General features: G+C 44.0%; 1 protein-coding gene across 3 annotated transcripts; it reads right to left on the bottom strand.

Moving 5' to 3' along the window:
• Positions 1-32,244: 32,244 nt before the first annotated feature.
• LOC119507336 (protein chibby homolog 2-like) lies at positions 32,245-44,314 on the bottom strand. Of its 3 annotated transcripts, XM_037800504.1 has the most exons (3): positions 44,241-44,314; positions 43,880-43,964; positions 32,245-33,465 (listed from the first exon to the last, which is right to left on the bottom strand). In XM_037800504.1, the coding sequence occupies exons 1-3, from the start codon at positions 44,312-44,314 to the stop codon at positions 32,245-32,247; spliced, it is 1,380 nt and encodes a 459-aa protein (XP_037656432.1). The 3 variants fall into 3 exon arrangements, with proteins under 3 accessions (XP_037656432.1, XP_037656433.1, XP_037656434.1); XM_037800505.1 differs by lacking the exon at positions 43,880-43,964 and having other exon boundaries at positions 44,240-44,314; XM_037800506.1 differs by lacking the exons at positions 43,880-43,964; positions 44,241-44,314 and adding an exon at positions 43,145-43,198.
• Positions 44,315-62,717: the final 18,403 nt, after the last annotated feature.

The raw sequence follows: 62,717 nt of genomic DNA, 5'->3' as shown, positions 1-62,717 counted from the left end.
GTTGAGCAAACTAAGCCAGACACAAAAGGACAAATATTGTAGGGTCTTATTAATATGAATTAATTTAAAATGAGCAAATTCTGGGAGTTAAAATCTAGAGGATAGAGAAGGGGCAGGTGATCCTTAAGGTATACAGAATTTTTTTTTTCAAAATGTATTTCCTCTTTAATGTGGTAAATATTTGGCAATTTAAGACATTGTGTAAGAAGCAAGATGTACAAACATCTCCAAGCTTTGATTTTTGTACCACGAAAATTGTATTTAACCGTACAGGGTTTTGGTATGTTTATATTGTTTACCTTAGTGATGTATTTGTTTAAGTGGCTAACATCCAAACAATTGATTGTTTGAAGGCATCAGTAATATTCAGTGTGGAATGTTAAATAATGCTTTTATACTGTATTTTGTACTATGATGTAACTCCCCTTCCTTATGGCTAAGCTGCTGTAACACCTGCCTGTAAAGGGCTGTGCACCTTGTACTATTTCACAATGGGTTCTGCTGGACAGATACTGGGCCAGTGTTATTGAGGTAATCAAGCAAGATCTGTTCCACAGGGCTAATGCCACCATCTCCCCTTAAAATTTTGGAGAAGTTATAAAAAGAAAGTGATATGTTGTGTGATGATCAGTGCTAAGTCCTACATTCCTGTTAAAGACATTTGGGCTATAAGGGAGTCAAAATGAAGTCTGACTGGAATTCTGCAGAGGCCAAGTACATTTAGTATGGCATTGAGTTGAGATATTGTTTTACTTTGATGTACATTTTGAATTTCAGCTACACCTAGATAGACTTAAAATAATTAAAATGCTGTAACCAACTTTATCTAATAAAATTGGCACCCAGCCGCTATTTTGTTGACTATGAGAAAGTTTAAGTTCATGTTAATTTTTAGGGTCTGATAGAATATTTCATGTGTATTACCGTGGTATTCATATGCTATGTCTCTAAACTTTATTTTCGGAAGCTTAAGGCCCAAATACAAACTTCTCTGTAATAAATGTGGTGTTTTATTTTCTGAATTATAAGGTGAACACTTACTTCTTCACTAAATACTCTTATCTCTTTATCCAATACTTTTGATTTCTAAGCACTTTTATTTAATTTGAATTATATATATACACATACAAATACCTACAACAGCACATTAAATACTATTTTGCCATGGCAGCTGATACAAAATTCTTAACGCTACATGGAACACAAAATACCTTTTTTCTCTGGGTTAACAAGCATTAAAAAAAAAATGTATTTGCAGTGAGGAATTTTATATCAGTAGTAAAGAAACTGAGGTAGAAACATCGACAATGAGCTCAGTAGATAGTGTCTATATTTGTACTAAAGAAAAATAAGAACCTAATGATTAGTCTCACATAAATTGTTGAAGTAGTAAAATTTTCCCCTTACAATAAGGTTGATTGTAATTATTTGGAAATGGATAGGGGTGATGGTAGCACAATACTGTAAGTATATTTAACAGTGTTGAGCGTGATACGGTTGAAAGGGAAAGTCTAGGATAGTATATATCACCAGAAGGAAAGCTCGAGAATAAAACATGGGAAACCTGTTATGGATGATGACTGTGGTTAATTGTACAAATATAAGAAAGTTGTTACATGAGCTAGGACAAATGTATGTCACTATTACAAGGAATTAATAATAGGGTGCTATATGGGAAAAATATAAGTAATGCAAACTAAGGTCTGCAGAACATAACATTGTAATATTCTTTCATCAGTTATAACAAAGGCACTATTCCAAAGCTAAGTGTCAATAATAGGGGGGTGAAAGGAGTATGGAATTTTTTTTTTTTTTCCCGAGCAAGATTGTTCTCAAGCAGTTGATTGTGATGGTGAATGCACAACTGCGTGATTTTACCAAGAGCCACTGGTTGTACACTTTTGATGGATTGTATGGTGTGTGAATAAAACTGTTTAAAGAAGAGTTGATACTGGTTGTATTAGTTAGGGTTCTCTAGGGAAACAGAATCAATGAAAAGTATCTACGAATGTAAGATTTATAAAAGTGTCTTACGCAACTGTGGGTACGCATGAGTCCAAATTCCGTAGGGCAGGCAGCAAACTGGCAACTTCAATGATGATGTTCAATGAACTCCCCAGGAAACGAACTGGCAACTTCGACAAACTCCTCAGGAGATGAACCGGGATCTTCGACGAATGTGTTCAGTGAATTCCTCAGGAAATGAACTGGCAACTTTGATGAACTCCTCAGGACATGTTTCGCTGGTCAGCCGAAGAAGTGAAAGTCCTCTATCTGTCTTGCTTAAAAGTCTTCAACTGGTTGATTGGATTAAATCCAGCCAACTGCATTCTCTCATTGTGGAAGACACGCCCTTCATTGACGTCATCAGTCACAGCTGCAGCCCATTGACTGATGATTTAATAAGTCAGCCCGTTAGTTTATTAACCAGCCACAAACATTCTTGCAACAATGGTTAGGCCAGTGCTTGCTTGACCAGACAGCTGGGTACTATCACCTGGCCAAGTTGACACATGAACCAAACCATCACAGTCCACCACTTGTCAACTTGGCAGGCATACACATCACCTAAAACCATACTCTATCTCTAAGTAGAGAACAATAACAGACATACATTTTGTTTAACAATACTCCACTGTGCAGCATACAACAGGAAATGCACTAAATCTCTCCAGAATAGGGTGCAAGTCCATGGGTGACATTAACTCCTAAAATTGATTTCCTTTAGCTTAAATACAGCAAAATGAACAATACAGCTTATGCCATATGATAAGGGGATAAGATAGAGAAGTAAGCAAAGATATTTGCTTTACAGACAAATACAAACATAATCATAACAAAACAAGGAGGAAATAGTCATGCCATCATAGTCCTCGTTTCTGTAACTGGTCACATGGCTGTAGTTCATATTTATCACTACCTTCTTCCACTACTCATTCCATGTTCCCTTTGACCTCAGCAAGCACTTCAGTTGGCCGTGGTTCTTTGCCTGGTGGGGTGACCCAAACCTTCATTCCTGAAGTTTCTTGGCCATTGGTAGTCTTACCTGGACTGGATTGTTGCAGTTTTCCATTGACTTTAATCACAGGACATGGTAGTACTAAGAGACGCCCTTGGGGATCTCCTGTATTGCAGGAAAACTCTTCTTTACTTCCATTGTGTAGCTGCAGGGCTATTTTCCCTTGATAGTCAGGATCAATCACCTCAGCCAGTACAGTAATCCCCTTCCTTGCCTGTTGATTCAGAGGCATAAGAAGCCCAAAGTGGCCAGGTGGCAGTCTTAACTTCCAGTTCAATGGGATTATTGCTATGTTTCCTGGTGGAAGCACTCCTCCTTTTGGAACAAGTCTTATAGACCTGCAGAGCTTAAGCTTGCAGGCACAGGAAGCAAAAATTTACCTAGTGGTTCGCTAGGAGTGATAGTGAGTGGTGCTACTCCTGTTTCCACCCCTTGATTCCTGGAACCATGAATCCTGGCTATGGGAGAAACAACACCATAGAGTGGATGCTGATTCAGAGCATACACAGCCTCCTGGAGAACACTTCCCCAGCCCTGCAAGGTATTGCCACCTAGTTGGTGCCGTAATTGAGTCTTCAACAAGCCATTTCACTGTTCTATCAACCCAGCTGCCTCTGGATGATGGGGAACATGGTAAGACCACAGAATTCCATGAGCATGTGCCCATTCCCTCACTTCATTTGCATTCTGTCTCTACTAAGGCCCAGTAGCAGGCCAACAGCTGTTTCTCAAATGGACAGTAGTTATCTGCAGGGGATGGTAAAGCTTTTCTCCAAAATCCTAAGGGCCTGCAGTATGATTCTCCTATAGGAGCCTGCCAGAGGCTCCAAACAGCATCTCTATTTGCTGCTGACACTTCCAGCACCATTGGGTCAGCTGGATCATATGGTCCAAGTGGCAGAACAGCTTGCACAGCAGCCTGGACCTGTCACAGAGCCTCATCTTGTTCTGGTCCCCACTCAAAACTAGAAGCTTTTCTGGTCACTCGGTAAATGGGCTGGAGTAACATACCCAAATGAGGAATATGTTGTCTCCAAAATCCAAAGAGGCCAACTAAGTGTTGTGCCTCTTTTTTGGTTGTAGGAGGGGCCAGATGCAACAGCTTATCCTTCACCTTAGAAGGGATATCTCGACAGGCCCCACACCACTGGACTCCTAGAAATTTTACTGAAGTGAAAGGCCCCTGCATTTTCGTTGGATTTATCTCCCATCCTCTGCCACGCAAATACCTTACCAACAAATCTAGAGTAGTTGCTACTTCTTGCTCACCAAGTCCAATCAACATCATATCATCAATATAATGGACCAGTGCGATGTCTTGTGGGAGGGAGAAATGATCAAGATCCCTGCAGACAATATTATGACATAGGGCTGGAGAGTTGATATAACCCTGTGGTAACACTGTGAATGTAAACTGCTGGCCTTGCCAGCTGAATGCAAACTGTTTCCGGTGGTCCTTGCTAACAGCTATTGAGAAAAAAGCATTTGCCAGCTCAATAGCTGCATGCCAGGTACCAGGGGATGTGTTGATTTGCTCAAGCAATGATACCACATCTGGAACAGCAGCTGCAATTGGAGTCACCACCTGGTTAAGCCTATGATAATCCACTGTCATCCTCCAAGACCCATCTGTTTTACTACGTGGTACTCCATGATCTACTAGCCAATGCCATAAGTCTCTGTGAGTCAGATTATTTTGATTGCTGCTTTGAGCCTGTTTTCCATTATGGTAGCCACGCCCACCTTATCTGTTGTGATTAACTGCAGCCACTTGGCTTCTGCCAACTTGGGATCCGATTATCCCCATTGTGTTTAAGGATTCCAGCTCAGTGACAGCAGTTCCTACAGTAATATCTAACCCACAGAGAGGGGTGACTACAGAGATGTTCGGGGATGATGGAGCTAGTCTCATAAATTTATTCCTCACAGTTCTGATGTAGGTGTGTCCTATGAACATTCCAGGGGTGTGTGAGCAGGTCTTCCATGATAAATCCACTCTAACATTCTAGTCTCTCTAAGCCTTTGATCCAGGGCAGTTCTAGCATTTCAACCTCCAGTAATGCCAGCCACCTTTTGATCCATGTTTCAGCCAACCATCCAAACACACTGTTAATGCCCCTTCTAACCCCTCAAGCTACAACATTGAATGCAGAATCTCTGCTTAGTGGCCCATATCAGTAAATTCAGCCTGATCCAACTTTATGTTCCTTCCACCATTATTCCACACCCTTAATATCCATTCCCACACATATTCCCCTGGTTTCTGTCTGTATAAGTTGGAAAACTGATACAGTTCTTTTGGAGTATAGTGTATTTCCTCATGGGTCACACTTTGTACCTCACCCTTCAGGGCCTATTGGGATTTTAGTCTAGTTATAGGTCTTGAAGCAAAGACTAGTGGTGGGGGTGGTGGGTCATGAAAAGAATTAGAATTATCCCTCAAGCTGTTTACCTTAGGACATTCTGTTGCATTTTCGTCTCTTTTTTTTTTTTTTCCATTTTTATTGAGATTGTTCAGATACCATACAATTATCCAAAGATCCAAAGTGTACAATCACTTGCCCCTGGGTACCCTCATACAGCTGTGCATCCATCACACTTAATTTTTGTTCAATTTTTAGAAACTTTTCATTACTCCAGACAAGAAATAAAGTGAAAGATGAAAAAAAAAAAAAAGAAAAGAAAAGGAAACTCTAATCCTCCCCTATCCCTAACCAACCCCCCTCAATTGTTGACTCGTAGTATTGATATAGTAGATTTGTTACTGTTTATGAAAAAATGTTGAAATACTACCAACTGTAGTATATAGTTTGTAATAGGTATATAGTTCTTCCCTATATGCCCTTCTATTATTAACTTCTAATTGTATTGTCATACATTTGTTCTGGTTCATGGAAGTGATTTCTAGTATTTGTACAGTTGATCATGGACATTGCCCACCATAGGACTCAGTTTTATACATTCCCATCTTTTGACCTCCAACTTTCCTTCTGGTGACATATATGACTCTGAGCTTCCCCTTTCCACCTCATTCACACACCATTCGGCGCTGTTAGTTATTCTCACATCTTGCTACCAACACCCCTGTTCATTTCCAAACATTTAAGTTCATCCTAATTGAACATTCTGCTCATACTAAGCAACCACTCCCCATTCTTAAGCCTCATCCTATATCTTGGTACCTTATATTTCATGTCTATGAGTTTACATATTATAATTAGTTCCTATCAGTGAGACCCTGCAATAATTGTCCTAATGTGTCTGGCTTATTTCACTCAGTATATTGCCCTCGAGGTTTTGCCATCAACCCATTTTTTTTTTTTATATGGTTTTGTTCACTCACCATACATTCCATCCCAAGTAAATAATCGATGGTTTTCTGCATGGTCATACATTTATGTGTTCACCACCTTCACCATTATCTATATAAGAGCATCTACATTTCTTCCACAAGTCAGGAGGGAGAGTCAAAGAAGGTAGAGAGGCAAAAGAAAGAGGAAAAAAAAGACAGCTAGGAAGCAGCAAAAGGAAAAATAACCTTAAATCAAAGTAGAATAAAGAATCAGACAATACCACCAATGTCAAGTGTCTAACATGCCTCCCCTATCCCCCCCTCTTATCTGCATTCACCTTGGTATATCACCTTTGTTACATTAAAGGAAGCATAATACAATGATTCTATTAGTTACAGTCTCTAGTTTATGCTGATTGCATCCCTCCCCCAGTGCCTCCCCATTTTTAGCACCTTGCAAGGTTGACATTTGCTTGTTCTCCCTCGTAAAAGAACTAATTTGTACATTTTATCACAATTGTTGAATACTCTAGATTTCACCAAGTTACACAGTCCCAGTCTTTATCTTTCCTCCTTTCTTGTGGTGTCTCACATGCTCCCCACCTTCCTCTCTCAACCGTATTCATAGTTACCTTTGTTCAGTGTACTTACATTGTTGTGCTACCATCTCCCCAAATTGTGTTCCAAACCATGCACTCCTGTCTTCTATCACCCTGTAGTGTTCCCTTTAGTATTTCCTGTAGGGCAGGTGTCTTGTTCACAAAGTCTCTCATTGTCTGTTTGTCAGAAAATATTTTGAGCTCTCCCTCATATTTGAAGGACAGCTTTGCTGGATACAGGATTCTTGGTTGGTGGTTTTTCTCTTTCAGTATCTTAAATATATCACACCACTTCCTTCTTGCCTCCATGGTTTCTGCTGAGAGATCCGCACATAGTCTTATGAAGCTTCCTTTGTATGTAATGGATTGCTTTTCTCTTGCTGCTTTCAGGATTCTCTCTTTGTCTTTGACATTTGATAATCTGCTTATTAAGTGTCTTGGCGTAGGCCTCTTCATATCTCTTCTGTTTGGAGTATGCTGCGCTTCTTGGATCTGTAATTTTATGTCTTTCATAAGAGATGGGAAATTTTCATTAATTATTTCCTCTATTATTGCTTCTGCCCCCTTCCCCTTATCTTCTCCTTCTGGGACACCAATGATACGTACATTATTGTACTTTGTTTCATCCTTGAGTTTCCAGAGACATTGCTCGTATTTTTTCATTTTTTCTCCATCTGCTCCTTTGCGTGTAGGCTTTCAGGTGTTTTGTTCTCCAGTTCCTGAGTGTTTTCTTCTGCTTCTTGAGATCTGTTGTTGTATGTTTCCATTGTGTCTTTCATCTCTTGTGTTGTGCCTTTCATTTCCATAGATTCTACTAGTTGTTTTTTTGAACTTTTGATTTCTGCTGTATACATGCCCAGTGCTTCCTTTACAGCCTCTATCTCTTTTGCAATATCTTCTCTAAACTTTTTGATTTGATTTAGCATTAGTTGTTTAAATTCCTGTATCTCAGTTGAAGGGTATGTTTGTTCCTTTGACTGGGCCATAACTTTGTTTTTCTTAGTGTAGGTTGTAATTTTCTGTTGTCTAGGCATGGTTTCCTTGGTTATCCAAATCAGGTTTTCCCAGACCAGAACAGGCTCAGGTCCCAGAGGGAAGAAATATTCAGTATCTGGTTTCCCTGCAGGTGTGTCTTAGAAAATTGCTCCACCTTTTGATGCTTCAGGTCACTGTGCTTTTCTGCCCAGCAGGTGACGCCTGTTAGCCTATAGTTCTTGACTGGTGTGAGGAGGTATGGCCGTGTTCCCCCAGGCTCTGGGGTCTGGTTCTGAATGGAAAGGGCCCCACCCCTTTCCTCCTAGAGAAGACAGACCCCCCAGGTGGAGGTCATTAGCATTTCAATGGTCTCGCTCTCTCTGCTTGTGCTGTCTCCACCCTTCCCCGAGTCACAGCCCTGGAAACTGAAAATGACTGGGGCTTTCTCCACTGAGCCAAAAAAGAAACAGATAGTCCCCTTCAGACCCAGTCCAAGGTGACCCTCCGGCTCTCCCAGGTCAGTCATCACCCAAAGCCTCTGTCTGTTTTTTGGGGATGCGTACCTGAGAGTTTGCAAATACCAAACATGTTGGAACAACTTTTTAAATGGATGAAGATTCTGGAAGAACTGTGAGGAGCTTGATAGAAAAGGCCTAAACTGCTTTGAAGAGACTGTTTGTGGAAATATGGACTCTAAAGACACTTCTGATGAGGCCTTGAACAGAAATGATAAATATGTTGTTGCGAACTGGAAGAAAGGTGATCCTTGTTTTAAGGTGGCAGAGAATTTGGCAAAATTGAGTCCTGGTTTCAGATGGAAAGAATTTGAAAGCGACAACCTGGAATACTTAGCTGAGGAGATCTCCAGACTACATGTGGAGGTTGTACCCTGTCTTCTCCTTGTAGCTTATAGTACAATGCAAGTGGAGAGAGATAAACTTAGAACTGAACTCTTGGGTTCAAAGAAACCAGGAGCTGATGGCTTGGAAAATTACAGGTTTCCAGGGGGTGGAATCCCAGAAGCTACAGCCCAACGTGAGGATGTGGCCAAACATGGAACCCAGCCACCATTTCAGTGCAAGCCAAGATTGGAGATGGAGTTATCCAGAAAGGATTTGTGGAAAGTTCTACTGTCTGATGGCTTTGACCCCTGTGTGCTTCATCTGAAGTCAACAGAATTTTTGCGAGCTCTTCATAGACAGAGTTGCTGCCGGTCTGGACTGGAGAGGACAGACAAGGAACAAATTGAAAGAAAAATTTCTTCAAAGACAGAGCCATGGAGGTTGAGGTCTGGAGTCGAGAGGCCTTGGGCTGGGAGAGCGGAGCAGCCCACACACATGGAAAGGGTGAGTTTGCCCTGGAGGTCAAGGATGGGCCTTCCACCTCGATGCTTTGGAAGAGTTTTGCCACCCCAGGCCCCAAAGAGGGTGGAGCACATTCCCAGGGAATTGGGGAGAGCCTGGCTGCCACCCCACTGTTCTGAAGGGGTTGAGCATGTGCCCCAGAGATGAAAGGGAATCCGGGAGCTGCCCTGATGTTTGAGGAGGGTGGGGCCAAGAAGGTGGTCTCCCCAATGTGTGGATATGTTGGAGCACTCACCTAAGCATTCAGAGAGGAAAGGGCTGCCAAAAAGGCCCTTGGGAAGGGTTAGACTCCCACTCCCTCAAGCCCCAAGGATGTAATGTCATTCTGTTAATGACACTCAGGTTTTGAAATCTAATGGAATTTGTCCTGTAGGTTTTAGGAACTGTTTTGGTCCTGTGAACACTGTTTTCCTTTCAGGTTTTCCTAATGGCAATGGGAATGTGTATCCTATGAATGTCCCTCTATTGTATATTGGAAGCACATAACTTGTTCTAAGTTCACAGATCCACAGCTAAAGGATAATTTTGCCTCAGGACTGACCATGCCTATAATTGATTTTGATGGGATCTTGTACTTACCTATTGTTACTGAAATGATTTAAGTTTTTGTGATATTGTGTTGGGATTAATGTATTTTGTATATGGAAAGATAATGTCATTTTGGAGTCTAGGGGGTGGAATGTGCCAGTTTGAGTGTATTATGTCCCCCCAAATGCCATTATCAGTGTTGATTAGATTGTAATTCTTTGAGTGTTTCCATGGAATGTGCCCCACCCAACTGTGGGTGATAACTCTGATGGGATAGTTTCCATGGAGGTGTGGCCCCACCCATTCAGGTGGGCCTTGATCAGTGGAGCTATAAATGGGCTGGCAAACAGAAGGAACCAGTGCAGCTGTGAGTGATGTTTTGAAGAGTTGCTACAGCCAAGAGGGACACTTTGAAGAAAGCACAGGAGCTGCAGATGAGAGACAGTTTGAAGACGGCCGTTGAAAGCAGACTCTTGCTCCAGAGAAGCTAAGAGAGGACAAATACCCCAAGTACAACTAAGAGTGACATTTTTGAGGAACTGCAGCCTAGAGAGGAACGTCCTGGGAGAAAACCATTTTGAAACCAGAACTCCAGAGCAGATGCCAGCCACGTGCCTTCCCAGCTAACAGAGGTTTTCCAGACACCTTTGGCCATCCTCCAGTGAAGGTACCTGATTGCTGATGTGTTACCTTGGACACTTTATGGCCTTAAGACTGTAACTGTGTAACCAAATAAACCCCCTTTTATAAAAGCCAACCCATCTCTGGGGTTTTGCATTCTGGCAGCATTAGCAAACTAAAACAAGCTGCATCTTACCCACCACCATAAATAGTCCAGACAAAACGAAATGATTCTATGTGTGAGGGTAGGGTGGAGGCTATAGAGCCCCTTTTTTATACATAATCAGTTGGTGGTACATAAATGTTTGCAAAATATACTTTTTTTCCTTCACCCTTTGAAATCACTGTTTCCTCCAACCCTTTAAATCACTACAAATAAAGGCTGCCCTGAAGACTCATCTCAGCTGACTTAGCAGCATCTACCAGGAGGCTGGGATCTGGCAGATGGATGAGGGATGAGGGAGGGAGGAGGGAAGCAGAGAAACAGTGATGAGCAGTCACTGAAATCAGGCAAGCAACCAGCTAAATTGTTGCTTTCTAATGTAATACATTTAAGTCAGACTCATAAAGCTGGGCACCGATCCCTGATCACTGTGCTGCAGAGATCCACAGATTCTGATTCCACATCAGGCACTTTCTGAAATCCTCTTTCTCATGGTTGTTCAGACTGAGCAATGTGGAGGTAATTTAATGCTGTTCACCAACTGTGCCTGTTCTTCCCTGCTCTGAGCACACGTCAGATTGCTTGCCAGTCCTCTGTGATCGGTGGGGCCATATGAGCATTCTGGCCAATGAATTATGTGTTACTTCCAGGCAGAGCCTCCCATTGCAAGTGCAAGAACTTCCAGGGTGTTCTTTTCCTCTGGCATGACAATGACCACTTCAAAATGCTGTCACCCTGGTCCCTGAGGGATTGCTATGAGCAATGAGAAACCAAATCTTTGTGGTTTTAAGCCATTGGGATTTGGGAGGTTTTGTTATTGCCGCATAACCCAGCCTATCCTGATTGATTCAACAACCAAGCTTTTGAACTGGAAATAGCCAAGGAAACTGGGAGCTCTGGGATTCCAGGAAGCCTTTGCAGGTATCACTTTTGAGGAATTATGGATACCTGAGATTTGGGGTGTTCTGTGAAGACCTCTATTTTTGCAATGCAAAGCTCTTAAAGGCCTACTGAAAGCCTTTTGAGTTTTAGGGCCACTTTGTGATTCTGGAGGGACCACCTTTCAGTACCTGATATATACTCAGACATCAACACCAACCGAAAAGTCAATAACAAACTGGGACAAAGATCATGCTATCCTTCCAACCACACTCCCTCCCTTAGCAAGGTGTTGTAATTAAGAGCATGCACTGGAGCTGGGCAGCTCAAGTTCAAATCCCTCCTCTGTCATCAGCTGCGTCACAATGGACAAATTGCTTCATCGCCCTTGGTGTTTTCATCTATAATGAGGGAATAATAATATTACCTAACTCATAGGATTGTTGTAAGCAATAAATGAATCCATGTAAGTAAAGGGCTTGGACCCATCCATGGCCTATAGTAAGCACTATGTAAGTACCAGCTATTAATATTATTAATTCATTGTTAATATTATTGTTAGTCCATTTTTCCATCCATCAGTGAATGTCCTTTTTATTAGATAAATCGGTTATATACTCTCTTCTAAAGGATTTTTCCTTCATTTTTAAGTGACAATATAGATTTTAAATGGATTTTCTTCTAGTCCCAAAGAATTCGGTGGCTGTTGTGCTGTGATGGTTCAGATGGTCCTTCCTTGGAAGAATCACTGTAAAGCCCTGTGCTGGCACCTGCAAGGGGTCCCCCTGTTCTATGACTTGGGAAGCCAACAAGGTGACTATTTTTCTTGGTTCCAGACACCATCATTTTAAGATTTCTCTTTGTCACCTAGTGTTCACAGGTCCCCAGTTCTGTAGGACATCTAGAGGCATTCGGATCTTTCGAGACAGAGACTTGATTTTCACCTTCCGATTGGACTCCATGCTCCATTTTGTTTGGGGACTGGCCCGTGGGCTCAAGAGCTGCAGGGAAGCCTGGGGGTATGCCAAACGGTGCCCTGACATTTTTCAGGTAGCACCCAGCCCCGCTGGACATTCCAAGTATCTGTCTCCCAGGCATCCAGTACGCTCTGGAGGAATCCCCAAAGCTGAGGGGGGCTCAGAAACACTGCATGTTTCAAGAACATCAAGCTTCCCTTGTGAACCCTCCAACTGCTCTGTGAGGTGCTAGGGTTCCATCACGTTGCACTCAGAACACACAGTGCAGGCTGTCCGGTCCAGGAAGTTTGGTTGTTGATCATCCCTGCATCCTCAGTCACACTCAATTTCCCAGGCATTGGTCTCTCACCCAAACATGAGTTTGCTCTATGGATTAAGACTGACCACTTGACCATCTGGACGCTCTTTCCTAAGAGCTGTGCAGCTGACACAGGGGTCTGTGCTGACTCTGTCACAGGATCATGAAAAAAATAAATTCATTCATTCAGGTGTTTATTGAGCATCTACTATGTATGAGGCAGAATGAAGGATTCAAGGATGAGTAAGTCATGGTCTTGATCACCAGCAGTTTCCTGTAGAAAAATAATAACCGTGCACCACCTTATAGCTTATAGAGCTCAGGGACTGAGCATCGTGGTGCTCCTGGCTTCCTGGTTGTGGTATCGTGGGTGCTGGTAAGGAAGGCCCAGAGGACTCTAGCAACAAGGCAATTGTAAAGGAAGCTAAAGGAATTAGCAAATGGGAAGGATGAATGAAAATCCTTCTGCTCCATGGATTCCTCCTTTTGCTTGCAGAACCTCCAAGCCTTTGGCCTGCCCTGTTACTGCAATTTCTTAGTATTTAACTCACGTTCCCAGAACTTAAAAAAAGAAAAAAATGTGGCACAAGTGTCTTCTGCCTCATTTAGAGTATGAGTTGGTGTTTCTGCCCCACTTCCATGGCCAAGCAAGGAATGAGCCAAGCGAAATGGAATGCTGGCCCAAGAGAAATGCTCATTTCAGAGAGGAGACTGCCAAGTGGGATGCCCCAGGGAAGGGCAGTGTTGGCTGAGGGTTATTTGGTAGCCTTGATCAGTGTTCACAAAATATCCCCACCTCTCCACCAGAAAGCACAAAGCAGGCTTGCCCTTGCTGCTTCCCCATGGTTGGGGGGGTTGTGCGGTTGAATATATTATGTCCCCCCAAATGCCATTATCTTTGATGTAATCTTGTGTGGGCAGACCTTATCAGTGCTGATTAGATTGTAATTCTTTGAGTGTTTCCATGGAGATGCGCCCACCCAACTGGGGTGATGACTCTAATTGGATAATTTCCATAGAGGTGTGACCCCACCCATTCAGGGTGGGTCTGAATTAGTTCACTGGAGCACTATATAAGCTCAAACAGAAGGAGCAAGCTTTGCTACAGCCAAGAGGGACACTTTGAAGAATGCACTGGAACTGAGAGAGGAGCTTCGGCTTACAGAGACATTTAGGATGGCTTTGAAAGCAGACTTTTGCTCACGGAGAAGCTAAGACAGAGCACAAATGTCCCCAAGAGCACTAAAGAGTGAGCATTTTTGAGGAACTGCAGCCTAGAGAGGAAAGTCCTGGGAGAAAGCCATTTTGAAACCAGAACTCTGGAGCAGTCACCAGCCACGTGCCTTCCCAGCTGACGGAGGTTTTCTGGACGTCATCGGCCATCCTCCAGTGAAGGTACTCGATGGCTGATGTGTTACCTTGGACACTTTATGGCCTTAAGACTGTAACTGTGTAACCAAATAAATCCCCTTTATAAAAGCCAATCCATTTCTGGTGTTGTGCATTCCGGCAGCATTAGCAAACCAGAACAGGGGGCGATGACATGGCTGGTTTGGGCCAATGAGTTGTAAGTAAAAGTGATACATGTCTGTTACTTCCAGGCTGAGTGTTTAACTGTTGGAGTGAGACCCTAGAGCTACACTGTCCAGTATGGTAGCCTCTTGCCGCGTGGGCTACTGAGCACTTGAAATGTGGTCAGTTCAACCTGAGATACTCTGTCAGTGTAAAACATACACAGAATTTTGAAGACTTAGTACAAAAAAAAAATCTGTTTAAGAATTCATTGGGGGGATGGGGCATTTGGGGTGTTTTTTTTACTTTATTTTTATTCCTATTTTTATTACATTTTTTGGAGTAATGAAAATGTTCAAAAATTTATTGAGGTGATGAATTCACAACCATGTGATGATACTGTGATCAATTGATTCTACACTTTGGATGATTATATGGTATGTGAATATATCTCAATAAAATTGCAGGGGGGAAAAGAACTCATTAGTTGTTTTTTTATATTGATTATATGTTAAAATAATATTGGGTTAAATAAAACACATTTTTAAAATTAATTTCACCTATTTCAAAATACTTTTTTAGCATGGCTACTAGGAAATTTGAACTCATATATGTGTCTTGCATTATATTTCTACGTGACAGCACTGCCCTAGAACATTGGCCCATCTGGCATGACTGGGATGTACCAGGGTCCTGGGGTAAGGATGACAGGGATATGAAGAGATTCCCCCAGCTATCCTCAAAGGACATTCAGCATAAGCCAGAAACGAACCTTTCATTAGTCTAAGCACCTGAGAGCTGGGATTTGTTCATTACTGCCCCATAACCCGGTCTATTTATTCTCACTGAGACGAGAGAAGGGTGAAGACATTAGGATCCAGTCTGGGTGGAGATGGGGAAGATAGTCAGTAGGAAAGGGGCAAAGAGGACTAGATATTTCCTATGGTGTAGTTTTGCCTATGATGATTCCTCCATGCATGCGTGAATACATACATTCACACATGTGCACACACCTGATTGTTTCATATGGAGCCAGGACAGGAAACACTCTTTTCCTATAGCAACACTTCAGGCCAGTGTCCAATGAGGCCCCACAGAACTCAGAAAGGACTTGGCACGCACGGATTGTTGATGATGTGGTTTTCAGCTTGGATGCATAGTTCCTGCTCAGGTTGACGAATTTTCACCTCATTTCTGCACAAGGAACACTCGGATATTTGACTTTTAGAGCTGACAGCCACCGTGATACCTCATTCAGTTGACATCCTTGATTCATTTAGGACTCATGGCGATAGTGCAGAAAAATAATCCTGGGAATGATGAGCTGCAGGGAATTCTGCAAAAGGGCAACGGCTGGTCTGCAACAAACATTGGGGAAGGGAGATCATGAAGTCCAATTGTAAGGGAAGTGTGAGTGGTGTCTTTGAAGATGTGTTTGCCAAGAATCAGAAACCTGAATTCCTCTACCAGCCACCTAACAGGGTTTCCTTGCTCCCTGTTTTGACTAGGGGTGTTTTGGCTGTGAGTAATGAAATATTTAATTAACAGTGGTTTAAAATAGAGATTTATCTTTCCCACAGAACACAAAGTTCAGAAGTAGTCAATTCAACAATGTCATGCAGGACCCAGGCTCCACCCATCTTTCCTTCACCCTCCTGAGCAGGTTGCCATGTTGCCTCATGGTTGTAAGGTGGTTGCTTTAGGTCCAGCCATCGTGTCCACAGTCAAGACAGGACGAAGAGGGAAAGGAGAGGAGCTGGCTTCAGGCCCATCCCTGTGGTAGGAAAAGTGGGGATGATGCCCTGGGCCTCACACTTGGGGAAGGGCATCCTTTGGGGGTAGGGTTTAGGGGAGATGCCCTTACACTTTTCTTGAATCCATAGACCTTGACTCAAGACTTCATCAGCTGGGAAGATGGGGCACCTTATTGAAATGGTTCTGCCCGGGGGGGGGGGGGGGTCTCCTTTTTGCAATATGCACCAAAGCACTGTAGCTGCTAGTGGCCTTGGGCCCAGCTGCCTTGGTAGAAGGGTCTCTGCTCCAGATCCTTCCAGGGATGTGCTAGGTAGCTGTATCGGTCACTTTTATTGGGAAAAGTGACCAACAGTTTGGAAAACAGTGCCTTAAATGTTTGTGTGTACAGACAAGAAAGGGTCAGCCCCCAGCTCTCCTAAGCAACCCTCACCCCCATCCCTTCCCAGAAACCCAATAGGTTCTTACTTCTCTTCCTGGCAGATAATGACAAATCCTCATGCTCTGAGAGCACCTGATGTTGATAGGCTACTCAGAATGTATAAAAAAGGCCTTTCCTAGAGCTCAAGGGTGTTCTGTAGTTATGGGGCTGAAACCAAAAGGGCAGGTCTCGTGAGGCAGGGAAGCCTGCCTGGCAACCTGTGCTCCCACTGCTCATTCCCAAGGCCATTGTGGGGTGGGGGCGGGAGGCTCTACCACCCCTGACTCCAAAGAAGGAAGCTGAGCCAGTTCAGCATAGACAACTCTGACAAGTAGCTTTCCTGGCTGGGAAAATTGCCCAAAAGCAAAAAGAGCTGGTGCTAATTTAGTGATCATTTCTCATCAGCTGAAAAAAAAATTTTTTTTTTTTGGAGGGATTCAGGAACTATAATTATTATTGATCTCTATGACAGCAGTCAGAGAAAGCCTTTGCCTGCCCTCCAAAGAGCAAGACTAGAAATAGATCCAGTGTCTTTCTCGGCCAATCGCAGCTTCTTCTTGCTGTAAATTGATTTTATAGCTGATCTGCCATTTAAAGAAAAAAAATTAAAGTTCTATTTGGTGAATTTGGGGGTCCTGATCTGTTGGCTGTCATCATTTATGGAGCACTCACTAGGGCCTTAGCCCCATAGTCTCAGAGACTATCTTACCTGACTTTCAACAGATGGATGTTAATAGGATATTTATTTACAGAATAAAATTAAATTGGTGCTGCATCTTAATGCACAATTTACATAATCAGCTTTGTTCTGAGCTGATGAGCTGCTTTCAATAGCACTTGGGACCTTTCCCATCACAGCTGCCTCAAAGTAGCAGCCACTGAGAGTGGAGATTAAACAATTTCCTAAAGCTAGGAGTCTTGATGAGAATCTATTATCCCATCCTGGAGACCTCCTCATTTCCCCAGACACCAGCAGAGGATCAAAGATTCGTGCTAGCTTCTTGCCATGGTTTGGGATCAAAAGAAAGATGTACAATTTGCATTTGGAAACCATTTTAATCATGGATAATCTCCATGTCCACCTTGACTTCCATAAGGTTTAGGACATTTCTATTTTTATAACTCCTCAGTCTACAAACAGCACTCGTAGTCGCCAATGTGCCACCTGATGTACTTGGGGGATCTAGAGGGAGTCTTTGTAATGATGACCTGAATTAGAGGGCTAGTCTCCAGGGAGAGAGACTACTGGAGGAGATGGGGTCAGAGTCTTGGAAAGCAAGAGGCAGTGAGTGCTCCAGTGGGGGTTACAAAACTGGATCCTTGATAAAGAACTCCCACCTCCTCATCATGGCCCCAGCCCAGAGGGAAGTGCATCAAACGCGTGCTTTTGGTCCTTCCAACTCATCTGCTCTGGACCAACTCCTTGGTTAGCAGCGTTGCTCCTGAGGGAAGCCAACAATAAACACTACCTGGAAAGTCCAGATTTTCAATCCTCCCTTCACCCTAAGAGCAACTATTATGGCCACTCCCTTTTACAGATGAAAACGCTGAGCCCTGAGAAGTTAAGTGATTACTCCAAAGTCCCCCAGCTAATGAAATGGAATAACCAGGATTTGAACCCTGTCTCTCTGGCTTCACAGCACAAAACACTTGCTTATCCAGTAGGCTATGCACAAGCTCACACAGCAACCTGCACTAGCAGCTCTATGAGTAGACCTGAGGCTCCCATTTATTAATAGAAATAAGAGAATGCTTAAAATGAGACTTCTGATCCTCAGGGATATATTTGCTAACTTTAGGTCTTACGTTGGGCCAACACATGAAATCCTGAAAAAGAAGGATGCTTTAAAGTATTTATTTATTCATTCTTTCATTCATTTATTTGCTCCAAAGTGGCTTGTTCCAAAGTCAGCTATTGTTAAGTTATAGAGAGGTTAAATCCATACTCCTTGGGAAGCAAGAAATGTACACACCTGGGGTCTCTGCAAATGAGGGACTTTGTGACTTCAGCTAGTTGTCTAAGAAATTCTAACCTTAACAGAGTAGTTTCTTCTTAAAATCCATTGAGATCGTTAGACATAACCCAATGTAATAGGAGAAACATTTGACTGGGAGTTTGAGTCTGTGGGTGCTACCACTAATTAGGCATGTGATCTCCAGCCTGTGATGGGGAAATGGTGATTGACATCCAGTTTGAACTTCAACAACCCAGCTCATTTCTATCACAGACTCTGACATTTGCCCTGGGATGATCCAGAAACAAAGAGACGAAGGCAGGAAGGTGGTTATTTTTCCCTATGATGTCCAGCAGGTGAGCCTCAAGATAAATACGAGCCAAAATAAGCAGAGACAGACTCTACCTTTGTCTGTCTCACTTCTCACTTGGGGTCAGTCCTCTGGGAACCCGAGCTCTTCCACCAGACACCGGCCCTTCCTTTACCCTCATGTGCCCCATGCACCAGACCACTCCTGCCTCTTATTGTTTTACCAGAATTGGCCTCTTCCATGTCCACTTCCCCCAGGATCCTGCTCTCTGCCTTGGACGAATGGGTAGCCAATGTTCAGGTGACCTCTCATAGACTTATTTTACTTTTTAATACAGTCCCTCTAGAGGTACAGTACTTCAATTTCAGTTATGTTTTTAAATGAATTTAAATTTCAGGCCAAGACTACAAGTTAGGAGATAGATGACCCGTATAGTAGGTTGAAGGCTGCCCCCACAGATCTGTCCGTCCTGACATATGGAACCTGTGCATATGGCCTTATTTGGAAAATAAGTCTTGGCAGATGTAATTAATTTAAGAATCTTGAGATGAGCTCATCCCAGCTTATCCAGGTGGACCCTAAATCCAACAAGTGTTCCTAGAAGAGAAAGGAAGAAGATCTGAGACCCACAAAGGAGAAGTGCATGTGAAAGCAGAGGTAGAGACAGGAGTGATGCAGCTCCAAGAAAGGCCTGGAGCCACCACAAGCTGGAAATAAGCAAGGAAGGAGTTTCCTCTAGAGCTTTCGGAGGGAACAAGACCTGCCCACACCTGGATTTCAGACTCTGGCCTCCAGAGCTATGAGAGAACACAGTCCTGTGGTTTTAAGCCACCACTTCTGTGGTCATTTGTTACAGCAGTCCTAGGAAACTAAGACAACCACGTGGGGAGAAGACCGGTCCAAACGCTTGAAGTGTAGCCCTATCTGCTCCACTGATGTGGAGAAGCAGCTGAGCTGCCCCAACCCCAAAAGGCTTCTCAGAAGAGGGACTGGTGACCTCACGGGCCAGTGAAGCCCTGGTTTTGTCGTGGACTCAGAGAACAATTTCCCGGGTTCCAGTCTGGTGCTCCCCAACTGTCCCACAGGCCTACACCGGAAAGAATGTGGGAGCAAACACCAATATTCCTGATGTCCCAGATTGGGAAAGCGGATCATGAGGAAAACTCAAAGGACAAGCTCAAGGGAGAATGTCACAATTTCCTAAAATATTGGAGAAAGGTTTAACATAACCAAAGGGAATCACGGAATAAAGAAATAATGGAGTTAAAACAAGAAAAGAGATACTTACACAAATGTGTGACTGCGAGAACTAAAATTAGCCTACAGAATGATTTCTATGGGAAGATGATGAGAAGACTTGTCACTCAGAACATTTTAAGTGAAATCGGTCTGCAGGGTACACCCAGGAGAAGTGACAGGTATCACCCAGGCCATTATTCAAATAATACACAAAGGAAAAAGAAAAACAAAAAACAAAACCCTCTAGGAGTAAAACATTTCTCTCATCTGAAAAATCTTCCTTTGATCTTTGAGCAGGTTAAATTTACCTGGTGTTATGGATTGAATTGTGCTTCCCCCTACCCTGTACCCAGGGATATGAACTAACTCCTGGTCCTGTGTATGTGGATTTATTTGGAAATAGGATCTTTGAAGATGTTATTAGTTAAGATGAGGCCAAACTGGATGAGGGTGAGGCCCTAATCCAACATGACCGGTATCCTTATAAGAAGAGGAAATTTGAACCTAGTAGTAGTCAGTGACAGAGAGAGGCTGCTGTGTAACAAAGGCTAAGATTGAGGAACATCTGGATTGTCGGCAAGCCACTGCCGGAGCCCTACAGACCTCAGAGGGAGCATGGCCCTGCTGATGCATTGATTTCAGACTTCCAGCCTCCAGAACTGTGAGACGATAAATGCTTGTGCCTCAAGCCACCCAGGGTGCAGTACCATGTTATGGTAGCCCCAGGAAGCTAAGACACCAGGCTATTATGCAATTGTCCACTTCTTTGTCTGTATACACACAATGCATTCAACATTCTTAGGGGTACCTAGACCCACCTGGGGTTTGGAAAACATCCCCTGCCAGTGGGACAATTGAATTACCATCAAGATTTCAGCAGATCCCAAGGTCTCACTTCTGAAGGCTAGAGGTCCTGTCTTCGTGGCTCCTTCAGGACAGTGTGTGGCTGGGCATCTGGGGTGGGGTGGGGCGTCTCTATATCACTACCAGCCCCATCTCTGTCCCACAGCTTCATCTTCTCCATCAGGCACCCCCAACCCACCAGGGCAGACTATTCTGAGGGCCTCAGTGTTGCCTATAGAGGGGCCTGCCAACCTCCTCGGTCACAGCTCATCTGTCAAAGGAGGGGATGGGAAGCCCTACCCCTTCCAGAACTCAGGCACGAGACTCATCCTCCAGATACGGCTTCACCATCCCCATGAATTCAGTTTTACTTGGGTTTTGCACAAGCTCCATTGGTGGAATGAGTCATCACCATCAGCAAGGGTCATCTCCGGTTTCTATTTGTTCGGATCCTCTGTGTTAGTAGTAGAATCTGATGGGAGACAGATTCAAAAGGGAAGTAGTATTGGAGGAATTTCTACCATAACTTGTCTGTCTCTGTAATGTGTGTGGAAATAACCGGGAGCATGCCATTTAATCTTATTTGTTTATATCTCTAAAAAGAAGGAATATCCCTATTAAAAGCTGTAAAATCCTCTGGCCTTTCCACCACAGCCTTTCAGGCCTCCATGATCCAGCCCCTGCTTCTCTCTTGAATCTCCTCTCACCCTCTGCCTCAGCAACTCAGCCCCAGCCACATCAGCATCCCGCCAAGCTGCCCCTGCCCCTGGGCCTTTGAACATTCCATTGCCCTGCCTGGAAAACTCTTACCCTGTTCTTCACTTGACAGCGCCGTCTCTTCTTTCAAATCTCAAATGCCTCATGGAGCCCTCCCCTGACGATCCGTCTAAAATCATCCCACACACCCTCCCTCCAGCCCAGCAGCACATTTCCTGTTACTTTCTCCCTAGCATTCAGCACTGAGAACACCATATATTCTGGTTTGCTAAAGCTTCCGGAATGCAACATACCAGAAATGGGTTGGCTTTTACAATGGGGATTTACTAGTTTACAAGTTTACAGCTCTGAGGCCATGAAAAATGTCCAAATTAAGGCATCAATCAGATGATACCTGGCTCTGAAGACAGGCTGTCGGCATCTGGGACATCTCCGTCACAAGGGAAGGCACGTGGCTGGCGTCTGCGGGTCCTTTGCTGCCAGGTTTCATTGCTTCCAGCTTGTAGCCTCAGTGGCTCCCTCTGTCAGCTTCTGTGGGTGTGTCCCTGTCTCTCAGCTTCTCTATAGCTTTTCTCCGAACTCCTTTTAATTTCATCTCTTAGCCTCTATGGAGGCTTCTCTGAGAGCTCTCTGGGCTTTCCGTGTGTCCTATAAAGGACTCCAATCAGAGGATTCAGGCCCACCCTGTAGGTTATTTCAGTTGAAATAACCTAATCAGAAGTTCCCACCCACAGGAATGGATTAAAAGAATATGACCTTTTCTGGGGTACATAACAGCTTCAAACTAGCACACCAAGCGTATGTAATTACTTGTTTGTTGTCTGTCTTCCTGCTAGATTGTAAGCTCCATGTCTGCCTTATTCCACAGTGAACCCCCAGCTCCTGTAACAGAGCCTGGAATGTAGTTTGGGGTTCAGTAAATATTTAGCAAATTACTGAATGACTCAATAAATGCAATCCCAATATGCCTCATTATCCTGCTTTTCACACAACATATGTTTCAGTCAGTTCCTCTTCCTTAAGATACCGTGTTTCATTTATATATGTATATATATGTATATATTTCAACTGCACTCCAGCTCTTATTGATAAATGATGACAGTATAGCTATGCACACCTTCATTAAAATGGCACCCAATTTTGAGGGACTGTCGATAAAGAGCAAAGGTCTTTGGGCAATCTCCACAGAGAAAGCAGAGATTGGGAAGCATGGGGTAAGATTTTGGGTTAGAAAGGGTTTAGGGTCATTTTCCCCCTGGAATCCCTAATAATATTTCTTGTTATAGTGCCCCATTACACTTGCTCTATCGAAAACATTTTTTCACTATCTTGTATTGTGCCAGTTCTTGGATACTGAAATTAGTTCATGTTGGAGATTGGCTGGCTAATTTCAGCATTAGCAAACCCCAGGAGCCCTTGAAATCAGCCTAATGAGTTGGGCTGTGATAATCACATCTTCCCTTGCTAACCCTGTCAGGAACTATTGTGTCTAGCAGGTGGTGTGCAGACACACTCCGATTCTACCCTCCTGTAGTGTATTCCACACATTGAGTAGAAGCTAATTCTCTCCTCCCCCCACCAAGAGAGTTTCTTCATCCAAAGTCACTGCTTAACTGCTCTGCGCTCTTTTTTACTCAAATATCTGGAAGCACCTCGCCCTCCTCCCTGACATTTTTCACCGTGGATGATCAATGAAGTCCAGAGTCTACTGAAGATGGTATCCTCTGGAAATATCTCTGAAGACATCTGACGTCAGAGCCCGGCCCAAAAGCTTCTGCAGCTGTCGAGGCCCAACAGACAGCCCCGTCCTGGCATAATCAGATATATAACAGGAGCACATCCCCCAAACCCAATTATGTGTGTGCATGTGCATGTATGTAACCTCTTCAAGATCAACTTGTGAGATTTTTGTGACAAAACTTGACATTTACAACTAGCAGTGCCCTTCTCCAGTCTTGACTTTCTCTCTTTACACATACATACTCTTGGAAATGGTCATTCTTTACCAACCACTAGTCTACAAACTTTAACAACTAAAACAGCACTGAATCCTCAGGGCTGCAGAAGTGGATAGAAATCACAGCATGTCTCAAGGCTCAGAGGTTGTCCCTTCTAATACACGATTCTCACTTCTCCATCTCTCTGCTTGGGATGACATTTGCTTTCTCTGCTGCTGCTGTTAAAAACAAGAAAGGCTGCTGAGAGTTGGAGAAGAGGGTTCCACTCTATCTGTTCGTGATGTTTGGATTTCACTCCCAGTAATCCAGTGCCAATGGGCAATTTAAATCAGACCCCGTTAGCAAAGGGCATGACCACGCTGGACCTTCAACAAAAGTGCCAGCAGACAGGTGAACATTCTTCTGTCCCCCACTCTTTTCCCTTGAGTTCCTTATTCCCAGGGCACCTGCTGTGAGCCAGGCCCTGTGCTGGGCAAGAGGCTTTTAGATGGTTAACTGTGTCCTCAAGGAACTCTCAGGCTGGAAGGAGGGGCAGATGCAGAAATAAATTGCTTCTTGATAAGATGGTGAGCAATCAGATACAAGAATACCCCATGGCTCATGGGGTGGGGGCAGGGGGAGCACAAAAAAGGGATTCTTGGCTAACCTTGAGTTTCCAGGAAGGCTTCCTGAAAGAAATGATTCCTGAATTGAGACATGAAGGATGTGTAAGAGTTACAAGATACAAAAGGGTTTGAAAAATATTCTGGGTACAGAGGACTGCACGGGCAAAGAAAGATCCATCACAAAAGAGCTGAAGGCAGTTCCAGACTCCCTGTACAAGGCAGGAAGCAGTAGCAGATTGTTTTAGTTTTCCAGGCTGCTCCAGCAAATAACAAGAAATGGGTCAGCTTGAACGATGGGAATTTATTAACTTACAAATTTTGAAGCCAGGAAAATGTCCAAATCAAGGCATCATCAAGGCAATGCATTCTTCCCGAAGACCAGTTGCCAGTAATCCTTAGTTCCTCTGCCACATGGCAAGAAACATGGCGGCATCTGCTGGTCTCTTCCTTCTCTTCTGGATATCTCTCTCTCTCTCTCTCTCTCTCTCTCTCTCTCTCTCTCTCTCTCTCTCTCATCATTTCATTTATCAAGGACCAGTAATAGGATGAAAACCCATCCTGATCGTGGTGGGCCACACCTTAACTAAAATAACCTCATCAAAAGGTCCTAATTGCAATGGGTTGACAGCCATAGGAATGGATTAGATTTAAGAACATGTGTTTCCTGGGGTACATACAGTTTCAGAGCAACAAAGAGAGGGGAGAAGAGAGTGGTCTGAGCAGCTCAGATTTTATTCCATACTTTTTACTGTCATTGCACATGTAGAAAATGATATCTCCATGGAATTCAGGGTTAAAGAAAAGAGATTGCTCCCAGCCTGGCTGTCCTACAAGCTAAAGGGATTAGCATTTCTGCACACCTATTGGGAAGGACCGATGAAAGGAACAGGGAACAATTAAAGGCTTTAAAGGAGGGTTGTACACAGAGCTGTATGTTAAATTACTCACTCTGGCTGCAGTGTGGAAAATAGATTTACTTAAGAATTTATCACAAGAGTTTGGGCAAGAGCTGATGAAGGCCTGGACTAGATCAGTGGTCATACAGATAAAGAAAAAGGAACAAGCTTGAAAAACATTGAGGAGGTAAAACTGGCCAAACTTGGTGATTTATTACATGTAGGAAATAGGGGAGAAAACAGAGTCTAGGGCAGCACTTTGGTGTGTGGCTTACATATTTAATGAATGAATAAATCTGTTTTGGCCAGAAGATTAAGATCTTTCCCCATTAATCAACTAGAGAATCGTTTCTTCATGTTATTTTTTTAACACGTCCTACCTCTGACAAGCAAAGAAATCTCTGAAGGCTTTGATACCCTCTTTCATTTCCCAAAGTCCTGTCTGAATGCAAGAACCAGTATCCCTCAAGAGATGCAACTTAAAGGAAGGAAGGGAGGGAGGGAGGGAGAGAAGGAAGGAGGGGAGAGCAAAAGAGAAAGAGAGAGTGAAAGAGGAAGGAAGGATTGGGTATTAGATGATATTAAGGAATTATGGTTAATTTGAATAGGTGTGATAATATTATGGCAGTTAATTTTTAAAAATTAACAAAATTTCTTTATCAGGTAGTTATCCATACTAAAGTATTAATAGGTGACAGCTGCGATTTGCTTTGAAAAAAAAAAAAAAAACTCTGGAAAAAAGGAAGTTGGAGGGAATAAATGAAGCAAGATTGGCCATAGGCTGATCTGTGGAGGCTACATTATGGGACTGTGGGGTTTATTTTACTATCCTCCACTTATGTGTTTGCAAAGAAATGTCCATAATAAGGTTTTGTTCTACTTCTGCTTCATAGGTTAACATAAGCAGCTAGAATTCAGGTTTTAGCATCAAGCTAAGCCAATCTGCATTAATTTTAGAAATGAATTGGGGCTGTGCAAAAGACAGATTCTTTTTCAAATCACTGAACCTGCTTTAATAATATAATCATCACAGCTACCATTATTTAGGGTTTGTTACATCCCAGATACTGAGCTAATCATTTGCATACATTAATTTATTTAATCACAATCAATCTTTAAGAACATAAAGAGAAGCCCAGATGTTGACTTTGGGTAGCTCTTCTGGGACCACAAAAAAATTATCCTAAACAAACCGAAAAATTCTTAAGAATCCTTGAGACAGTTTTCTGTGAATTGCTGTAATTTCTATGCATATTCTCAAAGATATGTACAAAAAAACATTATGATGACAATAATGATTAATGTTTATTGAGTGCTTATAATGTGCAAAGTTCAGTTGTATGCATCTGCCATGTATTATCTCATCTAATTCTCACAACAACCTGCAAGGTAGTGTGACAGAAGACGTGCACTGATGGCCCCAAGGAATGGCGTCCCAGTATCCATGTCCTCTGCACTCCTGCCCTTAAGAGGGAGAACGTATTTTCCATCCTTGCTTGTGGGCTTGCCTTGTGACTTGCCTGCACCGATAGAATGTGGTCAGTAGAAGTAAGGATGGACCAGCTCCAAGCCTGGGCTTCAGGAGGCCTTACACCTCATTGCTTTCTCTCTCTTGGACCACGGCTTCCACTCTGAGGGCAAACCAGAGGTGGCCTGCTGGAGGATGAGAGACCACATGGATGAGAACCAACGTGGGCCCTAAGTGACGTCAGCCAGCTGCCAGAAGCAGAGCCACCCCACAACCTCCCAGATGACCATAAGTCCAAGACCAGAACTGCCCATCGAGCCCAGCCTAATTTGCAGAATTGTGAGCTAAATACATGGTTGTTGTTTCAAGCCGCTTAGTTCTGGAATGGCAGTGTGATGCAGCAACAGTCACTGATACAAGTCGGTACCTTTGTTTTCCCAATTTTATAGATGAGGAAAGCATGACCAGAAAGGTTAAGTGACTTGCCTAAGGTCACAAGGTAAGTGGTGGAGCTGAGCCATATCCCCAGAGGTCTGACACCAAAGTCCCCACTGCTGGTGCAAGCCTGTCCAGAGTAAATGATCTTCTCTGAACACGAGGAAAAGGGTGGGAGGTTACTGGGCTTTGACACCCAACAGCCCAGTCATGTACCAGTGTGGATTCTGTACAATCACCTGGCAAGACAAGTGTTCCCATCCCTCCTCACTGCTCCACAGACATTATCTGCATATCTCAGAAGGCTGCATCTGCTGTCCTCTCTGGATTTACCCTCCCAGGGACAAGGGTGACAGCTGATCAAATTATGTTGAATTCTGAAGGAACCCAGTGGGGACGTTGAGAAGTAGTGATGTGGTAACTGAATTAAGAAGGTCAGAAGAACATAAAATATCACCTGTACGTCAGCCAGGGGCCCCCGGTAAAGTTCTATTTTATCTGAAAGGCTATGGAAGGGCATGGATGATTTTAAGTCAGGAGATAACATGATTGCATTCACACATGAGGAAAATCACTCTGGTTCCAACATGGAGAATGGGCCAGAGGTAACACCAGTGACATGGAAATCAATTGAGAGTTGGAGCTGTCACTCGGAAGACAAGGGTGGCCAGGAACGGCCATGGGAGTAGAGAGAAGAGGGAGAGTGTTAGGTTCAGAGCCATTCAAGAATCCACACAAACACAGCGAGTCATGGTTTAAGTAGAGAATTTAAGGTTTATTAGAGGAAGAAAGCAGAAGAAAGCAGGTGGGAGCCATCAGAAAAGAAAGAAAGGAAAAAATGGCTCCAGCCCTCTATCTGAGAGCAGCATTTTTTAAAGGAAAAACCCACGTGGGGAGGGAAGGGTGTTGGGGGAGAAGGGTCCTGCTGAGTGTGTTCTGGGCCTCAACTGGGTGGGTGTCTGTCAACTTCTAGGCTGATAGGTTGTTAGGATTCTAGCCCATTATTCTTCTCAGAAAAGCAGCTGCGTTATCTATCTAGGGAGAGCAGGCCTTTTCAGTTGTTTGTCTTTTTGGACATATCTGACCTTAATTTTACCCGCCTTTTGGGGTTGGGGCACCACTGTGGCGGGGACAGCCTTAAACAGCCTTCATTCTTTAGTTTATGGGGTGCCTGTTTTCTGTGAGAGAACCTGCAGGGCCTCTGGGTTAGAAACTCCTTCCACATGTTAGTTCCTTTCTTTCTGGGATCTAACAGAGTTCAAGAGCTTTTTAAGGGATAACATCAACAGGGCTTGTTAATTGAATGAATGATGAAGAGGGAAAAGTTGAGGACGAGTCAACCATAAGTCCACAGGAAATACCTGACAACCCCCAAAACTCGATTCCCTCCTGCAGTGTCCCTGGCCAGTGCCTGACTTAGTATTTCCACAGAGTGAGGATTTCCAAAGGAGAGCCCTGGATCACTCCATCAGCAAAGAATAAAAAGGCAGGCTCAACAGAGAAACTGTCAATTAAATGGCCACTTGTCTTGAGAAAATTAAAAATAATCTGTCACCTGATCCTGACTTTGTTCTTGGAAAAAAAGCCCACTGTTTGAGCAAACAAAGAGGATAAGGAATCTGGAAAGTACTATATACTCACAGAAACTGGTAAGAGCTCAGATGGGAGAAGACTCACATGTGAGTGCAGACGCACAGAGCTTCTGTCTGCTGCAAACAGTAGGGATGCTCATCTCAGAGACTCAAAATTATGAATGGAAAGAAAGGGGATTCCCAGCAGCTGCTCTTGGTATGTCCAGAATCGTATCACACAGCCTGGAAGATGAAGCCACTTCCCATCTGATAAAATAAATCAGAGACTCAGCTCTGAGGACAATCAACTGATGATTGAGAAAGACTAAGGGGATTCCCAATTGCCTCCATCAAACTCAAGAACAGCCCTTTCTTTGTACCAGTGTACGCTCCTCTGTTGCCTGGCATGACACTGGACTCCAGCAAGTGTTTTCTACATATAACCTGAGATCCCTCTGTTTAATTCCTTTTAAAAGGGAAGAGTTCAAGAATGGAATCCAATGCATACAGAAACCTACAGGATTTTCCCCCAGAGATGTTTTGCTTGCGGTCCTACTGCTGGCACTCTTTGCTAAACTCAGGATGACTGTCCTTTCAAAGACTGATTTTCCTTTTGGAGTCCCGTCCCAGAACCAATCCGGGAGAGTTCTAGTTTCCAATAACTAGCTGGCTGTATTCAGTTGTGAATGTTCCTCTGTTTGACCTGACCCTCAATGAATGGGCACTATATAAGCCTATCTATAGTTAGGATTCGGCCGATTCACTAGGTAGGGTTGTAATTCAGTCCAGCAACCAAGACAGCCAGCCAAGGCCAAGACCAAATGGGAGGGGATAGGAAAGTAGAAAGCTAAGCTCTCAGAAGGCAAAACCTTAGAGTCTCGGAGACAAGTCCTAGCCTGCAAAGAAGAAAGGGACTTGGCCTTCAGAGAAGGCTTTAAGTAAGGCTGAAGCAGGAGGAAAAACACAGAAAGAGTGAAGAAGGAGCAAAGATGCTTAAAGGAACCTCTCTGAACAATGAAATTTCATTGTTCTGTAAGAGGCCAGTTCTCCCTGGAATGGTAGCTAATCTACCACATGTTGCACTCCACAAGAAAACATGGTTTTCAAGTAAACCTCCCCACTTTGTAAAAATGACATTGTGTGGCTCATCTTGCTGATTTTTTCACCCATTTAGATCCTGCCTGACAGAGGAAGTTGACATTGCTAAATAGTATTAAATCTTCTGGGCTCCCTTTGCTTGCTGAGAGAGCCTCTGATTGCTTTTATATAGATTAATCCAAGTTAAATATAGGTAACCCAAAATGTGGGGGCAGTTTGTCTTCTGTCAACTGGTTGTCTAGAATAACAGAAATAAAAAAAAACAAAAACAAATTTTAAAAACTCTACATCCAGGGTAATGACATTGGTTTAAACAAGGAGTATGGAATTTCATGATTCCCCCAGGGATGCATTTACCAAATTCAGGAGAAAAAAAACTGCAAAGGGCCAGAGGGCCTTTAGCAACCACTTCCCATTTGTCAGATTCCGGTGGCAACAGGGAATAAATCCCCCAGTCTTTGCATGCACATCGATCACCTTCCACTCTGGCACTCAGATGTGAGGGGGGCTTTGAGATGAAACCCTCCTATTCATATTGCTCTCCTACATTTGAAATTTCTGGTGCTATTTTGGATAAGACTTGACAGTCTTACATCTGCAAACCAGGCACCAAAACCATATTTTGAATCTAGACTTTGAAGACCACGTTTACTTGGCCATGTGGTCTAGTAGAAGGAGTTTGTATGTGATGTGTTTTCTGGTCTTTTCTGAAATCCTGGTTTGACTTTTACTAGCCAGCCAACCAGCAGCAGTTTCCTGTTGCAATTCTGGTGTCCACAGCTGGAGAAGAAATAAGATTACTACCTTGGGGTTATCAGGATCAAAAGGGACCATGTCACATGGAAAGTGTGAGGTACAGCCTTTTGGCTCACCTTTTGACTCACCTCCTGTGGCTTGCTCAAGTCTCAGAAATTCAGCCAACGTGAAACAAGGATTAGGAGTGAGACTATCCCAGTCTTAAACTCATGTCCATCCCAAGAGCAAAATGAATAAACCCCTCCTTCCTCTCACCCATGACTCCCTATTTATACTCATTGCTAGTGGACGGAAACTTTTGCTGAAAATCAAAAGGCTTGTCTCACCCAAAAACAGCGGTTCCCAACTTTCTGCCCATTGGAATCATCTGGGGAGCTTTTAAAAGTCCTGCACCCAACACTGATTAAATCAGAATGTCTGGGGATGGGGTCTGAGCATCAGTAGTTTTCAAAGACCCTCAGGTGATTCCATGGACAGCAAAGTTTGGGAGCCGCTGGCCAACTCTGTGTAATCACCTAAATGAGACTTTTGACTTTTTGATTCTAAAGTGTGTCTAACTTTGAAGTGGAAACTGAAGCCCAGGACTATCCACACCTCCCTCTAGCCAGCCTGGTAGCCCCCCATCCCACCCCTTCTATCCAGCTGGGTAAGTGTGAACCCTGAGTAAGCACAGGGAGCCCATGGTGTAGGTAGATGAGGAGTCTGGGGTCAGGGAGGGCCCCAGCAATCCTTCCCAAACTGAGTGGTCTATAGGAAAAAGGTAAAAACAGATTTCAAGGTCAAACACAGTTGGGTAATTCTGGGTTGACCACAGATCAGATTTCTTCATGTTTGGATTCCTTGAACCCTTAAATTTGGCGCATGATTATGAATCTGCAGAAGGGATGAGGCAACATTTCCCCCACTTATTTAGCCATGGAAACCTTCATTTCCTCTGAGCATTTCAGGGGTTCTCAGTGAAGGGAGGGGGCAGATTTTGCTTCTCAGGGAACCTGGCATCTAGTGACCAAGGGTACTGCTAAACATCCCACCAGGCATGGGAAAGCCCCCCCCCCCCCAAAGTCTTCTGGTCCTGTGGTGGTTTGGAGACTTACGTACCCAGAAAGGGCCATGTTCTTTTAATCCATTCCTGTGGGTGCAGACCTGTTGTAGGTGGGACCTTTTGATTAGGTTATTTCAGTTGAGGAGTTGCCCCAAGGTGGGTCTTAATCCTTTTACTGGATTCCTTTAAAAGATATGAAACCAAGAGAAACTCACAGAAGAAGCCCCAGAGAAGCTGAGAGAGGAAGCCACTGAAGCTACAATCTGGAAGCCACAAAACCCGGGAGAGAAGGACCAACAGCCACCGACCATGTGCCTTCCCATGTAACAGAGGTGTCTTAGATGCCAGCAGCCTGTCTTCAGAGAAGGTATCATCCAGTTGATGCCTTAATTTAGACATTTTCATAGCCTTAGAATTGTAAATTTGTAAGCTAGTAAATCCCCATTGCAAAAGCAAACCCATTCTGGTATATCATATTCTGGCAGCTTTTGCAAACCAGAACAGGTCCAAAATGTCAATGGTGGTGCAGTTCAAAAAAACCCCAGCCTAGAGTGACCTCTCTCCCACCCCATAACCTCAGTAATGGAAGCCAATGAGAAAGGAAGATAGAGAGGAAGAGAATGAGGGGAATGAAAAGAGGAAAAAAAAAAGGAAGAAGGGGGAAAGGGAAGGGAAAAGCAGACAACAAAGGCAGCAGTAAGGAAAAGATCGGGGTGGGGGGGATTTCTCAAAGAAGGAGAAGAAAGAGAAGCCAAAGTTCACAGACACTAGCTGGCCCCAGCCTCCGCATGCCTTTATTATTTCCCTGAGATTGGGAAAGCCAATAATTCTGCTCTTTGACAGGCACTAACCGGTGGGGGGAGGTGTGGAGGACAAAAGGAAGGTGGGGAGATTTTCTTTCCCTGAGTATTGCACGCCCCAGGCCCGGTGCCTCCATGCTTCCTCGATGCTTCAGACCCTGCCGGGCTTTTGGGGTTCCTTGTTCTTGGCCGGCATGAAGGCGTAAAGCTCCTCGATGAGCATCTCCATGCGGGCGGTGACCTCGGTCACTGTGTCGATGACCAGCTTCTGCTGCAGCTTCAGCTTGTTGTTCTCCCACAGGGCCTTGTTCTCCTCCTGGAAGAGGCGGTGTTCCTCCCGCAGCACGTGCAGGGCCCGGTTCTCCTCCTGCAGGAGTCGGTTCTCCTCGTGCAGGGCCTGCAGCGCCTGGTTGTCCTCACGCAGGGCCTGCAGCGCCTGGTTCATCTCTCTCAGCAGCTGCAGGAACTGGCCGCCATCCTGTGGGCCCGGGCCAGCCTTGCTCTCCTCCTGTCCCGAAGACCCCGACAGGTTGTTGACCATCTCTCGGAGGGCATGCAGGGTTCTGGAGTCCCCCTGTGGGCTGGAGGGCCCCTTGGGCTCTTCGAAGGGGGAGGAGAGGCCTGGGCTCCTGTCGGGCAGCAGCCCCAGGTTGTGGGGCTCCTCGTGGGGAGAGGGGGCCTGCTTGTTTTCCTCGGTAGGGGTGGCCTTGTCCTCTGTCAGGACCCAGTAGGCCTTCCTGTGCTCCAGGAGCTGCTGCAGGGCCCGGTTCTCCTCTCGGAGGAGCTGGAGGGTGCTGCTGTCCTTGCTGTTAGGCACCTGCAGGGCTGCGTTGTCCTTCTTGGCAGCCTCGAGCACCGTGTTGTCCTTCTGCAGCACCGGCTGGGAGGTCCTGCTGTCCTCCCGGCCCAGTGTGGCCATGTGCTCCTCCCAGAAGGCTTGCAGGATCTTGTTCTCCTTGTGGAGGGTCTTGTTCTCCTCTCGCAGTGCCTTGTTCTCCTCCCGCAGGGACTTGTTCTCCTCCTGCAGGAGATACCCCTTGGCCAGGCGCTTGTGGTGCAGCTTGTGGTGGAATGAGGAGGAGGGCGAGAAGTAGGGGGACGGCATGCGGCAGTTCTCGTTCACCCACCGGCCGTCCTGGAAGACAAACATCTCGTCGCTGAGCTGGACCCGGGGGGGATTGTAATCCAGTTCAAGGTCCACCTGGGAGGTGGGGTGCTCCATGGGGTCGAGGGGCACGGAGGAGAAGCGGTTCAGTGGGTAGGAGTGCTGGCTGGCGACCCTGGGGCTGAGCCTCGGCAGGACGGCCTGCCTCGCACACCTCGGGGTGGTGTACAAGTTGTACAGCCTCAGGGAAGGCTCGGCGGTGCCCCTCTGCAGGAGAGAATGAGGAAACACAGGGTTAATGACAAAGCCAGGCTGCTCAGAAGCCAGCATGCCCCCCAAGTCACCCAGTCTGATAGTCCAGCCTGCCCACAGTGGGCACTTTTGCGCTTGGCCTCTTGAGGTTCTCCCAAAGAAGTACAGCCAACCTCATAATTCACAGTACTTATGTCCTATAAAATCATAGTCAACACTGCAACCAAACCACCCCTCCCAGGGTTGGTTCTACGAGCCTCTGGTCACCACATTTTCCTCAACCGATTGCTACACAACTTGGATTTATGTGGTTTTCTATTTAAAAACACCTTATTTAATATGTATTGTTGATTCATTAATGTTGAACTTGGCCAGCAGCCCAGTAACTCAGGCCTGGATGAAGTTTACCTAACACATGTATTTTTTCCATAAGGCACGTCACAGCCTTCTGGCAGTTTAACACTAGACAGCACTTTAGCACTACACACAGGTGCAAAAAAATGCAACAAGCACTCTAGGTATACCCCAAAATGACCATGGCTTACAGCATGAGGGCTGAAATAAGAAGACAGAGCACCCATCCCCTTGTTTGACCTCAGCTGGAAACATGCGCTTCAGGAGACTCAAGTATATTGCTGCTCTGCACACGTCTGTGAATGACTGTGAATGTGTTGACTTGGGGTGACAAATTTTAACGTGTAGGTGAATTTGCAAATATGGAATCCACCAAGAGTGAGGACTGACTGTGTATCACAGAGGTTAAAAGCATTGGCTTTGGAGTCAATCAAATATTTTGAGTGCTGACACCACCACTTGCCAGTTGCAAGAACTTGGGTGAGTTCTTTGATCACTTGGAGCTTCAGTTTCTGCATTTGCAAAATGAGATCATTGCCCCTTCCTCCCTGACAGAGATCTTTTTAGGATTAAAAGAGGTAATGTCCTGGCATCAAGGGTTGAGAATACCTTTTTGACCAAAAGGGGGAAAAGAAAGGGAACAAAATAAGGTTTCAGTGGCTAAGAGATTTCAAATAGAGCTGAGAGGCTGTCCTGGAGGTTACTTCTATGCAAGCTTCAGCTAGATGTCCCAAATGGCCACAGTATGAAACCTCCAGAGAGCTCCTATGCCAGTAAAGTCCCAAAACCCAGAGGCAACAGCCTCTTCAAGAACATTAACCAGATGTGTCCCCTTTTCCCATGATGTTGACACCCCTTTTCAACATGGACAGCTTAGGGTGGTCACTGCCTAGACATCCCTGAAGATACAGAAAGTGATTAAACTAAAGGAAGGGATAGCGACAGACAAGATGGGATTTAACAAAGGATTATGAATACTGAATCTCTATATAATTTTCTTTTTCTTAGTAGCTAGGGTATTAGAATAGCCAGAAGGAAAGAACTGAAATGGTGGAACTGTAACCCATAACATTCTTTGACATTTCCTCTATAGCTACTTGTTAAATTATAATTTGAAAGTTATCATCTTTTGTATATATATCTCACAATAAGGAAATAAATGAAACTATGGTACTATAACTCATAAAACTTTGGAAATTTCCTATATAACTGCTTGTTAAATCATACTTTGAAAGTTATCGCCTTTTTGCATACATGTATATTTCAAATAAAAAATAACTAGAAATGTGGAAATGTAACCCAGAACATTCTTTGAAATTTGCTAACTGCTTCTTAAATTGCACTTGGAAAGTTATCACTTTTGTGTATATATGTTATATTCCACAATAAAAATATTATAAAATAAGTAAATTAATAAAAATAAAGTAAAAAAGAAAAAGAGGTAATGCATGAAAGCACAAGCACAGATTCTGGCACACTTCCTTCATCCTGGAGGAGGAACAAAACTGTTCCTTAAGCCCCCCAGTCCCAGCTGTGTGCCCACCCTGACACGAGAGGAGCAGCCTGCATCACCGCTGTAGAAACCCCAGTGGTGGTGCCATTGTCAGGCCAGCCTTCCCCTCGCCTCCACTCCTAGCCGCCCCGAGCCTGCCCTGCCAGCCAACAGCCTGCCCCCAGCGCAGTGCTGGGCCCGAAGCAGAGTCCTCCTGATAATTTTTGAAAGGACCATCATAAACCAGTCACTGAGCAGTGAGCATGCAGCGCATGGCAAGGAAGGTGGCAGAGGGAACTGAGGACTTCATAGAGGAATTTAAGCTGCTGACGATGAGCTTCCTGGCACCATTGCAGAGGGCAGCCCATTCGCACACGGCAATCCGCCATGCTGTGGCCGCACCCCTACCTGTACAGAAGAACCTGAGCAAGTCTTAAAGGCAGACCTGAGCCTCCCACTGGCAATTCTGATTCAGTCTGGGGTTAGATGGGGAATCTGCGTTTCTAACCAGCTACCTCAGGTGATTCTGCTGCAGGTGGTTGGGACTGCTCTAAGCCAGGTGAACATGCAGTTTACCTGGTTTAGGGGCAAACCAGGGTTAAAAGGCTAAGGGGGAGCCTACTCGGTGAGTCTCAGTTGTTGGCCATCTGCGTCTCTTCGGGCTTTATGTGGTCCCATCACCTTCTGGCATCGTGGCTGCCCCGGACACCTCATAAAGTCCAAGATTGTCAAAAAGAGTTAACTGGAGGAAACCCACAGCCATTGACAACAGGGTGCAGAGAAGATTCAAGGGCCAGATCTTGATGCCCAACATTGGTTATGGGAGCAACAAGAAAATGAAGCATATGCCGCCCAGTGGCTTCCGAAGTTTCCTGGTCCACAATGTCAAGGAGCTGGAAGTGCTGCTGATGTGCAACAAATCCTACTGTGCTGAGATTGCTCACGTTTCTTCCAAGAACTACAAAGCCATCGTGGAGAGAGCAGCCCAGCTGGCCATCAGAGTCACCAACCCTAATGCCTGCTGTGCAGCGAAGAAAACGAATAGAGAGCTCGTGTGCAAGTTTTATTTGTGTGAAATAAAACCATAAAAAGTCTGCCACCTGGTTAAGAAAAAAAAGAAAGCCTAAGGGGTCAAGCCCTGGATTCCCATCCTGGTTGTCTCCTATGGACAGAGCTGTCATCCTCTCTGAGACCCAACTTTTTCACCAGTAAAACAAAGAGGACATTAGAGCCCATAATCTCAAAGGCAGCCTCCAACATCACAAGTCAATGAAATGTGCCTGTAAATGGAAATAATAATATGCTCGCTGCTTAGTTCATGACTCTGTTGTAAGGATTGAATGAGAACAAATGCAAACGTGTTTTTAAAACTTCCAAGTGCCAAGAAATATAGGTTTCACTAATGGAAGAATTATGAGATGTATTCAAAAAAGGGGTGAATGGATGGAATGTTCCCTGGGGCAGAGGTGACAATTGCAGCAATGAATTAATTGCAGCAATAAAAATAAGATTGTGATAGCTACTTCTAAATACACTCAAAGCATTTCATCAGAGTACCTCAATCAATTCCTCATTTCTTAGGTTATTTTTACAATTTTGCAGATAGAAAAGACGGAAAACAAGTTGCATATACAGAGAGATAATTTGTATGGTGTATATGCCATTAACTTTGCAGTAAGTGCATGTTGTCAGCTTTGTAAGAATACACTCAATCTTCCTTAACCTTCCAGATAGCAAGAGTGGGAGGGGTTTCTGCAATCACTCCCTTATTTACTTTAAATAAATTTAGCCTCCATGGTTTCCACATTTCTCAACTGGAGAGGCACGTTGGTTCTTGGGCTGCATCTGGGATCAGTCTGTACCTCACTGTGGAGACCCAAGGCAAGATTTCCAAGGAGGATTAGCCAAAGTGAATGTGGAGTGAATCTTGAGAGGTCCATCCTCCCACTTGACCCATTGCAGGGCCCTGCATCAACAGGATCTTGCCCTAGAAGATATTACCATGGGGAAATGCAGTTTTAGTCAACTAGAGTGTGCCCCAATCCAAAGATGACAAGGGAGGAAGGAAGCCCCAGTTTCATTCTAGGACCTGAGCTGAGAATTTTACCTACTAAGTTCATTTAGTCCTCACGACACTGACTTGCAAGGTGTTATTATAATTCCCACTTGACAGCTGGAGAAACTAAAACTCAGAGAAGTTAAATCACCAGCACTAGTTTAGTCACTAAGATGCAAACCCAGGTCTGGCTCCCTGAACGTGTGTGTGTGTGTGTATGTGTGTGTGTGTGTGTGGTGTGTGAGAAAGAGAGAGAGAGAGAGAGAGGGAGAGAGAGAGAGAGAGAGAGAGAGAGGGAGAGGGAGAGGGAGAGAGAGAGAGAGAGAGAGAGAGAGGGAGAGAGAGAGAGAGAAACAGTCATGGGAAATCATTCTGGACTTTCTCAAAAGCAAGCAGCACCTTGTAGATCAAGATATTTTCTCCTTTAACTTTTTTTTAATGGAAAATTGCAAACATATTCAACTGGAAATAGAATAGGCTAATAAATTTCCATGTAGCCATCACCCAGCTTCAGCAATTGTCACATCAAGGTCAAACTTGTTTCATCTGTACCCCCACCCAATTCCACAACCACCACCACCCCCATCGCTGGGTTATTTAAAAGCAAGCCATAGACACTGTGTTGATTTATCCATAAATACTTCAGTTTGGATCTTTTCAATATTCTTTTCAATATAACCGTGATACCATTATGACCCCTTTAAAATTTAACAATCATCCCTTAATATCAGCAAATATCCAGCTGTTGTTTATATTTCCCCGATGGTCTCTTTTTCATGATTGTTTTCTTTCAATGTGGGAAATATTCATCTTGATCCAGTCGTGTTCTAATTAGAGTTCCTAGAGGAATCACTAATGCCTTATACCTGTTCAGAGCATCCATAGTGACCTTTAAATCATCCCGTCCAGCTGCCTTTATTCTATATCCACATCCTCAGCTGGGCACCTGGGGAGATGCTCTTCAAGAGCTCCTCAGCAGAGATGCACTTCAGAAGACTTCAGCACAGGGCGATCGCTGTGGACGATCTGGTATGTGGGCCTCAGTCCTTTTACACCCCATCAGGGTGACCCTGGTCATGTCATCTCACCTCCTGACCTTGGCGTCCACGTCTCTGTGACGAAAGCTTGGAGGCCTTATCTCTAAGTTTCCTCTCGGTCTAAGTTTCTCGGGTCCCTTGGACCCATGTTGGTTAATTGGCACCATAAGGCACCAGCCTTGCTGAGCCAGTGCCCTCTTTACCAACCCAGTTGGTATTTTGCCCCCACCCTATTAATGTTATAAATATTGTTACTTATAAACCTAAAACACACCTACGTTGTACCCACTCTTCCCAACTGACCCTAGGCCTGTCGCTTTCATGCCCACAACACCTAATCCAGGAAACCCTGATGGAATAATGGGTTCCCTTTGCTCGTTCACCAGGAAACCAAATCCTCCTCCCATCACTGAGTCCTCGTCTTTCCTCTTTCCCCAGACAAGACCAAGAAGGTGGCCACATGGTCTAGTTTCTTAGAATACTTAAATTTTTAAAAATTATTTTAAATCCTGTCTTTATTTTAATGGTTATTAGAAAAGCATACCTATCTCATCAAACCCATGATCCTACATATTACCAAGATGAGGCTAAAGTAAGCAGCACCTTTTCCATTTTTGAAAGTGAGAAAATTTAAGGAAAAACATTAAACAGTATAGGCATTTTCCAATATGAGAAGAATTAGGATAGAACTCTGGGGCACTCTTGAGCCAAGACAGATTCTTTTTTTTTTGTTTATCTGTCGCATTTCCCTGAGTCTGATTAGACTTAGCTAGACTTAGTCTTCAAAGGGAAGTCCTTTCTTAGACTTCTGAAAACTCCTCACTCTACTTGTGCTCCCACTCTGTGCTTTCTCCAGTTGCCCACAGACACACACACATTTGTGACAATGAATCGACTAACATTATTTGGTATCCACTGTGTCTTGGGGTCTCTGACCCTGCCCTCATGAAACTTACAATCAATTTGAAAAATCATCGAACAGCACCAATTATTTCTTGATGTCAATGAAGCACGTCAAAGTACAACAAGCAGGTAGAATAACGTGGGGAGCTGGGGACCTGGCATCATAAAGCCTGAAGAGAGTCTGGGCTCTGCACTGCACAAGTGGATGACTTTTACAAAATACTTCATTTCTGTGCCTTGATGTCCATATCTAGCAATGCGGAGGCTAACAGGATTCAGAGCCACCCTAGATGGTTATGTGGGTTGTATGTTGCCCACCTCCAGGGGGTGCCATTCACAACTTTTGTTGCAATGCTACAACCTGTACAAGCATACACAGCATCCCTTACCAACATCCACTCTACTTCTTGCAGAGACTCTGTTGTAAAGTTCAAAAATAAAATGAGAACATGTGATATTTTCTTTATCTATCAAGAACTACAGAAATGGAAGAATTGTTACTCTGCATTCAGAAAAGTTGTCGCTTAGCATTTTCTTAGAGGAAGATTGTTTACAAAAGGAAAAAGGAAATCACGTTTACTGAGTGACTATTATGTGCCAGATGGTGTGCTGATTGTCCTACATATTAGTGGATGATTACCATACCACAGAGAACCTAGCATGAACTACGCATGGCTCAACTCAAGTTGACATATCTGGCAAGAGGGCAGAGCCAGGGTTTAAAACCAGGAGATCTTATTCCAAATGTTCATTCCAGCACTTCACAAGGCCCAGATTTTTATTTTGCATTTGCTGATATCATGTTGCAGTGGTTCTCTTATGCCCTGTCCCTGCCTTCCCCCTACTTCTTGGGGTTACTATGAGAGGACAAGAAAGTTCTAGGCAAGCTGCCATAAACACCAAAAAAAAAAAAAGAAAAGAAAAAAGAAAAAAGAAAAAAAGAAGGTTCAGTTTTATTGTTAAGCTTTCAACATTCCTGGCCTAAAGCACTACATACATTGCTAAATAGATTTCTTTCCGAAAGGGCTTTCCAAAACGTGAGAATCTGACCTTAAGGAAACACATGCCAACACAAGGTCCCAGACTTCCTTAGCCTATATTTAAAGCCAGTTCCTCATCAGCAGGTCTCCTTTACCAGTGGTACCCCTGGGTTGGTTTCATAGGCTGAACTAATCTGCCCTTGAGGTCCTCAAGCTCCCACAGAAAGCCTGTACCAATAAAAAAACTTCCAGAATATTCCAGAAGGATTTTCCTGGCTTGCTGAATGGTCAAACAACCTGGGAAGCAGAGCCCATGGCAGCATGGTCGAAGCTTCCCATGTAGGAAAGGATTGGCTCTTTCACGGTCTCTGTGAAATGGCCTCACCAGTAGATGGGCAGGAAAAAGGGTGGCTTCTTTGTGGACGGATGGGATACGCAGATAGACCCAAGAGTGGAGTGCGGCCAACTGTGAGTTGCATAACACTTTCCTGCACAAATGTCTCCCTCCTACACCGCCTGGAGCTGCACCCTGGATGGGATGCCTGCCTTCACCATAGGCATTGCCTGCCCCTGGCATCTCCTTTGAAATATGTGAATAGTTCTGGAAGGAAAATGCTCGAAACACCAGTAACCGCAGGCAGGCCTGGGTGAGACCACTGGCCTCGTGGCAAGTGGAGAGCAAGGGGACATTGGCCATTGGAAAGAGAGGAAGCGAAGGGAAGAGGGAGGTGATAAGAGAAACGTCCGTCGCTTCCTGGTGCTGAAGGTTTTCTGAGGAGCAGGACTCTCTGGCGATGTCACCAGGGTGAAGTCTGCGTGGTTGGCAGTGGACCATCTACAGAGTTTGTGGCTGGCACTGAATAGCCACTGGCCAGCCTTAGCAGACAGGTACCTGAGTTTTCTCTCCATTCTTGGAAAAGCATGGCTACCGCAGCCTGGAGAAGATGCCCCTGTTTGCCAACATTACTGAGAGCTAAGACCAGAGAACATTCAGCCATCCGAGGGTCTTTTAAGGCATGGGAAGCAGAGAGTTTCCCGGATGCTGGAAACAAAAACCAAACATGCCGCTGCTTCTCAGACAGCATGACAAGGCTGAGTCTCATTACCCTGTTTTTAGATAAACCCAGCTCCCCAGCACCACAATAAAACCAGCATTTGTCTTAATAAATGTGAACAGGTAAAGGGAAAATTCCCAAGATAAATGTTACTGATTTTGATAGATTTGCAACACGAACAGCGGAGAGGATAAAGATGTCACAAATCTAGCCATTTGACACAGAACTTCCTGAAATCTTCTTCGCAACAGTTAATTTGGCAGAAATTTGGGTCCCTCTCGGTGGGTTTCCACAGGGTCTGAAGAACAAGCACAAACAAAGGGACACTGAGGGATGCGGGGCATTGGAGGCTGCTGTCGGAGCTAATTCTGATCTGGCCTAGACCATTAATGATCTAGGAGTAAACAAAGCCTTAATGAAATTCACAGACATGGCTCACTGGGGAGATGCTGAGCATGCCCGTGAGAACTGAATCATTCTAAAATTTCTAAAAGAAATCAAGAGGTCAGCCAGCATGGGTAGCAAAAAAAGACAATGGCATGCAAGTTGCTATGCTGGAGGGGAACACAAATATTTCATGTGTGGAAGAAAATCTGGAGATCGGTAAGACCTGAAAAGACCTCAGGGTGATAACAAATCGTGAATCGCGGCATTTGCAATGCAACTGAGCAGCCTGGATGCTCAGCAGGATTGGGAGCCCGGAGGCCAGAGGCACTTTCTGAAGGGGCAGAGCTGCTGCTGCAATTTCCTCCAAAAAGGAATGCAATCATGCAATCCCTCCTGCAGTACAGGGGAGCCCAGAGGCATTGGCAGATATATGAGCGAAAGTCAGGAGGAGCTGTATCCTAAAAGCAAGGGTGGAATCTCAGAGCTGAGATGGGACCTGATCCCAGGTTCAAACATGGGATAAAATACCTCGGTTCCCACGTTGATAAAATATCTACCTCCCACCTGCCTGGCCCTGTGATCACATGATCAGATCAGGGCTCAGTCAACCTAGTTTTCCACATGGGTCCTTTCCCCACAAACTGGCACCAGCTCAGCCTCTATAACAGACACTCAAAGTACTTTGGGGAGGTAGAGCAAGCTCACCAGTCCCTCTCTCAGCCCCAGGGGTAAGGCAGGCTCCACTGATCTGAAGTTACAGTAGCCCGCACCCCTGCCCCAGAGCCCCTGTCCAGAGCACCCCGGTGTGTGGCTTGTACCCTCTTGGCCAGTCCTGCAGCCAAGGAGGTGAGCAGCTCCAGAACAAGCTCCAGCCCTTTCCCCAGTCTCTCCATCACATGACCACGACACCTCTTCCAAATCCAACTCCCAGGCCTCCTTGCCCCTCTGCCCCTCTCTTAGCAATGCAGATTAATTTACTTGGAGTGAAAGAACCAAAGGCAGAAGTCTCTCCTCTCAAGGCAGCTGAAGGAACTGCATACGAATTTCAAGTAGAAAGAATCAGCCCTAAAGCAAGGTTCCCACAAGTTGTAGGAACCCCGTTGGCAAGTCATCCTGGCTAATGACCAGGAGAAAGTTACATTCCAACTGAGCTTCATGAGCTGCAATGGGGTTAAAAGAGGCTGTTCATTACAAAATGATAAGGGCAATGTAAAAAGAAATATCCGGAATGTTTTCTAGCCCTATACTTAGACGCTTGCATAAATTGTTACAATTACCTCCACCTATAGAAAGAACACTGAAGGGTTTTCTCTTTAAACCTGTTGTTCTCCTGAAAATTCTAACGGAAGAGGTAGCGTGAGGACAAAAAATAATCCCTGGCAATGGCTCCTCCTCTCACGCCTTCCTGGCCAGAGTTTTCAGGCGGTTACCTCTACGTTTGATTCCTCCACCCTGCATTTCAGCCCCTCTGGCTGCCCCGACATGGTCTTCAAGCAGGATCTCAGATAACTCTGAAGAAGCAAGGCTATCCTTTGTGACATAGCAGCATGTGGGAAACAATCCAGTCAGGAGGATTCCACTGGAGAAACAGCTGCTAAGCAGGAGACCTGGGGAGCTCAGGGCTCTCCGGACGTGACCGGCTGATGGACATCTCTTCTGAATCCCTCTGGAAAACACGTCCACCTCCTTTTTGCCCTCTATCTTTAGTATGTAACAGAACTTAATTCTCTTAGCACCTCCAAATGACCTGGTACCCTTTGGTGTGTGTACTAGATTTTCTTGCCATGGATGCATTCGTTGGCATTTGATTCCAAGACCTGTCTCTGATTCTCCCCTGAGAGATCTAGAGCGGTGGCACAACACCAAGTACCAACAGATCCTGTTTGCAGAAGTTTGGGTCATTTCAAAGTATCACATAAACTGGAAACGTTAGGACTGGAAGGTCTTAATGGACCCCTGACCAAGCCCCCTCATGTGAAGGAACCCAAGGTCCAGAGTGGCCAAGTGTCCTCTCCCAGGCACACAGCTGGTTGGCAGCTGGCCCCGGAAGCAGAATCCGAGGCCCTGACTCCCCAGCTTTTCCTCAGCGTCGTGCTAGAGTTTTGAAAGAAGAGGGCTATTCTTGCTAAAACCAACAGGTTGCATCTGTTGTTGACAATCTCTGCCTGAGGTAGAACCACACTGACTGGAATTTCTAGAATCTCAGACCTGGTATCTCTTTTTCTTATGAAATTTGGCCTTGACAGGTGTGGAAAAGAGAAAGTAAGACAATTTCTGCTTCCCAGCCCATCCTCTGGACTGCGGTCGCTAGCCTGAAAAACATAAGACTTTCTGCTCATTTATTGCCCTCCTGTCAGTTATCTACATTATGGAAATCTGAGTCCGAAAGAACATGTAGATGATATTCAATACTTAAGACAAATAGTACAGCTGACGTAAAAGCTTTCTGAAATCCTTTGAAGCACAGATAACCATACCGACTTCTTTATCTAACATTATTTCTATCTCAAGAAAAAAAGCCATACCAGCGTGAGGTGCCAGGTATAAGTCCTATGCAGAAGGTGTTCACCAAAACACTCAGAACATTCCAGAGGTGACATCACAAAACAATACAGTGTTTTTCAGCGCTCATGGTTTCTCTGTGAGCATCACGGGTGGGAACAAGGCATCCGAGCAGCAGGAAGGGCTCACTCCTGGCTGTGTCTACACGGCGGGTCAGGGTCAGCGTGACACACAATAGCCCGGGCACCCGCCCTCTGTTTGGTCATCCCAGCTAGGCTGAGCTGAGACCCTCTTCCTCTCTCCAGAGGTGGCAGCTTCTCTCTGGAGATGGGTCACAAGAGAAGGGAGAAACCTCAACTGAACTCTGCCTGGGTCATGGGAGGAGATGTAGATACCGAATCAAGGGTACAACACTGGTGTCTGGGCTTCGAGAACTGTCAATCCATCGCCCCTCTCTAGGGGCTGTTAGAACCACCCTTCTGATTGTTCACATAGTCAGAACCACCTTTTAGGTGGAAACTAAAAGGGAACCACCTTTTTGATGGTTCACATAACATAAGCCCCATATTAGCCAAAGAGCCCCGAGTCCACATTTTTATGCCATACGCAGGGGAAAGAGTGGTGGGCCAGGGTTAACAAGGATAGAGACACCACAGCTATCCACTAGAGTTTCCCACACCCCAGTGACAAGCAAGCCTTGCTTCAAGAAAATCCAAAATACCAAAATTAAAGAATGTGCTTATGGTAAGATCAGCAAGGTAATCAATTGCATTATTGAAGTTCACTCATTTTACAAGGGAACTTGTATTGGGTTCTTTGAAGCGGTGTGCTGTCATACTGCCTGAAAACACAATTCAGTTTTCACCTAGACACACCTTATAGAAGTGTCTGCACACCAGCTGGGTTACAGCAAGAAGAGCAGCACAAAACACAAGGGTGTTTGTACGCCGATGTCCAGAGCAGCATTATGCACCGTGGGCAAACGATGGAAGCTGCCCAAGGTCCATCAGCTGATGAACGGGTAAACGCAATGGAATATTATTCAACCCTAAACTGAATGAAGTTTTGACACACGCTGCATCATGGATGAACCTTGAAGACACCATGCTGAGTGAAATAAGCCAGACACAAAGGCACAGATGTCGTATGCTTCCACTTACATGAAATAGCTAGAATACGGAAATCACAGGGACAGAAATTAGAGGACACATTTTGGGTTGGATGGGGAGGGAGAATGGGGAGTTAATGCACAATGAGGGCAGGGTACCTGGTAATGGATGGTGGTGAGGGTAGCACAGTTTTATGAATGTGATTAATCCCACCAAATTGTATGCTTGGGTGTGGTTGAGGTGGGAAAGTTCAGAGGCTAAAGAGACAGGAACAACTAAATGCACTACATGACCTGGACTGGATCTAATAATGGAGGAGAAAAGGGCTAAAAGAACATTATTGGGACAAATGAAAAAAACTGGAATGAAGGCTGTAAGCTTTGTATCTGTTAAATTTCCTGAATGTTAGAACTCCTCTTAAGGTGGCTACAAAAGTGAATATCTTTGTTTTTAGAAAAAGTACCTGGAAGTATTAAGTGTTCAAGGAACATGATGGATACAACCTACTTTCAATATTTAGAAAACAGATGAATAGATGGAGAGAGAGGGAGAGAGGGAGAGAGAGAGAGAATGATACAGAAAATATGGCACAATGTTAAAAGGTGGTGGATCTTGGTATCTGAGTGAGGGGTATGTTGGAATTCTCTGGATTTTGTATTATTTTTGCAACTGTCCTGTAAGTTTGAAATTCTTTCAAAATAAAAAAAAATATTAAGAAGAACACACACTCAAGGGCAGTGTGATGCCACCATCACCTGAAGATCAGCACGGGGCTGTGTGGTCAATGGGCTGGACGATGGTTAGGGCTGGGCTGAAAAGCCTAAATGGAGAGGGGGAAGAAGCTAACATTAACTGCACTCCTCATCAGGACCAGCCCTTGGCTAGACACCAACTATATGACATTTCCTGAAATCAGAGTCACCAGCATGTACACAGGTCCTACTAGCCTTGAGAGATAGCTCTACCCTTCAGCTCTCTAAACCCATCACCCACCCTGGCCCATGTCCTGCAGGTCTACTGAGCCTATTCCTCCCACAAGAGGATCACTGATGCCCAGAAACACAAACTCTGCTCCTGCAAAGGCTCCACGTGGGCTAAGGAATCTGCTAGCAAGTGCAATCGGATTTATTACCATTATATATGTCATATCATGCATATTCATTATTATTTCTATTCCTTCCTTCCCTCCTTCCTTCCTTCCTTCCTTCCTTTGTTCCTTCCTTCCTTCATTCCTTCCTTCCTTCCTTCCTTCCTTCCTTCCTTCCTTCCTTTTTGCATGATCTCAGTCTTCCTGTCTTCTCTACATGTTTTGCCACCTGGTGACTGAGAAGTTCCGTCTGGTGGGGTCAAAACCTGACCCCCAGCTCCTCCCTGAAGGCCATATCTGGAGAAACATCCCCCATTTAAGTCCCTCCATGGTTTTCTAGCATGACCCAAAGTTATACCCAGGACATCGGGGGAGCCTGTGGCACAGTCCATTCCTACAAAGCAGGTCTTGCTATTGGATGATCATGGACACTTTCAGGGTCAGAGGAAGGTGCAAATCAATCCTTTTCCCTTCGCCCACCAATGTTCCCACAGAGTCTCCTCCGAGGGCTGTCTGGGAGGCCCTGATCCCTGAGCCTCCCTCCCTCCCCTCCTCTGCCATACTCCTTTGCCTTTTTCTCCCCAGGGCCTGGCTCTGGGGAAGGGGCAGGGCCGGATCCTTCCACGTCCTGCACTGAAACATCGGCAGCCCTATCTATGGCTGATGATGGCCGCACGGCGTAACATTGGCTCCTTCTCCAGAATAACCAAAGACCCTCCCCACCCCATCCTGGGAAGCGACATTGTGAAAGGAAAGGAAGAGTGGGATGGACACACGAACTGCCCTGCTACAGGAGCCTGTAGAAATAGAGTCGCAGGACTGTCCTACACAGAGCAGTACCCGAGGTCGGGGCTGTGCCTCAAACAGGATGGCTTCAAATAACAACTTGTTCTTTCACAACTCTGGAGGCCAGGGTGAGTTCCTTCTGGAGTCTCTAAGGGAGAACCTCTTCCATGTTTCTCTTCTAGCTTCTGGTGGCTGCTGACAATCCTTGGTGTTCCTTGGTTTGTAGATGCATCACACCACCTCTGCCTCAGTCTTCCCATCACTTTCTCCTCTTGTCTTCTCCCCTTCCTTCTCCTATGAGGATACTTGCACTGGATTTAGCATAATCTTCAGATCCTTAACTTAATTGAATCTGCAAGGGCCCTTTTGCAAATAAATTCATATTCACAGGTTCTGAGTGGACTTATCTTTTTGGAGGCCACCATTCAATGCACTAAAACATGGAAAGAACTTTTCTTACTGAACCCAAAGGAAGAGCATTGACAAGATCCCTATGCAAATCTGAAGCCCAATAAACAGTTACTCACCAAGTGACACGGGCAAGTCCCATGACCGCTCAGAAACTCAGTTTCCTCATCTTTAAAATGGGAAGGTTATATCTTAGCCGAGATAACCTATAGAAAGCAGTGGACACGTAGTAGGGTGCTCAATAAATAATGCCTTGGTGCTCTCACACCACACATTGCCTTGCTTTGGCTCAGAATCTCAGGCAGCTGACATACAATTGGCGTTGCAGTTAAAAGGCATGAGGAGTTCATGCTTAAATGATAGAGAGTTTCTATGTGGGTTGATTGTAAAGTTTTGGTCATGGATGATGGTGATTGCAATTAACAGCACTGAATTTTACAATGAATGTGGTTAAAAGAAGAAATTTTAGGACTTTATATGTTACTAGAGTAAAAATTTAAAAGAAAAACAGGACTATACAGCACAGTGAACCCTATCATAAATGATGGACTATAGTTAATAATGCAATTATAACAATGTTCTTTCATGAATTATAACAGAAGTACCACACTAATGCAAGATACTAATAATAGGGGGGTATATGGGAATCGTATTGTATGCACAACTTTTTTTGTACACCTACAACTGCTCTAATTTAAAATATATGTATTTTTTGAAAGGCATGATTCTGCAGCTTGTGTGAGGGCTTGTTTGATTGATCGATTTGCTTTTTGTTTTTAAAGGGAGGAACATTTTGAGCTGGGCCATCCTGCTACCAGCATCTCCAGTTGCCAATTAGCTGGTTCCTTCCTCTTCTGCAGGACACAGGCGTCCGTAACCCCATGTGCAGAAGCTTCCTTCAGATGGGGCCCCAAGCACCTGCTATTAGTTGGATTAACACAGTCATCAATCAGCCATGTTCGGAAAGCAGCCACCATGGGGAGTTGCTATGCAGGCAGGGAGATGGACATACCTTTTGGGGTTCTGATCTCAACAGACAGGTGGGACAGGGAGAAAGGAAAGGGCAGGTATGCATCTGAGACTCTCCAGGCGTCCCTCACCTGGGATGGTCTGACGATGAAGCACACAGTCTTCTAAGACATGTTCTTTCATTCCAGAAAAAGCCCAGCGAGGTAACTGGGGAGGTCTTGTAAAATCTCTCCCCCCTGAAATGATAACCGGCCGTGGGAGGGAATGCAGAAAATCCCTGGGAGTGGATGCTCCCAAATGAAGAGGCAGGCACAGCTCCCCCCCCCATGCCACTCCAGACTGACAGGGCCAAAATTGAAGGCTTGGTTTATTAAGATGGCTCTAATTATGATTTATGCGATTCTGTACATTTTAATCTGACCAAAATTAAAAACCAGTAAATTAGTTAAGTGTGTAATCCCTTAAATTAATTGTCCATTAGTAGCTCCCTAATGATAATGGAATGCTTACCAAATAACATGTGATATCTGTCATACTTTTTGCTCCAAATGAAATAGAAAATAAGAAACAGGGTTTAAATCTACTTTCTGAGAAAGGCAACGCACTAATTTGTGTTTCTCTTTGATGACGAAGGAGTAAAAGTCAACCCTTTGGTTGGACTCTTCCCTTTCAGCTGTTGGTGCATCTGGGTGCTGTAATTTTTAAAGTCAGGCTGCTTACAGCTTAATAACATGCAATATCAGCTGCCCTGGACTATTTATGAAATACCTCTCCTTGAAAGATCTACTTACCAGGACTGTCTCTTTATTTTTGACACCCTAAATATGAACTACATGTTGAAATATTTTAACTATGTGTTCCAGTGTGCTAAAGCTGCCATTATGTAAAATACCAGAAATGGATTGACTTTTATAAAGAGGACTTATTTGGTTACAAATTCAAAGTTCTAAGGCCATAAAAGTGTCCAAACTAAGGCATCAACAAGAGGATACCTTTGCTGAAGGAAGGCCAATGGCGTCCGGAACACCTGTGTCAGCTGGGAAGGCACATGGCTGGTGTCTGCTTATCCTTTGCTCCTGGGTTGCGTTTCAAAATGGCTTTCTCCAAAATGTCTCTCTCAGCTTCTCCCTCTCAGCCTCTGTGCCTTGCTTGGGCTTCTGTCTCTCTTAGCTTCTCTTTCTCAGTTCCTGTGCTTCCTTGCTTGTTCTCCCAGGGAATTTCTAAGTATCTGGGGGTCCTCTCTTAGCTTCTCTGGGGCAAACTTTGGGCTTCATCTCTTAGCTTAGCATCTCCAAATGTCCTGTCTGCAGCTCCAAGCATCTCCAAGCATCAGCGTCTGTGTCAGCTCTTGCGCTCTCTTAGGTATGCCAGTGAACTAATCAATACCCCCTGAATGGGTGGGGCTACATCTCCATGGAAACAATTTAATCAAAGTTCTCACCCACAGTTGAGTGGGTCACATCTCCATGGAAACACTCAATCAAAAAGTTTCCACCCAACAAGATTGGATTAAAAGATCTTGGCTCTTCTGGGGTCCATAACAGTTTCAAACCGGCACACTATGTTTCTTTGAACAGGAGTGATTTAAATCTATGTAAACATGAACTCTTTCTTGGGCTCCCTGTATTGGACCTAAGCAGAACCCCAGGACTCCACTGCCATAATCATCTCACTGCAGTTCCTAACGTGTCAGAATCAGTGACAAAGTCGTGCAAGCTAGGACTTCCTTTATTTCCTGTCTGTTTAAAGGAGACCAACTTCTTGAGCAACTGTTGATACTGAGCTTTTTCATTTACAAAGGATGAAGAAATACATTTGCCCAAGATCACAGGCTGCTAAGTGGAGCTGCCAACATGTGAATCCAGATCCCTATGCCTCCAAAATCGATCCTCTTGAACACAACCAAGAACAACGATCCTTTTTTCCACAATCAGTCAGACTGAGAAGTAGTGACAGGACTCTTACTTCTCTGCTCTGGGTCAATCAAGCATTGAATTTGATGAAAAGTTCTGGTTTGGTGAAGAGCTGTGTGCCAGTTTGAATATATTGTGTCCCCCATATGCCATTATTTTTGATGTAATCTTGTGTGGGCAGACCTATCAGTGTTGATTAGATTGTAATTCTTTGAGTGTTTCCATGGAATGTGCCCCACCCAACTGTGGGTGATAACTCTGATGGGATAGTTTCCATGGAGTTGTGGCCCCACCCATTCAGGGTGGGCCTTGATCAGTGGAGCTATATAAATGGGCTGGCAAACAGAAGGAACCCAGTGCAGCAGTGAGTGATGTTTTGAAGAGTTGCTACAGCCAAGAGGGACACTTTGAAGAAAGCACAGGAGCTGCAGATGAGAGACAGTTTGAAGATGGCCGTTGAAAGCAGACTCTTGCTCCAGAGAAGCTAAGAGAGGACAAATACCCCAAGTACAACTAAGAGTGACATTTTAGAGGAACTGCAGCCTAGAGAGGAACATCCTGGGAGAAAGCCATTTTGAAACCAGAACTTTGGAGCAGATGCCAGCCACGTGCCTTCCCAGCTAACAGAGGTTTTCTGGACCCCACTGGCCATCCTCCAGTGAAGGTACCTGGTTGCTGATGTGTTACCTTGGAGACTTTATGGCCTTAAGACTGCAGCTGTGTAACCAAATAAACCTCCTTTTATAAAAGCCAATCCGTTTCTGGTGTTTTGCATTGTGGCAGCATCAGCAAACTAGAACAGATTTTGGTAGCAAAGAAGTGGGGTGCTTTTGCAGTGAGCAGTTCACACTCACTACTTAAAACCCCAGTTGGAGCTCAGCTGAGCTATATTCGCTTGCTGGGAGAGAGCTTCTCTCTGGCACCACGAGGCTTTGCAGCTCGGGTTATGGGGGAGGGGGTCCCACGACTTGGATCCGCAGGTTTTACTTACAGATTTTATGCTGTGTTCTTGGGCATTCCGCCCAATTCAGGTTGGTGTATGATGAGTGGATGGTCTCATTTGTCCCCCTGCAGTTATTCTGGATTATTTACTAGTTGTTTCTGGTTTTTTGTAGTTGTACCAGGGGGACTACTTAGCTTCCACTCTTCTTTATGCTGCCATCTTGCCCCTCCTCACATTTTCATCTCTTAAAACAGGATTAATCTCTTCAGACAGAGGAGTGAGGGCTGCTTCCTTGGGGGAGGTGATTATAGGATTAGCAGGCACTGAATGGTTAATCTCTTTGGGTGGAGGTTGGATGGCAGGCTCCTTAGGGCAGACTGGAGGTGGGGGGGCTGTTTCCTCAGGACAGTCCTCTACAGGTAAATCTAACAGTGACTCAGCAGAATCCAGGGTTCCAGTGTCCTCACTGCCATTATTATCAGTCCATACATCCCCACCCCAAGTTTCGTGATTCCATTCTTTTCCAATCAATGCCTTTACTTTAACAGCAGCCACCCTGAGAGGTTGAGATTTTAGTTTACCTTGTAAAATCTACTGCTTGCACAATGAGAGTCTGCATCTGGTTTTCATAAATCTCAAGTCTGCAGCCATAGAAAATAAGATTTTCTTTCAGGGCACACACAGAAACCTTTACATTTGTCATACAGCATTTGAGTTTTAAATTTGAAGCCTTTAGCTCATCCCTTTCTCTTATAACGTTATCCAATGTATCTAAGAGCAGCCAGCCAACATCATTATACCTGCTAATTCTGCAAAATTCTATGAAGGTGTTGAAAACACTGTAACCCAGAGCCTTGCTTCATACAAGAGTATGATTAGGAGAATGAAATGGTGCTATTTTGCATATCTCCTTTGCCAACTCATGCCATGGACTGTCAGTGCCCTCTTGATTATTGGAAATGGAGTCATTAGTGCCTTTGAATCTAATCAGAGTAGAAAACAAATTGTAAAAGCTGATTTTAAGATTCTGTTTCTCAAGAACCACTCCCAATACCAAGTTGTATTAGTTAGGGATCTGTAGGGAAACAGAATCAATGAGCGGTATCTATGAATAGAAGATTTATAAAAGTGTCTTATGCAGCTGTGGGTATACATGAGTCCAAATTCCATAGGGCAGGCAGCAAACTGGCAACTCCAATGAAGATGTTTGATAAATCCTCAGGAAAGAAACTTGCAACTTTGATGAACTACTCAGGAAACAAACTGGCAGCTTTGACGAACTCCTCAGGACATGCTTTGCTGATCAGCCGAAGAAGAAGTGAAGGTCCTCTGTCTGTCTTGCTTAAAAGCCTTCAACTGATTGATTGGATTAAATCCAGCCAACTGCATTCTCTCATTGTGGAAGACATGCCCTTCACTGTTGTCATCAGTCACAGCTGCAGCCAATTGGCTGATGATTTTATAAACCAGCCTATTGGTTTATTAATCAGCCACAAATGTCCTCGCAGCAACGGATAGGCCAGTGCTTGCTTGACCAGACAGCTGGGTGCCATCACCTGGCCAAGATGACACATGAACCTAACCATCACACTGGTTCATTTGGAAATCATGTTGTTGTCTTCCTTTTGCTCTGCAGATCTTCTCTCTGCCTTTCTCTTTGCTCCAGGATGCTGGTTACAACTGGGAGCTCTCTTGCTCTTTGGTGTCCAATGGGAATGGATCATTGGAAATGCTGGCAGGAGATATGAGCACAGGAAGATGGCCAATTGGGAATATTTTTCATGACTCTCTCCCTGTGGCATCCTTTGGGCTGGCTGTGTCCTCACCAAAAGTCACTGTTCCTCTAAAAGTGGTACCTTCTTCTTTACTTTCTTCTTTCAGGTTCCAATAACCACTCCCTTCCCTTGAGCCTTGGGGATGTGGGGGTGGAAACACCATCCTATTAGTAGTCCAAAGCTGTTGCACTATTCCCCATGGTTTCCCTGAACCCTGCCCTAAATCATCCTGGAACAATCTTACATTTGGGTGGCTCTCTTGTTTCCTGTTGGGGCTCTGAATGGCATAGGAATCCCTGGAAAACTTGACTTTCCAAGTCAGCCCTGGTGTCCTGAAGGAGATGATTCTCTGAAGGGGCCTAAGAGAGCCTGGTCTGTTTATCCTGCAGCATCTCCTTAAGACAGCATATTTATTAATTAGGGTTCCCACAAATGATGCTGAACTAGAATTATTTACAGAGAGTCTTTGTAAAGCTGCAGTTCTAGGAGGGCATGAGGGGCAGTAGAGTAGCCTGGGGCTGGTAGCAGCAGGATCTTCCCTGCCCTAGAGTCTGAGAGGGAAGGGATGGAGCTGTCATTGAACCCCGAAGGAGAGTGAGACTACAGTGACTTTGGGTGTGACCCAGCCAGGGCAAGGTGTGCCCACAGGAAGAGAACGAGAGCATAAATATCCTTGTCCCACTTTCTGCCTCCTTCTCCCATCTCCTTCCAAGGCTCCCACTGGCTGGACCCAATTGGAAACTGGAGGGCAAGGGAATCTACCAAGGATCAAGAGAAGGGTGTAGAGAAGCTCTGGACAGAAGCTGTCTGGCCCGGGCCCATGAGAAGCTGACTTGATTCCTTTTGGAAACTTGTTCAGGGTTACATAGCTAAGCTGGAGGCTGAGCAAGGCCAAACTCGTGGCCTGCTACTTGACTTGCTAAACCCACTGGGAGGAAAGGCCCCCTCCCACTTCCCCAAGGCCCAAGAAAGTGACAGCACATGAGGAAATGTGGTAATAAGGCAGAGGGTGGCTTTGCAGCTGGAAGGGACAGCATGAAGCCATTTCACTTCTTTATAGAGGGTTCCAGGTACTTTCTTTATCCCTTTGGAGAATCATCTAAATGAACTGTGTGGTAGATTGAATGCCGCACTCCAACATAAACATGCTTTTAATCTTAATCCACATTCCTATGGGTGAAAACCCATTGTAAATAGGATCTTTTGAACATGTTATTTTAGGTAAGGTGTGACCCAATGGAATGAGGGTAGACCTTAATTTGGATTACGGGAGACCTTTATAAGCAGAAGAAATACAGACATAATCAAAGAAGGTCACAGGGAGAAGCCAAAAGTCAGCAGGAACCTGGAAGCAAAGGAGAGGACATCACCATGTGATGGGAAAGCCAAAGAACCCCAAGGATTGCCGGCCAGTCAGATCGCTACCCACCCCGTGAGGAAGCAAGCCTTCTGGCTTCTGAAACTGTGAGCCAATAAATGCTTGTTGTTTAAGCTAACCCATGGTGTGGTATTTGTCATACCAGCCTGGAAAACTAAGACAAACTGTGCCTCTGCTTCTTGGTAAATTATCCAGATCATTCCTTGTCCCTTTTCTATCTCACTTTTATAAGCACTGCCCTTGGGTGTGTTGTACTGTAGATTATTCCATAACAGCGCAGTGACCCCCATAGGAAGCAGGCTTCTCTGTGCAGTGTCCTGGTTAGTGGTAAACCCTCTGGGGTACAGTTCCTCCTGGGGAACAGCCAGACAGACACACGGGACTGGCATCAAATTAATTTGGTACAAGTGCTGGATAATGTGTTTCAAATGATCAAGGCCAGTTGGTTCATTTGGCAATTGGCCAATGTGTTCTCAGGTGTGCGTTTCTGCAACCAGAAGGAAATGCCCAGAAATTGCAACTGTCTTTTTAGGGACCTGCCTCTGTGTTCATTAGCAACCAAGTAACCTGCAGCCAGACAGTTTAAGAGGGACATTCACCTTCTCGCCACCATTGCAAATCTCAGTCTTACTGTGGAAACAAAGCTGTTTTATTGCTTTATCTTATAATATAACCAGTTCCCTCTGAGAAAGTAACATTGCCTGTCTGGTTGCTGTGTAAAAGAGTTTTCAATTTCAGATGGAGTGTAAAATGAAGTTCATTTGATTTCTGACCATACATTAGATGGAAAACTTTCCTGAGGAAAGAAATTCAGGTTCTTGGTCTATTCTGCATAACAAACTTTACTAATGAGGCCATGCTGACATGCAAAAACAAAAAAAAAAAAATTTTTTTTTGTTCAGTTAAGAGCAGCCTACAAATACAGCTTAATACCAAAAGAAAATTAGCTCAGTTTTAATATTTAATAGTCCATAGGCATGACTTTAAAATTTAACAAGAGCTACTTTGTCTTCTTAATGGTTTCTTTTTTAAACTTGGGGAATTCAATCATTCTCTCATTTCTTGTGTCACTGGGGTGCGTGATAGTTGATGTGTTAAAGGGGATTCTGGATCTGGGGCCAATCCTCCTTCTGGACTGGACCAATGTCCTTTGTCAGCTTCTTTGATACTAAAACGTTCTAGATCAAAGCAGACTTCTGAGTACTGCAAAAGACACACCAGGCCATCCATTGAGGTTTGTGAATAAAACATTTCAATTTCTATTCATGTTTATTTTTCCTAAAAAATGAAAAAGAAATTAAGCTTTATTAATAATATACTGCATGGGCTGGCTCTGGTGTCTTCATGTGGCCTGACTAGGGAATGCTTCTTTTCTGGTAAGAGATGTATCCCTAGGGAAAACCCTCTGGGGTGATGAGGACACATTTTTTTGCACATTGTGTCAGTTGGCAGCTTACGTGTGCCGGTTTGGATGTATTACGGCCCCCAAAATGCCATTATCTTTGACGCAATCTTGTGGGAGCAGATTGATGAATCTTTTTGATTAGAGTGTGACCTTTTGATTGGATGTTTCCATGGAGATATGACCCGCCCAACTGTGGGTGATTATTTTGATTGGATAATTTCCATGGAGGTGTTACCCCACCCATTCAGGATGGGTCTGAATTAAATCACTGGAGCCATATAAACGAGTGGCAAACAGAAGGAACTCAGTGCAGTTGTGAGTGACATTTTGGAGAGCAACTGAGAGTGACATCTTGAAGAGGAGCTGCAGCTAAGAGAGGGCAAAATGCCCCAAGAGCAACATTTTGGAGAATGCCATTTTGAAAAGCCACCTGGGAGCAAGCAGACACCAGCCACGTGCCTTCTCAGCTAACAGAGGTTTTCTGGCCACCAATCAATGGCCATCCTTCAGTGAAGGTACCCTGTTGTTGAGGCCTTACCTTGGACACTTTATGGCCTTAAGACTGTAACTTTGTAACTAAATAAACCCCCTTTATAAAAGCCAATCCATTTCTGGTGTTTTGCATAAGGCAGCATGAGCAAACCAGAACACCTGGTTTTAATTGAATCACTCGTCACAAAATGGACAAGTGGCTTAAAAAGATATCTGCATGTGGCCCTCTCTCTCTCTAACTGAGCCATCTCGACAGGTGAACTCGCTGCCCTCCCCCCTACGTGGGACCCAACTCCCAGGGATGTAAATCTCCCTGGCAACGCAGAGTATGACTCCCGGGGATGAATGCGGACCCGGCATCGTGGGACTGAGAGTATCTTCTTGACCAAAAGGGGGATGCAAAATGAGACGAAGTAGTTTCAGTGGCTGAGAGATTCCAAATGGAGTCGAGAGGTCACTCTGGTGGACATTCTTATGCACTATATAGAGAACACCTCTTAGGCTTTAATGTATTGGAATAGCTAGAAGTAAATACCTGAAACTACCAAACTCTAACCCAGCAGTCTGGACTCCTGAAGACAATTATATAATAATGTAGATTACAAGGGGTGACAGTGTGATTGTGAAGACCTTGTGGATCACACCCCCTTTATCTAGTGTATGGATGAATGGAGGAATGGGGATAAAAACTAAAGGACAAATGGGGTGGGATGGCAGGATGATTTGGGTGTTCTTTTTTCACTTTTATTTTTTATTCTTGTTCTGGTTCTTTCTGATGTAAGGAAAATGTTCAGAGATAGATTGTGGTGATGAACGCATAACTATGTTATCATACTGTGGACAGTGGATTGTATATCATGGATGATTGTATGGTGTGTGAATGTATTTCAATAAAACTGAATTTAATTAAAAAAAAAAAAAAAAGATTGACTGGGGGATCACCTGTTCCAGGAAGCTCTCTCTAACTGCTGCATCACTCTCCTTGTATCCTACTCTTGTTTCTCAAACTTAACATTTACCATGCTGTGTTGAAATGATACGTTTTTTATTTTCTCTCTATTTAGACTGAGTTTATTGACCATGTTTTGCTTGTGTGTGTGTAAAATATAATCTACATTGGACCTTGAAAAAAAAAAAGATATCTGCAAAGAGACTGTGAGTAAATACATGAACAAGGCAAGCATAAGCAGACAAGAAGAAAAGGCAGCACTGACGGTTCCACTTGCACAACTACCTGAGCAGTTGTACAAATACAAGTTCACATCTGCTATCATTGAGGATGACCCGCAGTTAATTGTTAGGTCTTGAGATGTTAGCTAATAAGACTATGAAGCCATAGTGATTCAAAAAACAGACAATAAAAATGTCTATGTTTTTTTAATTGATATTTAAAATCATATACTATTCAATGCACTGTTTTATAAAATTTTAGTAAGTGTAATGGGAAATGCTTAAAAGCCTCTTTTGAGGTTTTTACTTGGTATTGAGTGGGGAGTTGCAACCTATTGCAGGTGGGGGGTGTGCTGTGGAGACTTATTCTTTCCACTGCAATAAATCCAGCTGAAATAATCCACAGAAAAAATATGGCGACAAGGCTTTTAAAACCATTTATACACTGACAAGTCCCAAATTTATATTTCCATTCTGAACATCTCTCCTATAACTCCAGCCTATTGTAAGCCATGGTTACTTGACACTTTGCTTGAATTATCTGTAGTCTCCTCGGCTTCATGTGTCCAAATTTAACTTTTGATCTCCATTCCATGTCCATCCTCAGAGCTTCCCACCCTGCTAAAAGGCTACTCCACCTTCCAAATGCTTAGGTCAAAACTTGATAGTATCCTGTCTCTTTTCTCCCTTATCCTATATCCAAAGCCATCTGCATATTCGATGCTTCTACATCAAAATTCTCCAGAATCTTGCAATTTCTCACCCTCTTACCACAAGCTATTGTCATCTCTTGTCTGGACAATTGGAATTGGTCCTTCATCCTTGCCTTGCTGCAGTCCGTCCTCCATGGTGTGGCCAGAGGAATGTTTTTAGATCTGCATTGGATGGTGCTTTGCTTTGCTCAGTATCCTCCAGTGGATTCACCTCTGATCAGAATAAAATCCAAATTCCTCACGTTGGCCTTCAAGGCCATACATGACCTTTCCTGGGCTGCCCTCTGCCCTCTGGTCCTACCACACTCCTCAGCCCTCATTATGACTCCAGGCACACTAGCCTCCTCGCTTGCAGCCGTACCCAACAAGCTCCTGCCCCAGGGCCTTTGCACCTGCATCTCCTTCAGCTAATATACTTGTCTCCCAGATGTTCCCGGCTTATACTGTCAAAACATTCAGTCTTTTGCTCAAATGGTGCCTGCCTCCTCATAGGAGCTTTCGTCATCACCTGAAATAGTTCACCTATCACCCTCTAGCCCGATATCCCTTAAACTTTTCTTTAGAGTACTCATTCCTGATATATATTTGATTTTTAAAATTTGCTGATTGTGCTAGTTTGAAACTGTTATGGACCCCAGAAGAGCCATGATCTTTTAATCCAATCTTGTTGGGTGGAACCTTTTGATTGAGTGTCTCCATGAAGATGTGACTCACCCAACTGTGGGTGAGACCTTTGATTATTTCCATGGAGGTGTGGACCCCGCCCACTCAGCGTGGGTCTTGATTAGCTCACTGGAGTACTTAAGAGAATTCAGGAGACAACACAGATGCTGACACTTGGAGATGCTTGGAGATGCAGACAGAAAGAATTTGGAGATGCTAAGCTAAGAGATGAAGCCCAGAATTTGCCTCGGAGAAGCTGAGAGGACCCCAGTCACTTAGAGAGAAATGCCCTGGGAGAACAAGAAAAGATGCACAGGTGCTGAGAGAGAGAAGCTAAGACAGACAGAAGCCCAGACATTTTGGAGAAAGCCATTTTGAAATGCAACCCAGGAGCAAAGGACCAGCACACGACAGCCACGTGCCTTCCCAGCTGACAGAGGTGTTCCGGACGCCATCAGCCTTTCCTCAGTGAAGGTGTCATCTTGTTGATGCTTAGTTTGGACACTTTTATGGCCTTAGAACTGTAAATTTGTTACCCAATAAATCCCTTTATAAAAGCCAATCCATTTCTGGTATTTTGCATAACAGCAGCTTTAGCAAACAGGAACATTGATCATCTATCTTCTCTCAGCACTTAATTTTGTTCATTACTCCCTCAGCAGCTAGAACAAGGATTGGCTTCAACCAATCCTTTTGGAATGATTGAAGGGAACTGAAATTCATTCCCTTAGACAGCACACACTGCTAGTAGATGCAGAGAAATCTTTGAAAGAAACAAGTCATAAAAGAAACAAGTCATGAAAGAAATCAAGCAGTGTGAGAGGCTTGCTACACCAGTTGGATGAAGTATCCAGGTGACTTCCATTCCAATAATAAAACATAAAACATGTTAGAAAAACATGCCAGAAAAGATGTGTTCTCAACTGTACGTAACATAACTCTTTCCTAGAAATAATGTTCTTAAGGAACCATTGTTTAAAATAACATTTGATGGAGTGGCTGATTTGACTGGAATAAGATGAGGGTGCTGGGGGGGAGAAGTTACAGAGAAAACATCATGCGTGAAATTGATTCACTGTGTGATAATTCATAGTCAAACTCCTGCTGCAAAGCCACTGATGCCAGAAATGCACAGTGTGCTAGAGGAGGAGATCAGGGATGCAATTAATCTGATTTTGGAAAGCAAATGAGCTTTATAGAATGGCAGGGTCTGTAACGCAATGGAGAATGACCATGATGGTATTTGTGCTGCAGAGTTTTGGTGTTATCTCAAGAGAAGTACTTAAAAGAATAGTCAAACTTAGAGATGAGTTACACATTTTTTGTTTAACAAAAGGACCAGTGTTTTCAATTTGCTGACCATTTCTTGGGGCCACAAATGGCTGTCAACAATGTGCTATTTTGAAAAAAATAAGCACAATCATTCTTTGCCTTCTTGGTAAAGCCAGTGTTTTAGCTATGAGGGAGTGTAAACGTTTTTTTGAAAGAAACTCATTCAATGAAGAGAGCATTTGAAAGTGGATGATTGGAAATATTTCCATCATTCTGTGAATTTATTGCCCTCAATGATGGTAGAATGTCACCTATGAAAACTTTCATATCTTTACACTGAGAAAGTTGAAAGATACATTTCTAATCTGTTTAAAAATTTTCTAAAAGAACAGTTTTTCATGGGTTTTCACCCATTTGCCAAAAACCTTCCAATGAATATTTTTAAAATTGAGATAGAATTCACATAATGTATTAAATACACAAAATGTATCTTTTAAAATGTATAATTCAGTGGTTTTTAGTATATTCACGAAGCTATGAAACCATCACCACTGTCTAATTCTAGAACATTTTTATCACTCTGACCAGTGATAACCAATTGACAACAGGAAAGATGGAAATTTAATGGGCAAATTTGAGCAAAAGCTTTGCATTATTTGGGATTAGGGCTAAATATTAAGTATTGTGATTTAGAAATGTAATGTAGATAATGTGTTTTTCTGTTTGGACCTGTAGAACTTTGTGATGGCCGACATCAAATCCCAGAATCCAAGTCAGATAAACTTAGAATCTGACTTTTGTCTCACTGGTTAAAGTAAGATTTTAAGGAAGAGAGAATTACATTTAGTTACACTGTGCTAACTAAAAATATTACCATTGATAGTTTTTTTTGTAACAGCAAAAGCTTTTTGTACTAATAATGCTATTTTATCTTATAATTTTAATTATAATTATCTTATAATTATAATTTTACTTATCCTTTTTCAATTTCAACTTTGAGTCTGTTTTATAATGTGTGTACTATAACAGTACATTATAAAAAGCATACAATTTATAGCTTAATAAATGGTTTGTGCTTGAAATATTTCACTGGTGGGTTTTAATATAAAAAGATTTTTTAGTCCAGTGATTCTAGATTACTTATGTTCATTTGTAATTCTCTAATGTAGCCTTTTAAATAGTCCGGGTCAAGTTTTTAAGAGGATCTGTAAGATATTTAAGTGTCCGAGTTGTATCCAGGGGGCTCAGGGGCATTTTTAGGTGGTGGAAACTCTGGTTTATAAACAGCCATAGCAATTCAGATTCAGATGCATCTAGACTTTATTAGACACCTGCTGCATGCCACGCACAATGCAAGGCACTCATTGTTTTCATGATTGCCACGAGCCATTTAATAGATGAAGGGATTCAGATCCAGAGGGGTGAAGAAATCACCCAGGGCTATACAGCCAGGGCTTCTGGCTCCAAGTCCAGGATCCCCACCCTGATATGAAAGGCAGAGTTTCGGTTCACAACACAGCTCTGCCACTTGGGCAAGTTACTTCACTTCTTATTGCCTTGGCTTTCTCATCTGTCAAATGGGCATGAAAGTAATCATACAATCTCTTGGAGTTGTTTAAAGGATTAAATGAGTGAATTCATGTTTAAGGAGTTCATAACTGTGCCTGACACAGAATGAGCACTTAATAAATATTGGCTATTATTGTCATCTTCTCTACTGTTTCCTGAAATCCTGCTTCCTAAAGCCTCTTCCTCCCCTCCCCCCTCCCCTCACCTTACCCCAAGAAGCACCAGTGCCTTGCTCAGAAATGCTCGTCTTTAATATTGCTGTCAGTTTCCCTAAATTTTCAGTCAATCAATATTTACTGACCACCACTATGGGTGAAGCCCGCAAACCCCTGTTTTAAAGCCTTTCTTTACCCGTGTTGTCTAATTCAAATCTCACCATAACCCTACAATGTGAGAACCATCAAGCCCATTCTATTACCAAGGAAACTGTGGCTTAACAAGTTCTGCAGCTAATGGAAGATAGAAAGAGGATTCTACAGTAGGTGTTCTGACTTAGAGTCCGTGCTTTCACAGCTACCCCTGCGATGGTGGCCAGCTGTGGAGGTGCGTGTTTCCTCTGACATGGTCAGCTTAAAGGGTTGTCCTTCCATCCTGGACCCACTTTTTGGGGACCTGAACTCATTATAACTCATTGAGGACCCTTTTTGCTTCTTGAACAAATATTTTAATTTATTCAGCACTATTCAGATATCACATGTTATTTGGTAAGCATTCCATTATCATTAGGGAGCTACTAATGGACAATTAATTTAAGGGATTACACACTTAACTAATTTACTGGTTTTTAATTTTGGTCAGATTAAAATGTACAGAATCGCATAAATCATAATTAGAGCCATCTTAATAAAC

Source organism: Choloepus didactylus, chromosome 12, assembly GCF_015220235.1.
Source record: "Choloepus didactylus isolate mChoDid1 chromosome 12, mChoDid1.pri, whole genome shotgun sequence".
Taxonomy (NCBI): domain Eukaryota; kingdom Metazoa; phylum Chordata; class Mammalia; order Pilosa; family Megalonychidae; genus Choloepus; species Choloepus didactylus.
The sequence above is the reverse complement of the archived record's forward strand: the minus strand, read 5'-3'. Positions and strand labels throughout refer to the sequence as shown.

Bases quoted from the DNA above. Each gene is read 5' to 3' on its own strand.
- LOC119507336 (XM_037800504.1), bottom strand. From the start codon at position 44,314: ATGTCACCTCTGGAATGTTCTGAGTGTTTTGGTGAACACCTTCTGCAT. The intron at 43,965-44,240 runs GGTATGGCTTTT...TTTCTCTTTTCC, and splicing joins TATACCTGGCACCTCACGCT to ACACCTGTCAAGGCCAAATT. The intron at 33,466-43,879 runs GCAGAGATTGTC...TCTCTCCTGCAG, and splicing joins TCAGTGTGGTTCTACCTCAG to AGGGGCACCGCCGAGCCTTC.